The sequence below is a fragment of the Bos grunniens genome, chromosome 1 (assembly GCF_055505025.1).
Source record: "Bos grunniens cultivar Pamir isolate PY7600 chromosome 1, Bosgru_T2T1.0, whole genome shotgun sequence".
In the NCBI taxonomy this organism is placed as follows: domain Eukaryota; kingdom Metazoa; phylum Chordata; class Mammalia; order Artiodactyla; family Bovidae; genus Bos; species Bos grunniens.
The window spans coordinates 53,227,800-53,299,888 of NC_141165.1; the positions used below are offsets into that span (position 1 = coordinate 53,227,800).

The 72,089-nt window shown below is 36.3% G+C and overlaps 1 pseudogene; it reads right to left on the reverse strand.

Annotated features, from left to right (window-relative positions):
• Positions 1–48,390: 48,390 nt before the first annotated feature.
• Positions 48,391–49,922, reverse strand: LOC147379458 (etoposide-induced protein 2.4 pseudogene; annotated as a pseudogene).
• Positions 49,923–72,089: the final 22,167 nt, after the last annotated feature.

Genomic DNA, 72,089 nt, shown 5'->3' on the forward strand with positions numbered 1-72,089 from the left:
ACTGTTATTTCTAAATATTTTTCTAACTAATGCTTAATCAACTCAATAAATCAAAGTAAAATGATTGTGAATTTAAAGGTATTAAGTAATATGAGCGAATATGGAAGGCAGAATAATTATAATACATAAAGTCAGAGTACTTAAAGCTGGTTCTAGAAAATTACAATAGAAAACAAATTTCTGGCAAAATGTTTTGAGAAAAAAGAAAAAAGTATATAGATAAATGATATTAGAAATGAAACAGGAAATACTGAGAAAACATTAAGCATTGTAAAATGCAAATTACAGGTCAATTATGAAAAATAAAATCAGTCGTCACTGGGCATTACTAAAAGGTCAGGTTCTCTTAGCCTCCACTGACATCACCTATTGGGGAAGAGTGAAGGTGAAATTCAGACTCCCCACTCAGCCTTTGCTGCTTTTTATCCCTCAGTGGGAGAGAACTACTGTGTACAATATCCTCAAGTGTTTTTATCAAAATGATCCCTTGTCAGATACTTAATGCCTAGGGTATACTTATGTCCCCTCTTTGCAAGTGTTCAGTGAGGAGTTAAGAATCTGGCAACAAGGTCATTTACCAATCTGGTTTTGGCTTACAAATTAAATACATTTACTTATGTCTTAAGGTTAGTTATAAAAAAGTAAAAAGAAAGTCAGTGTCACATCTGTTTCAGAATCCACTTCTGAATGCTGTTCAGTTATGTTAACTTATTTGGGAGTTTCCATTGGATTCATCCTTTCATATCTGCAAGATTGAATTAGAGTCCAATCTATTTCACAGGAGAGACTCTGGGTAAATCCTCCAAAAGATATTGTTCAGTGTCCAGGTTTTCTGAATTTTTGTGTTCTATGTAATTTATTGTTTTATAAATCACTCACAGAATCTCCCCACTCTGTCTGTATATATATATTTTTTCATTTGAGATTGCTTTCAGGATAGAAACCAATTTTTACAAATCTTGAAGTGCAGAATTATATACTCTCAGAATTTTGAAAATTCTTAGATAACAGTTATCAGCAAAGAATGATACCAGGATCTGAAATTAACCATGAGGATTGTGCCTGTTTCAAAGGGAGATTAATTTTAGGAAGCAATTAAGCTGAGGGTGTTTCTGGCTTGAAAAATGAAATAAAGTGGGTGATAAAAAAGGTTAGAGAGCGATGATAATGAAAGTACATAGCACAGGGGAAGATGGCTACTAAAATAAAGACCACTGTGTTCACATTGGGATTTGGGTGATGTAGGAGAATAGAAAGCTTTGTAGGTTCATAATTTTTCCTGGCCAAGAAAATTTTTTATCAAAACACTTATGCAGTTTAAATTTCATTAGAAACTTTTACATACTAATAATGCAAAATATAGACAATTGGATGTTTGTAATTTTACAATATTCCCTTTCTATCTTTAGGTACTTATCAATTGACTATTTTGTCCATATTGAAAGTTTCCCAAACAGCTTTTGAATTCTCAATTATCCTTGGTGAAATTGTGCTATTTTTAAAGATAAGCATAAGAATTAAAGCTATAGATTGAATATACATAAGAAGCAGTGATCTGATGTGGAGTGAACATAACTTACAAGACAGACATATGAGTGTCTGAAAATTGCTGAATGACTAATATTTGTGTATCTTATTTCTCAGGCCTCTAACTTAATGGCTGAATCTCTCTGTTTTAGACCTAACAGATTTTTAGTTCCTGGCAGACCATATTCTTAGAGAAGAGATCACTTCCAGACTGGATTCTTAGGGACATCTTAGGGACAAAGCAAGATGAGAGAGGGGAGATTTCTCCCAAGGCTTTGAGAGTTGAACCAAGGAAATTTTGTCTTAAAGAACAATACTCTGTTGAAAAATCCATCAGCCTTTACATTCAGGTCAAGAGATGACCATATAGGTTCTGCATCCATCCTCATCTTTATGGTTTCCCTCTTAATGATTCACAGCAGAATATGTAAAAATGGATAGTCATGTTGTTATTAAACAGGCTAATTTCTGCCCAGGAGAAAAGTTTTTATATCTGATCAGATAGTTAAGGATTCATAAAAGTGCTGCTCATTCCTCAGGAAATATTTGAGAGCTTTAAAAGCCAAAAAAAAAAAATCGGAATCAGACACAGTATAACCCCTATCTCATTATAACTCCTGGGAGGTGCAGGAGGTGGGCGGGGGAGGGGCTTGGGAAGAAGGCTAAAATGTCCTCCCAGGAGTACAGTGTTTCCCAGCTGGGGACTTTGAAGTATAGCAGTGAGGATGATCTTGACTGGATCTCGGTGTGACTTCCAGGGTTGTCATCTGTTTGTTTCTTGCAGAAAACCACATAGCAAAGCTGATTACTCAAATCAGCAAATTAAATTCATTAAAGTTACTTTAGAACACCATTTTCACAGTCTTAATACTTCCTAGAAGAAATTGATTTGTCATAGAAAATATTGATACATCTCTGACTCTGCTATCAATTGTTTAAGAGGCTTCAAGGTGAGAAACTGATTAGAACTAGGCCAAAGCAGCAACGTAATAGTGTAGGATTGATAGACACTAAGAAGTGAAGGTCATGAAGTTAATTTTGATAAGTAAATCATTATTTCATAAGTAAGCTGTATGCTTAACTTAGCTTTCTATTTTTCTGATAGAGGAAAGGTTGTCCAGTTATATACATTTGTTTGCTGACAGTAAAGTTATTTATTGTTTTCTAACCTTAACTATCTGGGCAAGAATTTCCTGAAAGAAATAGTTGTGCAGCAGCATCTTTTAGCATTTGAAATAGCTCAACTGGAATTCCATCACCTTCACTAGCTTTGTTTGTAGTGATGCTTCTTAAGTCCCACTTGACTTTGGACTCCAGGATGTCTGGCTCTAGGTGAATGATCACACCACCATGGTTATCTGTGTCATTAAGATCTATTTTGTTATGGAAGCTAGTGATTTTAATTCTCAATATTCAGTATCATTCATGAAAATAAATACTGACATCTGCTTACATGTCATCTTTTATAAAATAAAAACAATAATAAGCTGAAAGATAATCCTGACCTGTCTAAAGGTATTTGCAACAAATAAAACATAAATAATTACTAGAAGATGTATATAAATAACTTCTACATATTGGCAAAAGAATTATAAATAAAATATATTTTATAGAAGGAACCATCTAGTTGGTCACCAGTCTATGAAGATTCATTCAACTTCTCTAGTAATCTGAGAAAGGCAACTAAGACAATTAAATGCCAATTAAGAACTATAAAATTGTCATAAATTAAAATTTTACAAAGCTTTAATATAATGAAGTGTTAAAACTGTTGAAAAATATATGTGCTAGTTGCTTATTCATGTGCAACTCTTTGTGACCCCATGCACTGTAGCCAACCAGACTCTTCTGTCCATGGGATTTCCCAGGTAAGAATACTAGAGTGGGTTGCCATTCCTTTCTCCAGAGGATTTTCCCTACCCAGGGATTGAACCCAATTCTCCTTCATTGCAGGCAGATTCTTTATTATCTGAGCCATTAGGGGAGCCCAAAAGGTGAAGTGCCTAGCAGCTAAAGGTGTGCACTGGCGAGGAATCAAACCAGGGTCTCACACATAGAAGGTGAGAATTCTATCATTGAGCCACCATTACAGAGCATATTAACTTTCAGATCCAATAGTGAAACCATAAATTAGCTTTATCAATTTGGATAGCATAAGATTACTTTTTAATAAAACTGAATCTGAATACCTCCATTATGAAGCAATACTACTTTCAAGTAGGTATACTTATATCACCTGAGTATATGCATACACTACAAGATAACCAGATAAATCAGTAAACAATTCATTCTAGTGGTGAAAATTTAAATAAACTAAATGATCATCAATAGGGTAATGAAAAAGCAAAGTGTACAATATTCTGAAATTTGTCTATAACACAGCACTTATAAATTACAAATGAACTTGATCCCCACATGCCTACTTGTATGACTGCCATGTAAAAAAATAATTAAATAAAAGGATATTTAGAAAATTTTGCAGTTCAGGTAAATGTAAAAAAGCCAAATAATAACATATTTGGATATATACCATATATTGTAGTGAAATAAAAACATTGACAATGCATGTAAACCTGAACTTTAGGTTCAAGGTTTCCTTGATGGAAAGAAGGAAAATGCATTTCAAGTAAAAATCTGACACATTTCATAGATATAAAAATATGGTTAAATGCTAACAGCTGTTATATCGGGATGCTAAGGACATGGCTGCTAATACATTTTTTCACTATACTGTTTTGTTTACTTTCAAAATTTTAAGATTTAAAAATAAAGGTCATTGATTTGGAATTCAAGAAATAAATAAAATTATCTTACATTCATATATAGGCAAAGATGTATGTGTAGAGATGTTATTGCCACTTTTTAAGTAAGAGCTATATGAAACAACTTGAACACTTATCATTGAGGAAAGCAAGCACATATATTTTATGTGTGCATACATAAATACGCATCATATATTTTATGTACTCAAATAATCCACAGATATTAAAAAATGATATGATAACTCTACAGGTAAATTAAGGAAAATTGAACAAACTGCCATGTTGTGAAATGTGTTGTCCTCTTTAAGTAAATTTAATAGATATTTTTGATCATAGACTTATTGAAACATCAGAATAAGAGGCTCTAATATGAGAATGTGTGTGTTTTTAAGCATTTAGAAAGAGTACACAAAACTGTTTCCAGTTCTGGATAGCACGTGGAATTGGGAATAGAGAGAAGCAGCTATGTATTATTCTTGCAATGGGAATAAATAAAAAGTTGAAAATAGAAACAAGAACAGTAAAGGTGGAGTATACATTTAGCAGTTATTAGTAGAGGTTTCTTTCTTTCTCCTAATTCTCACTTAAAAGGACATTTTTAAAGTTGAGAAGGATTTCATGTACCCTACCCATAAATTAATAATCCATTAAGAAGAGAATCTATCCTGAATTTGCATAGAAAAAAATGACACAGAAGTATAAGTGAGGGTTTTTTATAGATCATGTTGTCATGTCAAAATGCTGTGCATGGGCTTGCAAATGCATTGAGTCCAGAGTAAAGGAACCAAGTAATTGCCAGGAATGCAATGTGGTCATTTTTTACAAAAACTACTTAAATGACCACATCTTAAAATAAAGAAGCCATTTGGTTGTTACTATTTTTAACTTGGATTTGCAGCTCTAAAGTTTTTATCAAGGAATATATTTTGTTTTTTAAACCAAGACCTTCAGAGAAGAGTGTTCAGTAATTAGCTCATGGTGGTTTCAGATGCTGGATTGATTCCCAGGTCTTAGTCTTCTGTCCTGTGGGAAATTTTGATCATAAAATTCAAAGCCTGACCTTGGTTCTGATTTTATATGGAATATTATATTCAGTTCGACCTTCACAATCTAGATTGAAAAATGATGAAAGGATTAGCTGAAATTGAGCACTATGCCTACAGTCCAAAGAAGAAAGAAAAAAGCTAAACTTTCAGAGTCATAAATTAAACATGAGACAATGTATGCTAATAGTATAATCTTAGTCACCAGAATTCCTGCATTATCTGAAGGTGTAGGTGTTTGGTTATTTGAATGATAATAATGGCTTTAAAAGACAGTGAATATCACAGGTAAAAAGATTTTTTTCTTAATTTTATAAGTCATCATTGTATGAAGTGAAGTGAAGTAAAGTGAAGTTGCTCAGTCGTGTCTGACTCTTTGTGACCCCGTGGACTGTTGCCTACCAGGCTCCTCCGTCCATGGGTTTCCAGGCAAGGGTACTGGAGTGGGTTGCTATTTCCTTCTCCAGGGGAATCTTCATGACCCAGGGATCAAACTCGGGTCTCCCGCGTTGTAGGCAGACGCTTTACCCTCTGAGCCACAAGGAAAATCTCATTATTGTGTAAATACCTGCAAATAAATTGTTTATTTAAATGGTAGTTACCATTTTCAAGGTTTTAAATCCTGTTTAACTTATTTTTGTACATATGTGCAAGTACTATAAACACTATATTGTCTTTATTACAATTTTTGTAGTTGTTGCAAAAGTACCTGTATACATGTATATATTAAAAAACTGTTCTAAGAAAAATTTACTGATTCTGTTTTTCAAGAAAGCATTCTTAGTATCACTTGACTGCCCTTTGACTCATTAAGAATGTTACTTTATTCTTATTAAAAGACTGCTAAACTCACTCTCATTCACAGTTATAGAAAAATTTAAATGCAGTTTTCTAAAATATATGATGTTAATTGGTGTTTTATAAGAAGTATAAGTCAGAAAAAAAAAGAAAAAAGAAAAAAAAACATGGTTTTGCAGCATTTGCAAAGCAACTTTTTAATTTACCAAGACAAAAGATAGCTTCTCACGTTCTAAAGGAATAGCTTTTTGTCATCTTTGGGTTTCAAGTTCAAGACTGCTGCTGTTTTTTTCTGCCCCTTTTAGTATTGATCAGTTGTTTCAAGTCTTACTGTATTCACTGTCAAAGTGCTTCCTTTCAGAAGAGGTAGAAGGGTATTATCCTGATACCACATCCTACCTCTCTTGTAGGTCTGCTGCTGCTGTTGCTAAGTCGCTTCAGTCATGTCCGACTCTGTGCGACCCCATAGACAGCAGCCCACCAGGCTCCCCCGTCCCTGGGATTCTCCAGACAAGAACACTGGAGTGGGTTGCCATTTCCTTTCTCCAAAGCATGAAAGTGAAACGTGAAAGTGAAGTCACTCAGTCGTGCCCTACTCTTAGCAACCCCATGAACTGCAGCCTACCAGGCTCCTCCATCCATGGGATTTTCCAGGCAAGAGTACTGGAGTGTGGTGCCATTGCCTTGTAGGTCTAGCTCTGTCCAAATTCATGGCTACATGATTCCAACACTAGTTTCTGAAACACAAAAATCTGCTTTACCTCATTGTTACCAAACCCACTAGTTTTCCATTTAAACTGTATTCCTCACTATCAGAATGTTTTGGGATTTGGAGTAGACAGAGCTTGATCATGGGAAGAGCACTGTAATCACAGGATGATAGAGCGGTAAGAATTACACAACTCATTTTCTAGTATTTGGATGTAGATGAAGCTAGAATCATAAAAGTCAAGTGTCTGGAATCCAAACTGTCACAGTCAATTTTGCCATGAATGGCAAATGACTTTGATTTATTAGATGCCATGCTTTTCAGATTCAGAAATCCCAGGAGATCAGCCCTGGGATTTCTTTGGAAGGAATAATGCTAAAGCTGAAACTCCAGTGCTTTGGCCACCTCATGCGAAGAGTTGACTCATTGGAAAAGACTCTGATGCTGGGAGGGATTGGGGGCAAGAGGGGGAGGGATTGGGGGCAAGATGAGAAGGGGACGACAGAGGATGAGATGGCTGGATGGCATCACTGACTCGATGGACGTGAGTCTGAGTGAACTCTGGGAGTTGGTGATGGACAGGGAGGCCTGGCGTGCTGCGATTCATGGGGTCACAAAGAGTTGGACACGACTGAGTGACTGATCTGATCTGATCTGATGCTTTTCAGTTTTTAAAAATTCTTTATCATGACAGGATTACTTAGTAATCCTGTAATAAACTATAAATAAGCTGAAAATAAGCTGTACTTTGTTAATCAGCCCTAGATACTTTTCCTTACCTATTTGAAAATAGTGGAAATGAACTCGTGTTTTCTTGCCTCAAGGTCTGTTGTAGTTCACACTTGACAAAGAAATTTAAGAAAATTTCTTCCAACTCTCAACCCCCATCTAGGGTTCTCTTTGTTGTTCAGTTACAAAGTTGTATCTGACTCTTTATGAGGCCATGGACAGCAACATGCCAGGCTTCCCTGTCCTGTGAACTATTTCCTGGAATTTGTGCATACTCAAGTTCACTGAGTCAGCAATGCCATCCAACGATCTTATCCTCTGTTACAACCTTCTCCTCCTGCCCTCAATCTTTCCCAGCATAAGGATCTTTTCCAATGAGTCGGCTCTTTGGATCAGGTGGCCAAAGTATTGGAGCTTCAGCTTCAGCATCAGTGCTTCCAATGATTACTCAGGACTGATTTCCTTTAGGATTGACTGGTTGGATCTAATTGCTGTCCAAAGGACTCTCAAGAATCTTCTCCAACACTACAGTTCAAAAGCATCAATTCTTTGGTGCTCAGACTTCTTGATGGTCCAACTCTCACATCCATACATGACTACTGGAAAAACCACAGCTTTGGCTATACAGACCTTTGTCACAAAGTGATATCTCTGCTCTTTAAGACACTGTATAGTTTTGTCATACCTTTTTGCCAAGGAAGGGTTCTTTTAGTGAAAGTCTATGGCTATTTGTTAAACCAACAAATATTAAATGAGTATTTACTAAGTTCTCAATCTGATTTTTAAGGACTGGGGACAGAGCAGTGAGAATAACACTAGACAAATAAGTTTCCAGATTAATGAAAAATAAAAATTCCAGTTAAATTATTATGAACAAGTAAGAGAAAATTTTTACATATAATGCACACATCTTTTATTTAGTATCAAAATGTTAGTGATAATCTTTACAGTATTTCTTGAGAGGTGTTGTTTTTACTATGTGTCATGCTCTGGACTATATCATTTATACATGTTACTTGTGCAATGTTCATAATAATGTTATGATAATTCTAATTTTACAGTGGAGATAAAAGTGAAAGTTTGAGACCTTTGAAAGTCAATGTTGGAACCAAAATTTCAATTCAAGATATGCCTGATCTCAGGAAGAGTCAAAGTTAATCACTGAGCTATTATATGTGTATATAAACAAAATCAAATTGAGCAAAGAAAAAAAATCTTGTTAGTGCAATAAAACAAAACTTCCTCTAAAGAGTTTTTAATATGTATAAATAAAAAGTAAGATGCTCTCCAAAGAAAGAAATAATACAAATGAGACCTTCAAGTCCAAGGTGCAAAAGTGGCATTAGGTGAGGTCAGTTTTTAGAGAATTTTTCTCAAGACTGCAAAGTCTATGTGAGAACAGATCTATAGAATCCACTTTTTCAGTACCCTGAGGACCCACAGAGAGTCAAGTTTTGTACATGGAAGCTCCAAAACCTAGCAAAATCCTTGTTTGACCCAGATACCAAAGTGTGATCCAAACACAGAGCAGAGGAGTGACCTGACATTAAGGAGGCCTGCCAGTTTTCATTCCAATCCCAAAGAAAGGCAATGCCAAAGAATGCTCAAACTACCACACAATTGCACTCATCTCACACGCTAGTAAAGTAATGCTCAAAATTCTCCAAGCCAGGCTTCAGCAATATGTGAACCGTGAACTTCCTGATGTGCAAGCTGGTTTTAGGAAAGGCAGAGGAACCAGAGATCAAATTGCCAACATCTGCTGGATTATGGAAAAAGCAAGAGAGTTCCAGAAAAACATCTATTTCTGCTTTATTGACTATGCCAAAGCCTTTGACTGTGTGGATCACAATAAACTGTGGAAAATTCTGAAAGAGATGGGAATACCAGACCACCTGATCTGCCTCTCAAAGAGTCGGACACGACTGAGCAACTGAACTGAACTGAACTGAACTGAACATTTGGAAAATGGGTCTACCAGGAACATCTTGTGTTACCCAAAGATACTGGGCTCTCCTTATGTGTAGTTGACAGAATGAGACTTCTGAAAATATCACCTTCCCCTGATACTGGGGTAGAAGTTTCCTTAAGAACTGATATTGTGTTTCTCACCAACTTGGTAGTTAATCTAAATTTTATTCAAAAAATGAAAGAAATTGATATTTTCAGTTCTGAATGTGGGAGTAAAATTTGTCCTTTCTAATTATGGAGGCTCCATCATCAAATGATGAGCTATAATTCTTGTATAGTAAGTATTTTCATCCCTACTAATTGGAGACAATTAATTTTTAAACAGTAGCCATGACCCTGCTGGAGAATTCATATGTAGAAATGAATGTTATATTTCATAATTTGTAGTGACTGAGGAATATTAATGAACTATGATAAGAGGAATTTTGGAACATTACTATACAATGGTTTGCAAGGCATGATGGGCATAGGGTGCTCAGCAGAACCTAGGTACAGGAATGAATAAATAGGAAATGTAGTCTTTTTATAGCTTTCTGCCAAGATTTAGTTTGTGATTCTTGTAGGTTGTCAAGAAAATGAGGGCAAGAAAGATGCATTTCTAAGTTTTCTCTAACAGACTGAATTTAACAGATACGCATTACTATACATAAAATAGATAAACAATAAGGGCCTACTGTATAGCACTGCTGCTGCTGCTGCTAAGTCGCTTCAGTTGTGTCCAACTCTGTGCGACCCCATAGACGGTAGCACAGGGAACTATATTCAATATCTTATAACAATTTATAATGGAAATGAATCTGAAAAAGAATATATATGTATCTATCTCTCTCTGTATATATATAAAATCTGAATCACTTTGCTATATACATGAGATTAATACAACATTGTGAATCAACTATTGTTCAATAAAAATAAATAAAATATAAAAATAAAAGTTAAAAATATAATAAACCTAATTCTTACAAGAAATGGAAGAACATATAATGTCAAATACTGCCAATGTTCTGAAAAAAAAACAAACATCTCTTTTCCCTCCAAAGGAAATTCCACCAAGATAGGGGTTTACATGTTGGGTTAGAAAGACCATGGGCTGATAGAAGAAATAAAAATTCCAGAACTGGTGATGTTTTAGAGGGATAAAATACCTTTCTTAGATTATAGATATTTAAATGTTAATTAAGGTATTCAGCTACCACTCTGGAATATTGGAAAATATCCAGAAAGCAATGTGTTTTCTGTTGTGTTAGGGAAGGAGTGTGGGTGGGTAGAGAGAGATGATTCTCTGATAGGATGTATTTAGAAGTATAACTTCAAATTTGTAATCTACCTACAAGTACTCAAGACAAACATTCAGGGACAGTGACTAAATATTAAATACTTTAAACTTTTTTGACACATTGTAAATTTGGAAGGACTACAGGTGAATTTCTTAAAGTTTTACCAGAAGCAGAAGAAAGTGTGATTACATTTATTATTGAGGTTAGAAAGTTATGGAGGACAATGGACCTGGGATTTTTAGAACCAGCAATATAAATTCCGCATAGGATATGGGTGTCTTCAGATAATATTGAGCACAATAATCATTTTCAAGCTCCACCTTACTCAAGTGTTGTCTTCTGGTTTTCCAATTACAAATGATCCTGGTACCTTGCATGTATGCTAAGTTGCTTCAGTCGTTTCCTACTCTTTGTGATCCCATGGACTGTCCCACCCAGCCTCCTCTGTCCATGTGATTCTCCAGGCAAGAATACTGGAGTAGGTAGCCAAAAAAATAGTTAAGTCTTTTAAAATTTGAGGCAAAAAACCCAACTTTGATGAGGAGCTTTGACCCATAGCAAAGTAAACATGTCAAAGTTAGCAACTTTGAGTGTAGAGGAGCTTGTGTGTAATATTTTCTTCTTATGTTAGGGAAAATAGTGACCCACATTCATCAAGACAGCCCACTTTTAAAAATTTATTTGGCTTGTCAGGTCTTAGTTGCGGCACACAGGCTATTTGTTGCATCATGTGGGATCTTTTGTTGTGGTGCACAGACTCTCTGGTTGTGGTGAGTAGGTTCAGTAGTTGCAGCGTTTGGGCTCTCTAGTTATGGCACAGGGGCTCTAGAGTGCACAGCTTTCAGTAGTTGTGATGCATGGACTTAGTTGCTCCATGGCATCTGGGATCTTAGTTCCGTGACCAGAGATTGAACCCAAGTTCCCTGTATTACAAGGTAGGTTCTTAATCACTGGCCCACCAGAGATGTCCCAACAGAAGTGACTTTTAAGAAAGGGTTAAATGTGGTAGTTAGGTAGCAGGAGATACATTATGTTTAAGAAATGGAGATAGGCTCACTCTAAAGTGGTTAAGCTCTGTCAGACATGTTATTCCTCATGCCACAGACAGCAAGACTTCAGGAAGTAGAGAGAAAAATCTAAAATATTTCCTGCAGTTAGAGGAAGTATGTAAACAGTAACCATTGCGTCTCTCTGCTTCTAGATTCTAAACTAGCCAAGATCCCTCTACTTAACCAGAATTCTGGATGGGAAAAAGAATCCCAACAGTGACTGCCATTGAATTTCCTGCCTCCATGTTTCGATGGGATCTAGAACAGACAATATTTCACTTAGAGAAGTGAAATAAATGTAACATTACACCTACCTGTTGCGGGTGACAAAATTCATACTAGCTGAACCAGTTAAATTGATCTGAACAAGGATTGTGTGCTTGATTTATTTCATAACTAATATATATGGCAATACAATGAAATATTTATGTTGGCAATAGGAATGTTATTCTATAAATATTTAAAAATATGCTATAAAATTACAAACCAAAAGAAATTAAAGACAAATTTAAGAATAACAAGATTGAGAAAATGTTAATAATGCAAATTATTATTTTTTTTAATTTTTTTTCTAATTTTATTTTATTTTTAAACTTTACATAATTGTATTAGTTTTGCCAAATATCAAAATGAATCCACCACAGGTATACATGTGTTCCCCATCCTGAACCCTCCTCCCTCCTCCCTCCCCATACCATCCCTCTGGGTCGTCCCAGTGCACTAGCCCCAATAATCCAGTATTGTGCATCGAACCTGGACTGGCAACTCGTTTCTTACATGATATTTTACATGTTTCAATGCCATTCTCCCAAATCTTCCCACCCTCTCCCTCTCCCACAGAGTCCATAAGACTGTTCTATACATCAGTGTCTCTTTTGCTGTCTCGTACCCTAATTAACCTTAAAAGCTTCTGCACATCAAAGGAAACTATTAGCAAGGTGAAAAGACAGCCTTCAGAATGGGAGAAAATAATAGCAAATGAAGCAACCGACAAACAACTAATCTCAAAAATATACAAGCAACTCCTACAGCTCAACTCCAGAAAAATAAACGACCCAATCAAAAAATGGGCCAAATAACTAAATAGACATTTCTCCAAAGAAGACATACAGATGGCTAACACACACATGAAAAGATGCTCAACATCACTCATTATCAGAGAAATGCAAATCAAAACCACTATGAGGTACCATTTCACACCAGTCAGAATGGCTGCGATCCAAAAGTCTACAAATAATAAATGCTGGAGAGGGTGTGGAGAAAAGGGAACCCTCTTACACTGTTGGTGGGAATGCAAACTAGTACAGCCACTATGGAGAACAGTGTGGAGATTCCTTAAAAAACTGGAAATAGAACTGCCTTATGATCCAGCAATCCCACTGCTGGGCATACACACTGAGGAAACCAGAAGCAAAAGAGACACGTGTACCCCAATGTTCATTGCAGCACTGTTTATAATAGCCAGGACATGGAAGCAACCTAGATGTCCATCAGCAGATGAATGGATAAGAAAGCTGTGGTACATATACACAATGGAGTATTACTCAGCCATTAAAGAGAATACATTTTAATCAGTTCTAATGAGGTGGATGAAACTGGAGCCTATTATACAGAGTGAAGTAAGCCAGAAGGAAAAACATAAATACAGTATACTAACGCATATATATGGAATTCAGAAAGATGGTAACAATGCAAATTATTTTAAACACAATTTAAGTGCTACTTTTGCAATAAGAATGCATGTTGAATGAATTTTGGATAAAATGAATAATTTCACACATTGATGCTGGAAGCTTATTTGGATATTGGCCAATAATTCATGAACCTTAAAATACTTGACCAGTAAATTAATTTTGAAGAATAATAAAGAAAATAGGCAGAAATGCAGACAGAAGTTGTCTTTGAAGACGGTCATTTATAATGGCAAATTTTGGTAAATTAGCTAAATGTCCATAATAGAATTATTAGGTGAATCCTGAATACAATCTGTTATTACAGTGCAAGTAAAGACATTTTTGAAGAATTTTTAACAGCATGATAAATTTTTCATTATGTATTGAATTAATGAGTATAAAGATAATATATGTATCATATAAGTGATATTATATGATATTTGTTTTTCTCTTTCTGACTTACTTCACTCTATATGGTAGTCCCTAGGTCCATCCATGACTCTGCAATGACTCAATTTCATCCCCTTTTATGTCTGAGTAATATTCCAGGAAGGTTTTTAAAAGTCATATATTTCGTATTAGAAAATCCTTCATAAAGGGAACACTTTATCTTTCTTGATCTTCTCACAAAAAAAGAAGAGAAACATAAATTGAGGATAATAGTAACTTGCTTAGGGGCCTCAGAATTGTGAATGTACATGGTGATACTTTGTGCATACTTGATTTATATACACTTATTCCAGTCATATTTTTATAATACGTGTGTTTAAGAGTATGTTCTTTCATTGATTCATTCATCAACACTTTATTGAGTGAGTACTGCCTGCCAATGTTGTTTTAGGAAATTGGATACAGTGTTCAACTGGACAATCTTAAAATTAAATACTAAGTTTTAAGATATATTTACCTAGCCTACCAATAAATATATGACATGAGATAGCATGATAGTATTAAGGGACAGAGATGGGCAAGAGCAAATTCAGATAGTATTGTTGACAATATCCTCTCTGAGAATGTTTCATGAACATTTTGAACAAGTAGCACTGAATGGGAAAACAAAGAAAGGATCTGTCAAATGTAGCACACTCTGTTAAATTATTTTCATATGTTATCCTCTTTATCATAAAACCAAGCTAGACTGTTTTATTCCTACTTATGCCTATCTTCCAGGAAGTTAAGTAAGCTTACTTGCTCAGATAACAGTCCAAAATACATAGAAAAAAAGACATAGGAGAGGAGATTGGGGCAGAAAGTTGACCTAATGTTAAAATAAAAGGACAAATTAAAATATTCTGTTGAGAGAAACTGGATTTCATAAAGAAATGTCCTAATTTGAAAGAAAAGTAAACAATAATACTTGAAAAGACCAAAAGTTTCAGATGAAATGCTATTTTTTTGTTGTTTTACAGAAAACAACAAAATTCTGTAAAGCAATTATTCTTCAATTAAAAATAAATAAAATTAAAAAAATAAATACCTTAAATACTTTCAAAACAATCCAGTTGAAATTTCTAAAGACAGTAGAATAAAGAATGCTAGAGCTCAGAGAAATGTGAGAAAGTAGAAATATAATCCTCTGAAGCATCAGTTTGAGTAATGTTATTTAGGAAGAGAGACCTACTACTATTATCCATTAGGAATGCTAAAATATATTGAGAAGGAATAGCTGGAAAAAAATAAGATAAAATGGGAGGTTGTAGAATATTGTGGAGGAAGGTAAAGAATTTTAAAAAAAGGAATAAAATAAAATATTACAAAGAAAGCTGATGAAATAGCTAATTGTGTCCTTTGGAATTAAAAACAGAGAATGATTAGAAACTTGGCATTCAAAGATATGGTTGGAGAAGAAGCTGACTATGAGGGGCTCAAAATGATTGGTTAGTAAAAACACTGACATAGAAAATATAATCAATTCTTTTAATAAGATTTGATGTACATGAATCCTGTGTCCTGAAACAGATTGACTTTGATCTGTCCTGAATAGAAATGGATATTTAGCCACTTATGGGCCATCTTCTTCTAGGGCTGCAGAATCCTCCATGTCACTTCCCCTGTAGGATTTTTTTTTTTTTTCAATGGCAGACCTTTTATCTGTCTGCCAATGCAGGAGACATGGGTTCAATCCCTGGTCTGGAAAGATTCCACATGCCTTGGAGAAACTAAGCCCACGTGACACAACTTCTGAGCCCGTACTCTAGAGCTTGAGCCTCAACAAGAGAAGCCACTGCAATGAAAAGCCTGTGCACTGCAACTAGAGAGTAGCGCCACTTGCCACAGCTAGAGAAAGCCCTGGTGCCGGAATGAAGACCCAGTACAGCTAAAAATAGATATAATAAATAAATACAATTTAAGGAAAAATCACTTATCAAAAAAAAAAAAAATGTGTCTACCAAGGCATTTAGGATCAACTAGGCAACCATTCAAGGAAGAGTGTGCCTTGAGTATTTAATCAAATCAGTTGGAATTACACCCAGAATGTATTCCTGCATACAAAAAACAGGGACATTTTCTTATCTCCTTCTATACTTGTGATTCCTAAAAATTCAGTTACAAATTTAGTGTGAGTCCTTACATTTCCAAAATTGTCCTTCCTAGATATGTTACTACATAAGTCTTCATCTGTGTTAGCTAGTGCTTAGATTAAGGGAATTGTAGGATGTAGAACTTGTTCCAAGCCTCTTTTGAAAATTCCTTTGTCGAATTCAGGACTCTACTACAAATTGCATGCTGGGTAGAACATTATTGGTAGTACTGGTAAACCTGCTGATTAAAATGGGCAATGACTTTATATCCTATGTTCTAGAAAGACTGATTATAGATAGGAAAACTGATGTATAATTTTATATTAATAGATATACAGTAAAATATAGCATAAATTGCTTAGTTTTATAATACATTTGAACTCAAGATAATTTTTAAAGTCTCTTGCTTTTTAAAAATTCTCTTTATGTGGGAACTTTGTCATTCTCCAGACTTGCTCTTGCATGAAGAATATTTTGCAGTTTCTTTAGCTGCTGCAAAAAGCCTATCTTAGAGTACAGGATATCTATTTCAGCAGGTTTCTCAATAAAAGAAGAATGACATGCACATGGATCCAGAGCTCAGCCTGTTCCATCAGACTGATAATACCCTCCCAGTTTCTCAGTCTGAAGTGTGTCCTCCTGCTGGTCCTCATTATTATCACCTTCAGTGATGCCTTTTCAAGCCTGTTGTCATACAGCGTGCAGTATCTCAGCGCTGTCAGGAGCATCATTATCGTCTCTGTCAATGAGTACACAAGCATCTGACCCCAGAACCTCTCAAAGCTCACTCCCTGTGAGGGATTTTGAGAAAAAGAAAAAAAATGTGTGTGTGTCTGTATCTATACAAATATTTTTTTTCTAAAACTATATTTCTCTATTTCTTTATTTAAGGATAAATATATAAAAATATATATCTAATATGTGGAATGATGTAATTTAAATGAAAGAAAATATTTTCTGTTATCATTTTTTAAAGAATGTAAAAACAATTGAGAACAGCATTCTGAAAGTATGCACAATTTCATTTAAGATTTTTTATTCTTTATAGATACTATGCTATTTACTAAAACAAAAAAAAAAACACAAAAAACTATAGAAATATAAACAAACAATTTTATTTACTTTAGAATTTAAGTATGATATAAAAGGAAAGGTATATCACTGGTTTTCTGAAATAACAAAATACTATATCTTTAAAAGATATAAAAGTCTAATGCCTTTGTAGCAGCATCTGCATAAAGAGAAGACAAACTATGATTGTGTATAATTAAATGTATAGATACAGAAGTAATTGAAAGCTAAAAAAGTAGACAAGTTGCTGAAATTTTTAATTGCCATAAAAATGTATTCTTCATGAGTCTGTTCAGCACTGAACTCAAAGACATGTTTTGGGTTGAATGCTGCTGCTACTGCTGCTAAGTCACTTCAGTCCTGTCCGACTCTGTGCGACCCCATAGACGGCAGCCCAACAGGCTCCCCCGTCCCTGGGATTCTCCAGGCAAGAACACTGGAGTGGGTTGCCATTTCCTTCTCCAAAGCATGAAAGTGAAAAGTGAAAGTGAAGTCGCTCAGTCGTGTCCGATTCTTAGCGACCCCATGGACTGCAGCCTACCAGGCTCCTCTGTCTCAGTCTAATTTTCATAATACAAAAGCAATGGGTCTGTATGTATATATAAAAACATTTATATTTATACACATATATGTAGATATATATATATATTTCTAATAAAGTAATATATAAATAATTATGGATTGAAAAAATATTGAATTGATGTGATCTCTACCTATGGAAATTTCTTTGAAATAAATGAGAAGCACTTAAAAAATGAGGGGAATCAAAATCTCTAAGGAAAAAACTATTTTTAAAAAATACCTTACTTTTGTACATTGTATATAGAGTGAGATATAAATATAAGCTTTAAGTATGTTACAAAGCTGTCTCCCAGAGTTATGACTATGTGATACATTACTTATCTATAAAATGACATATTTCTTGCTTTCTATTTAAGGAAATAATGGTTGTTTATATTCTTCATAATCAAGGTATAATCAAATAGTTTTAAAAATAATGTATTCAGTGCATTGCTCTATAAAAAATTAAAATATATTAGTTATTATTAGTAAAATATGTTCATTGTGTTCACTGTTGTTGTTTTAGATGTTAAGTCATGTCTGACTCTTTGGACCTCATGGACTGTAGCCTTCCAAGTTCCTCTGTCCATGGGATTTCCCAGGCAAGAATACTAGAGTGGGTTGGCATTTCCTTCTCCGGGGGATCCTCCTGACCCATGGATCCAGCTAGCATCTTCTGCATTGGAAGGCAGATTCTTTACTGTTGAGCCACCTGGGAAGCCTCTGTGTTCATTACTTGAATGTAACTTCATAACATATTATTAAAATATTCATATTTACAGTATCATGTTAATAGCAATACCAATGTCAGGAATGGAAATAATTCACAAGTAAGGGGAGATTTTGTGAATGATCAAGAACCCTCTGCTATTATATTAAGTCCACTGGTTTAATTTTTCTGAGAAAACAGGAAGTATGTGGACATGTTAAATTTTCTATTATATATAAAGATTTTATAGTAGAACTTTGGCTTCCCTCATAGCTCAATTGGTGAAGAATCTGCCTACAATGCAGGAGACCCTGGTTCAATTCCTGTGTTGGGAAGATCCCCTGGAGAAGGGAAAGGCTACCCACTCTAGTACTCTGGCCTGGAGAATTCCATGGACTGTATAATCCATGGGGTTGCAAAAAGTTGGACATGACTGAGCAACTTTCACTTCACTTCACTTCACTTTATATAGCAGAACTTTAGAGCAAATCATTTATTATTATTATTGTTTAGTCTCTAAGTTGTATCTGATTCTCTGTGGCCTTATGGATTGTAGCCTGCCAAGCTCCTCTGTCCATGAGATTTTCCAGACAAGAGTATTGGAGTGTGTTGCCAACTCCTCATCCAGGGATCTTCCTGACTCAAGGATAGAGCCACAGATATCTCTAAAAAAATATTTTCAATAAATAAATTTCTGTTCAGTTCAGTCACTCAGTCGTGTCTGACTCTTTGCAACCCAATGGACTGCAGCATGCTAGGCTTCCCTGTCCATCACCAACTCCCAGACCTTACTCAAACTCATGTCCATTGAGTCAGTGATGCCATCCATCCAACCATCTCATCCTCTATCATCCCCTTCTCCTCCTGATTTCGGTCTTTCCCAGTATCAGGGTCTTTTCCAATGAGTCAGTTCTTTGCATCAGGTGGCCAAAGTATTGGAGTTTCAGCTTCAGCATCAGCCCTTCCAGTGAATATTCCCTGGAAAATGGAATACCAAACCACTTCAGTATTCTACCTTGAGAACCCCATCAACAGTATGAAACAAACTTGATCTTGACTAATTGAGCAAATGTCACAGTTGTGCTAACCTGCAAATTCCTAGTATACAAAAGGGAATCAATCACATGTAACACACAAAGTAAGGCTAAAAATGTATCCCTGGTTTTAGCTGAATTCTCAAACAGCTATTAAGCAAAGACTATTACAAAACAAAAATAAAGTGATGTTATAAGAAAAAATATAGATATATCAAGGTTACCAATAATTAGAGTATTCTTAAACCCACTCTAGTATTCTTGCCTGGGAAATCTCATGGACAGAGGAGCCTGGTGGAATCACAAAAGAATCTGCCATGACTTAAGTGACTAAACAGCAACAAATTCTCACACATAAAATAAATATATATATACATACATACAACCTGTATGTAATTTAACATGATTGCTTTTGTCAAAGCAGATAACAGACTTCCCTGAGTGCTAGACCTTGGACTCTTTCTTTGTCAGGGCAGTACCGCCCTGGGGCTGTCTGTCCCTTCTCCCTCATGCGATGATCCCTGCTGGCTTGTTTTTGTGGTTCATGTTTAGGGGTGATGGGGAATGCAGGGACAGTGCCAAGCAACAAAAAATGGCCTTTTATAATATTTTAATTACTTATTTTAAGCTTTTTCTCCCCACAATACATTCCTGAACTTCCTAAGAATGAGAAATAAAAACAAAAAAAAATAATAATTTTAAAGAGATGCATATTTTGTAAGTTTTTATTGAATTGTATAAAGTAAATTAAATGCTGTAAAACTATGAGAAGAGAGGCTAAGTGGTCTAACTTTTCACTGGAGATAAATGTGTCTAATGAAATAGATCTGCAGTAATAAGAAATTAAAGATGTATTTAGCTGGAGAATGGAAAACGCTAGCTTTAAGGGAAATAAAGTTTAGAATAAACCTATATTGGGCTGCAGCCTTTAGGCCTATAAAGCCTGCAATTGCCCAGTTTTGACTGAAGAAAAGAGCCCAGAGTCAGCAAGAGAGACTTCAAAGCCTTAATGGATAGAGAAACTTCATACATCTGAAGCAAAATCCTGGATTGACACTTCACTGACACTCTGCCATGTGCTGCCTGCAGGATGTGGCAGCAATCTTTGCTCTTGGGGGAAGGAGAGATTGCCAGTTATAGGGGTAATTGACATCAGGTTGGCTCATTCATTACCAAGGAAACAAGCAGAAGAGCATGCCCCTTACAGCCCCTTTGATAATAATTACCATCTGGGGCCTGGGGCGGGTATGTAGAAAGGTCAATCATGTGAGTAGAAGTAGGCACTGGTAGAGTAAGGGATATATAGAGAGCAATAGAGCTGCCCCTGATAATAGACATGTACATTTTCTAAACTGTGCTAGCAGAGTATATACTGATAGAGATTCTATAGGAGAACATGAAACAAAATGTGTAATGTATTTTAAGCAGTGAAGAAATTTTCCTATTTTATTTTCCTTAATGGCAACTGTAGAGCCAAAGGCATTATTGTCCATGATCAGTATGAGAATAAACTGTCTAGCTCATGTGATAATTCTAGCATATTTATCAGTGTTTCATTTTAAGTAAACTATCCAAAAATGGAAAAGTAAAACAATTACATGTCAAAGTTGATTTTATAGTGGACAGTTATCATTTTGTCTACTCATCATTCATTTCTTCTTTTTCTGGAATGAATACCTTATTTTGCTTTAGAAAGTTACCTTCCCCCAGTGTGTTATATAACATTAAAAAATATATTTGTGTAATTTATGGGCTTTCTTGGAACTAAAGCCTGCTTAAGACCCAACTAAAAAGCAAATGCATAGCACAATTCTTGTTGAGTTATCAAATGAATTCCTGACCTCCTTAGGACCACTATGTGAAATTCAATTTATGACCTGATGCTATGCAGCTGAAAACTAGGAATAACATAGTTCTAAAATACCACCTGTCCCCCACCCGCCCCCACTCCATTCTGGAATCCTTTTCAGAAGGAAGCAATTCACTTTTTGCTTGGAGTTCACGTGAATACATTGATTCAAAGAAAGGAAATCAAAATTTAATTCTGACAACTTGTCTCTGCCCCTTATCCCCTTACTATTTTGTTTACATACAGTTTTGAGAGTTTTTTTTTAAATCTAAAACATATGTGAAATTTTTTTTTGCTTTTATTTATGTAAATATATTAATATTTTCTTGTATAGTTTCTAGTTATTCTGGCTTTGATTAAAAAGGTGTTTTCTATTTCATTATGACCAGGTGTCCCTTTTGGTTAAGAGTTAAGTTACAGGCTTCAAGTAATAGAAACTCTAAAGTGCCAATGATACAAAAGATAGAAAGCTATCTCTCTCTCATGTAAATGTATTTTGGAAGTTACCAATTCAAGGTTGGCAAGGAGGCTCCAAATTCTCTATCTTGCTGTTCTATATCTTCAACAACTGTATTTCTCTTTCTAATGTATTACTATGTTAGTAATATAATAATTATAGCATGGAAATAAGGGTCTACCTATTCATTAATAGATATTTCCTGGAAGAGACAATACTATGTTTCCACTCAAATCATGTTGGAATGAATTTAATTATTTGACAGTTTAGCTGCAAGAGAGCCAGCAAAAAGTTGTCTATATTTAGGTGACCATAAAAGTGCTTAGCTAAAACTTAGTGGTTCTATCAATAAATAAGGGGGAGAGAATTGATAATTGTGAATATATCCAAAATATTATTCTAAGTTTTTTATTTTATTGTTGTGAACATTCTTCACATTTATGATTTTTAATTTAATACAAATATTTTTATTTATACTGTGAATTACTTTGGCATGGCTACTTGTGCTATTACTATTTACTAAATGTATCATGTATTTCTTCACTGAAATGAAATGTCACCTATACCATATATAGCATTCCTATATATATTTATCTGTTGGAATCCATTTAATGGTCCCAGTTCTTCTATTTTTTGAAACTTTTTTTTTTCCAATTCTCTATATCAATACAAAATTTCCATTATTATTTTTAATTTTATATCTTACAATGTTATTTTCTAAATTAATAGACAGTGAATTTATTTTTTTGGTGTACAGTTTTTTGAGTTTAAAATATGTATAGACTTATATACCTACAACAATCAAGGTACACAGCAACAGTTCATTACCCCCAAATGTTTTCCATTATACTCCCTTATGTTTTCCATTAATAGTCATGACTGAATCTCACTCAAACACTTGGCAACTACAAAACTTGCTTTCTGAAACTTCAGTTTTGTTTTTGAGAATACTATGTAAATGGACTCACATAAAAGGTAATCTTTGAAACTAATTGTTTTCATTCAGCTTAATAGATTTAAATTCATCCTCTGTTAATGCTTTCTTTTCAGTATTTTTTATATTATTAGTGAGATAATGACCAACCTAGACAGCATATTAAAAAGCAGAAACGTTACTTTGCCAACAAAGGTCCATCTAGTCAAAGCTATGGTTTTTCCAGCAGTCATGTATGAATGTGAGATTTGGACTATAAAGAAAGCTGAGTGCCTAAGAATTAATGCTTTTGAACTGTCGTGTTGGAAAAGACTCTTGAGAGTCCCTTGGACTGCAAGGAGATCCAACCAGTCCATCCTAAAGGAAATCAGTCCTGAATGTTCATTGGAAGGACTGATGCTGAAGCTGAAACTCCAGTACTTTGGCCACCTGATATGAAAAACTAACTATTTTGAAAAGACCCTGATTCTGGGAAAGATTGAAGTCAGAAGAAGGGGATGACAGAGGATGAGATATTTGGATGGCATCACCAACTCAACTGACATGAGTTTGAGTAAACTCCTGGGAGGCTTGGCATGCTGCAGTCCATGGGGTCGCAAAGAGTCGGACATGACTGAGCAACTGAAATAAACTGAGTAAGATAATGAGTACTTGTATTAGTCAGGGTTATCCAAAGAAATAGAATCAATAGCACATATACATATATGTACACACACCCACCACACACATATAAAATCTTATTGAATCATCTTATAATCCCTCAAGGGGAAGGTGATGTTTTACTGAGTCCATCAATTCAAATGTTATTCTCTCACCTGGAAACACTTTCACAGATGCATCCAAAAATAATGTTTACCTAAATACCTGGGTACTCACCATGACACAATATGATTGATACATAAAAATAACCTCCACAATGGTATTCTTTTGGATACTAAACCACAATTTGTTCATCTGTTTATTCAATGAACAATATTTCGGTTATTTCAAAGTTGTGGTGATTATAAATAGAGCCCCTAAATTTTCCTATAAAATTTAATATATAGCTAAAAGTTTTTAAGAGTGAAAATTTAGGAATTGGACATCTGAGTTATAATTTTTTTTTGATACTGTCAAATGATATCAATAACCTCAGATATGCAGATGACACCACCCTTATGGCAGAAAGTGAAAGGAATTAACAGGCCTCTTGATGAAAGTGAAAGAGGAGAGTGAAAAAGTTGGCTTAAAGCTCAACATTCAGAAAACGAAGATCATGGCATCTGGTCCCATCACTTCACGGGAAATAGATGGGGAAACAGTGGAAGCAGTGTCAGACTTTATTTTCTGGTGTTCTAAAATCACTGCAGATGGTGATTGCAGCCATGAAATTAAAAGCTGCTTACTCCTTGGAAGAAAAGTTATGACCAACCTAGATAGCATATTGAAAAGCAGATAGTCGGATATGACTGAGCGACAGAACTTATCTGAACTGACCTGAAGAGCTCCCTTTATGCCTCACAGATGGCCATATTCTCACTATATTTCTCACACAGAATTTCCTTGGAACTTATGGAGAAAGAAAGTTCTGGTATTACTTTCTTTTAAGGACATCAGTTTTATCTAGATAAAGACCCCATATTTATGACCTTGTTTAATCCAATTCTCCCATAAAGGCCTTATCTCCAAAACAGGCAGCTTGGACATTAAGGCTTCCATGTATATATTTTAGGGATTATAATTCACTTTAAATCCATAACTAGTACAATGGCTAAAATAAAAATACTGACAATATGCAGATGTTAGTAAAAGTGCAAAGAATCTGTAATCCTCAAACATTTCTCATGTGAGTGTAAAATGTTGTAATCACTCTGGAAATTGTTTGACAGTTCAGTTCAGTTGCTCAGTCGTGTCTGACTCTTTGCAACCCCATGAATCACAGCACGCCAGGCCCTCCTGTCCATCACCAACTCCCGGAGTTCACCCAAACTCATGTACATAGAGTCAGTGATGCCATCCAGCCATCTCATCCTCCACGGTCCCCTTCTCCTCCTGCCCCCAATCCCTCCCAGCATCAGGGTCTTTTCCAATGAGTCAACTCTTTGCATGAGGTGGCCAAAGTACTTGTTTCAGCTTCAGCATCAGTCCTTCCAATGGACACCCAGGACTGGTTTCTTTTAGGGTGGACTGATTGGATCTCCTTGCAGTCCAAGGCTCTATAGCATCTTCTCCAACAATACAGTTCAAAAGTATCAGTTCTTCAGCTCTCAGCTTTCTTCACAGTCCAACTCTCACATCCATACATGACCACTGGAAAAACCATAGCCTTGACTAGACAGACCTTTGTTGGCAAATTAATGTCTCTGCTTTTTAATATGCTGTCTAGGTTGGTCATAACTTTCCTTCCATGAAGTAAGCATCTTTCATGGCTGCAGTCACCATCTGCAGTGATTTTACAGCCCAAAACAATAAAGTCAGTCACTGTTTCCCCATCTATTTGCCACGAAATGATGGGACAGGATGCCATAATCTTAGTTTTCTGAATGTTGAACTTTAAGCAAACTTTTTCACTTTCCTCTTTCACTTTTATCAAGAGGCTCTTTAGATCTCCTTCACTTTCTGTCATAAGGGTGGTGTCATCTGCATATCTGAGGTGATTTATATTTCTCCCAGCAATCTTGATTCCAGCTTGTGCTTCTTCCAGACCAGCATTTCTCATGATGTACTCTAAGTTAAATAATCAGGGTGCAGCCTTGATGGACTCCTTTTCCTATTTGGAAGCAGTCTGTTGTTCCATGTCCAGTTCTAACTGTTGCTTCCTGACCTGCATACAGGTTTCTCAAGAGGCAGGTCAGATGGTCTGGTATTCCCATCTCTTTCAGAATATTCCACAGTTTATTGTGATACACAGAGTCAAAGGCTTTGGCTTAGTCAATAAAGAAGAAATATGTTTTTCTGGAATTCTGGAATTCTCTTGCTTTTTCAATGATCCAGCGGATGTTGTTTCCTCTGCCTTTTCTAAAACCAGCTTGAACATCTGGAGGTTCACGGTTCATGTATTGCTGAAGCCCTGCTTGGAGCATTTTGAGTGTTACTTTACTAGTAATGTGTGAGATGACTGCAATTGTGCAGTAATTTGAGCTTCCTTTGGCATTGCCTTTCTATTGGATTGGAATAAACACTGACCTTTTCCAGTTCTGTGGCCACTGCTGAGTTTTCCAAATTTTCTGGCATATTGACTGCAGCACTTTCACAGCATTATCTTTCAGGATTTCAAATAGCTCAACTGGAAGTCTATCACCACCCTAGTTTTATTCGTAGTGATGCTTACTAAGGTCCACTTGACTTCACATTCCAGGATGTCTGGCTCTAGATGAGTGATCATACCATTGTGATTACCTGGGTCGTGAAGATCTTTTTTGTACAGTTAGCAGAAATCAAATTGGCCAAATACCTTGAGTTAGTGCTATTATCTTCCAGAATTATGAGACTCTAAAATTATGTTGTTTAAGCTATCTAGTCTTTGGTATTTTGTATGGTAACCCATCTAACTAATACAGTTACATATAGGGAGATATCACCAAAATTTTAGTTGATTTTCCTAATGGCTAATGATATGAACAACTACTCATGTGCTTATTTGCCTTCAAGACAACCTCTTTAATAAAGCAACTTTGAATCATTCCCAGTGATGAGAGGCAGTGAATGATTTATTATGCTCCCTTTACCTGCTATAGGGATATTTAAAACATTTAGTTGGTAGGGAGCTATGGCAAAACTGATAATTCTGGAAAAATTCAAAAAAAACCCCACATACTTTGCATGAGTATGAAATAAATGTTAGCTGGATTAATTAACAGAGCTGGTAACATCATTTTTTAACTATAGTATATTTGCACAATCCTGGCTGATATTGTTATTTACCCAGCCAAAAAAAAAAAAAAAAAAGTAAAACATTATTTTCACTCCATCTCATGTTATATGCTCTAACATTTATTTGTTCTCTTTTGCAGTAAAATGTCTCCAAATACTTCTCTGTACTGGCTATTTCTAGTTTAATATCCTTTAATTCCATGTGGGGTGGGGGAAAAGCAAGAAAGATCCAACTATATGTCAAAATCCATTTTAAATATGAAAACCACTTAAATAAAAAGTTAGTTTAAAAGAAAAGTGATGGAGAAAGACATAGTTTGCTCACACTAATCAAAAGATAGTTTTAGTACCTGTATCAATTTCAAATAGAATAGGAAAATATGTATTAAAAGGAGATATTGTCTAATGAAAAAGGTCAATATAAAGACATAAAAATTTTAAATTTGTATGGACTTATATGTCAAAATATTTGAGGGAAAACTGATAAACTTATAAAAAGACAGACAAATCTACTATTATAGTAAGAGAGTTTAACTCTTTTCTTTCAGTAATTGATGGATCAAGCAGGAAGAAAATCAATAAGAAAATGATTGACCTGAATAAAACTTTCAATCAACTTGCCTTAATTGACATTTACAGAAAGCTCCATTCTAGGATAGTAGAATACATATATTACTCAAGCTGAAATGGGAATTGAAAATTTACCAGGCTACTCTGTATTCTTGGTCATAAAACATACCTTGACAATCTAAATCTACAAAATTAAAAGAAAGTGGAATTAAGGTAGAAATCAATAACCAAAAGGTATTTGGAAGATTCCCACATATTTTGAGATTAAACTATACACTTCTAAATAATACATGGGTCAGTGAATAAATCTCAAAATAAATTTTAAAACATTTTGATATAAATATGAAAATACAACTGATAAAACTTTAGGTGATAGAGCAAAATGCCCATATTAGACAATAAGTAAGATATAAAATGTAAGTTTCACATTGGGCTTCCCTGGTGCCTCAGGGGTAAAGAATCAGCTTGCCAATGTAGGAGATGTGGGTTTGATCCCTAGGACAAGAAGATCCCCTGGAGAAAGAGAGGGCAACCCACTCCACTATTCTAGTTGGTTATTTGAAATAAAATTAATAAGCTTTACCCATCCACAACCAAGAAAAAATAGTAGCTAAGTATTAATAGCAGAAGTGACAGAGTTTATCATTACTGAGCCTATGGACATCAAAAGGATAAGAGAGGAACACCACAACTGAAATAATTTAGATGAAATGAATCAATTAAAAAAAATGAACTACAGAAACCTACACAAGTAAGCTGGAATCAAGATTGCTGGGAGAAATATCAACAACCTCAGATACGAAGATGATACCACTTTGATGGCAGAAAGAGAAGAGGATCTAAAGAGCCTCTTGATGAAGTTGAAAGAGAAGAGTGATAAAGCTGGCTTAAAACTCAACATTCAAATATTAAGACCATGGAATCCAGTCCCATCACGTCGTGGGGATTTTATTTTCTTCCACTCCTGAATCACTGCAGACAGTGATTGCAGCCAGGAGATTAAAAGATGTTTGCTCCTTGGAGGAAAAACTATAACAAACCTAGACAGTGTATTAAAAAGCAGAGACATTACTTTGCCAACAAAGGTCTGAAAGGTCAAGGCTATGATTTTTCCAGTAGTAATGTATGAATGTGAGTGTTGGACCATAAAGAAAGGTGCTACTGCTGCTGCTAAGTCGCTTCAGTCGTGTCTGACTCTGTGTGACCCCATAGATAGCAGTCCACCAGGCTCCTCTGTCCCTGGGGTTCTCCAGGCAAGAATACTGGAGTGGGTTGCCATTTCCTTCTCCAATGCATGAGAGTGAAAAGTGAAAGTGAAGTCGATCAGTCGTGTCCGACTCTTAGCGACCCCAAGGACTGTAGCCTACCAGGATCCTCCATCCATGGGATTCTCCAGGCAAGAATGCTGGAGTGGGTTGCCATTTCCTTCTCCAATAAAGAAATCTGAATGCCCAGAAATGTTTGCTTTTGAACTGCGGTGCTGAATACTCTTGAGAGCTCCTTGGACAGCAAGAAAATCACCCCTAAGTGTACATTGGAAGGACTGATGTTGAAGCTGAAACTCTAATAATTTGGCTACCTGATGCGAAGAGCTGACCCATTTGAAAAGACCCTGATGCTGGGAAAGATAGAGGGCAGCAAGAGAAGGGGGCAACAGAGGTTCAGATAATTGGATAACATCACTGATTTAATGGACATGAGTTTGAGCAAATTCTGGGAGATGGTGAACAACAGGGAAGACTGGCTGGCGTTCTGCAGTTCACGGGGTCACAAAGACTAGGACAGAATTTAGCAACTGAAAGACAACAATATAATGAAATATTACTTACTGATTTTTTTCTTTTTAAGTGAACTATCAAGCCATGGAAAGACATAGAGAAAACTTAAATGCATATTGCTAATGAAAAAAGTCTCCTGTGTTGTTGGAAGAGGGTGTTTGCCATGAACAGTGTATTTTCTTGGCATAACTCTGTTAGCCTTTGCCGTGATTCATTTTGTACCTCAAGGCCAAATTTGCCTGTTACTCCAGGTATATCTTGACTTCTTAATTTTGCATTCTAGTCCCCTATTATGAAAAGGACATCTTTTTTGGGTGTTAGTTCAAGATGTTCTTGTAGGTCTTCATAGAACAGTCAACCACAGCTTCTTCAGCATTACTGGTTGGGGCATAGACTTGGATAACTGTGATATTGAATGGTTTGCCTTGTAAACAAATAGAGATCATTCTGTCCTTTTTGAGATTGCACCCAAGTACTGCATTCTCGTGCTAGTAAATAATGCTCAAAATTTTCCAAGCCAGGCTTCAGCAATATGTGAACTGTGAACTTCCAGATGTACAAGCTGGTTTTAGAAAACGCAGAGGAACCAGATATCAAATTGCCAACATCTGCTGGATCATGGAAAAAGCAAGAGAATTCCAGGAAAGCGTCTATTTCTTCTTTATTGACTATGTCAAAGCCTTTGACTCTGTGGATCACATTAAACTGTGGAAAATTCTGTAAGAGATGGGAATACCAGACCACCTGACCTGCCTCTTGAGAAATCTGTATGCAGGTCAGGAAGCAACAGTTAGAACTGGACATGGAACAACAGACTGGTTCCAAATAGGAAAAGGAGTACGTCAAGGCTGTATATTGTCACCCTGCTTATTTAACTTCTATGCAGAGTACATCATGAGAAACACTGGGCTGGAAGAAGCACAAGCTAGAATCAAGATTGCCAGGAGAAATATCAATCACCTCAGATATGCAGATGACACCACCCTTATGGCAGAAAGTGAAGAGGAACTCAAAAGCCTCCTGATGAAAGTGAAAGTGGAGAGTGAAAAAGTTGGCTTAAAGCTCAACATTCAGAAAACGAAGATCATGGCATCTGGCCCCATCACTTCATGGGAAATAGATGGGGAAACAGTGTCAGACTTTATTTTTAGGGGCTCCCAAATCACTGCAGGTGGTGAATACAGCCATGAAATTAAAAGCTGCTTACTCCTTGGAAGGAAAGTTATGACCAACCTAGATAGCATATTAAAAAGCAGAGAGATTACTTTGCCAACAAAAGTCCATCTAGTCAAGGCTATGGTTTTTCCAGTGGTCATGTATGGATGTGAGAGTTGGACTGTGAAAAAAGCTGAGTGCCGAAGAATTGATGCTTTTGAATTGTGGTGTTGGAGAAGACTCTGAGAGTCCCTTGGACTGCAAGGAGATCCAACCAGTCCATTCTGAAGGAGATGAGCCCTGGGATTTCTTTGGAAGGAATGATGCTAAAGCTGAAACTCCAGTACTTTGGCCACCTCATGCAAAGAGTTGACTCACTGGAAAAGACCCTGATGCTGGGAGGGATTGGGGACAGGAGGAGAAGGGGACGACAGAGGATGAGATGGCTGGATGGTATCACTGACTCGATGGTCATAAGTCTGAGTGAACTCTGGGAGTTGGTGATGGACACGGAGGCCTGGCATGCTGTGATTTATGAGGTTGCGAAGATTTGGACATGACTAAGCGACTGAATTGAACTGAACTGAACTGCATTTCAGACTCTTTTGTTGACTATGATAGCTACTCCATTTCTTCTAAGGGATTCTTGCACACAGTAGTAGATTACAATGGTCATCTCAATTAAATTCATCCATTCCACTCCATTTTAGTTCACTGTTTCCTGAAATGTTGATGTTCACTCTGGCCATCTCTTGCTTGACCACTTCTAATTTACCTTGATTCATGAACCTAACATTCCAATTTCTAACATTCCTAACATTCCTATGCAATATTTCTCTTTACAGTATTGGACTTTATTTCCATTACCAGTCACATCCACAACTGGGCATTGGTTTTGCTTTGGACCAGTCTCTGCATTCTTTTGGGAGTTATTTCTCCATTCTTCTCCAGTAACATATTGGGTACCTACTGACCTGGGGAGTTCATCTTTCAGTGTCATGTCTTTTTGACTTTTATACTGTTCATGGGGTTCTCAAGGAAAAATGCTGAAGTGGTTTGCAATTCCCTTCTCCAGTGGACCACAGTTTGTCAAAGCAAAATTACAACATGAAGCAAGGCAAAGGCTAATGGAGTTTTATGAAAATAGTACACTGGTCATAGCAAACACACTCTTCCAACAACACAAGAGAAGACTCTATACATGAACATCACCAGATGGTCAATACTGAAACCAGATTGATTATATTCTTTGTAGCCAAAAATGGAGAAGCCCCATACAGTCAGCAAAAGCAAGACCTGGAGATGACTGTGGCTCAGATCATGAACTCCTTATTGCCAAATTCAGACTTACATTGAAGAAAGTAGGGAAAAACACTAGGCCATTCAGATATGATGGACATCAAATCACCTGTGATTATTCGGGGGATGTGGCAAATAGATTCAATGGATTAGATCAGATAGGCAGATTGCCTGAAGAATGATATATATAGGTTCATGTCATTGTACAGGAGACAGTGATCAAAACCATCCACAAGAAAGGAAATGTAGAAAAGGCAAAATGTTTGTCTGAGGAAGCCTCACAAATAGCTGAGAAAAGAGGAGAAGTTAAAGACAAAGGAGAAAAGGCAGGATATACCCATTTGAATGCAGAGTTCCAAAGAATAGCAAAGAAAGATAAGAAATACTTCCTCAGTGATCAGTACAAAGAAATAGAGGAAAACAATAGAATGGGAAAGACTAGAGATCTCTTCATGAAAATTAGAGACGCCCAGGTAATATTTCAAAAAGATGGGCACAATAAAGGACAAAAATGGTATGGACTTAACAGAAAGAGAATATATTAAGAAGAGGTAGCAAGAATACACAGAAGAATTGTACAAAAAAGATCATCATGACCCAGATAACCATGATGGTGTGATCACCCACTTACAGCCAGACATCCTGGAATGCAAAGTCAACTGGGACTTAAGAAAGGATCCCTATGGACAAAGCTAGTGCAGGTGATAGAATTCCAGTTGAGCTATTTCAAATCCTAAATGATGATGCTGTGAAAGGGCTGGACTCAATATGCCAGCAAATTTGGAACACTCAGCCATGGCCACAGGACTGGAAAAGGTAAATTTTCATTCCAGTTCAAAAGAAAGGCAATGTCAGAGGATGTTTCAACTACTGCACAATTGTATTCATCTCACATGCTAGTAAAGAAATGCTCAAAATTCTCCAAGCCAGGCTTCAACAGTACATGAACCAAGAACTTCTAGATGTTCCAGTTGGATTTAGAAAAGGCAGAGGAACCAGAGATCAAATTGCCAACATCCTTTGGATCATCAAAAAAGCCAGAGAATTTCAGAAAAACATCCACTTCTGCTTAGTTGAAAGATTGAAGGCAGGAGGAGAACTGGACAACAGAGGATGAGCTGGTTGGATGGTATCACCAATTCAATGGATACGAGTTTGAGCAAACTCTAGGAATTGGTGATGAACAGGGAAGCCTGGCTAACTGGAGTCCATGGGGTTGCAAAGAGTCAGATAAGACTGAGTGACTGAACTAACTGAACTGAAATTTAAAAGTCAGTTTGAAAGTCTACAAGCTATGTGATTATAATTATATGACATTTGCTAAAGGCAAAATTATAGAAACAGGAAAAATATTAGTGGTGGCTAGGAGTTAAGAGAAGACAGCAGGAAAAATATATGAATCACAGGAAACTTTCAATTTCAGAAAAATTAACATTTTGTTCAGTTCAGTTCAGGTCAGTCTTTCAGTCATGTCCGACTCTTTGTGACCCCATGAATCACAGAACGCCAGGCCTCCCTGTCCATCACCAACTCCCAGAGTTCACTCAAACTCATGTCCATCTAGTCGGTGATGCCATCCAGCCATCTCATCCTCTGCCATCCCCTTTTCCGCCTGCCCCCAATCCCTCCCAGCATCAGAGTCTTTTCCAATGAGTCAACTCTTCACATGAGGTGGCCAAAGTCCTGAAGTTTCAGCTTTAGCATCATTCCTTCCAAAGAACACCTATGGCTGATCTCCTTTAGAATGGACTGGTTGGCTCTCCTTGCAGTCCAAGGGACTCTCAAGAGTCTTCTTCAACACCACAGTTCAAAAGCATCAATTCTTCAGTGCTCAGCCTTCTTCACAGTCCAACTCTTGCATCCACACATGACCACAGGAAAAACCATAGCCTTGACTAGACGGACCTTTGTTGGCAAAGTAATGTCTCTGCTTTTCAATATGCTATCTAGGTTGGTCATAACTTTCCTTCCAAGGAGTAAGTGTCTTTTCATTTCATGGCTGCAGTCACCATCTGCAGTGATTTTGGAGTATGATACTATAATTGTGGATACATGGAATTATATACTTGTCCAAATGTATATAACTTTACAATACACAGTGAACTTTAAAGCATGCAAATTAAAAAAAAAAATTAAGGAGTCAGAGGATCCAAGAATAGAATGCAGAATGTGAAAAAAATCTAATTTTTTTTTACAAATGAAGGTAACCACTTAATTTAGGAATGGGAGACAAGAGGTTGCCTAACTTTGGAGATTAGTAGAGTCTGTTAGACTAAAAATAAAAAGCAAATAAATGCCACCATCCCTCTAAGGGAAAAAAAAAAAATCCCTAAAGAAGTAAATTAAAAAACAAGAACTGCATATAGGAATGAGAACCAGTCACAGGTAAATAAAACTTATAGAGACATGACAACCAAATATAACATTGTATCTTGAATGAGTGGAAAAGGAAATGGCAACCCACTCCAGTACTCTTGCCTGGAAAATCCCCTGGACAGAGGAGCCTGGTAGGCTACAGTCCATGGGATTGCAGAGTCGGACACGACTGAGCAATTTCATTGGTTCACTGGTTCAAGTTGATGAATCCCAGTTTTTAACCAGTAAGTTGAGTTCAGTTCAGTCTCTCAGTCATGTCTGACTCTTTGTGACCCCATGGACTGCAGCAGATTAGGTTTCCCTGTCCATCACCAACTCTAGAAGCTTGGTCAAACTCATGTCCATCCAGTCAGTGATGCCATCCAACCATCTCATCCTCTGTCATCCCCTTCTCCTACTGCCTTCAATCTTTCCCAGCATCAGGGTCTTTTCCAATGAGTCGGTCATTCGCATCAGGTGGCCAAAGTATTGGAGTTTCAGCTTCAGCATCAGTCCGTCCAATGAATATTCAGAACTGATTTCCTTTAGGATGGGCTGGTTGGATCTCCTTGCAGTCCCAGGAATTCTCAAGAGTCTTCTCCAACACCACAGTTCAAAAGCATCTGTTCTTTGGTGCTCAGCTTTCTTTATAGTTCAACTCTCACATCCATACATGACTACTGGAAAAACTATAGCTTTGACTAGATGGACCTTTGTTGGCAAAGTAATGTATCTTAACCAGTAAGGGGAAATATATTAAAATGAATACCGCTGTGGCTCAGATGGTAAAGAATCTACCTGCAATGCAGGAGCCCAGGGTCCATACCTGGATTGGGAAGATCCCTTGGAGTAAGGAATGATATCCTTTCCAGTATTCTTGCCTGGTGAATTCCATGGAAAGAGGAATTTGGCGGACTACAGTCCTGGGTGTAACAAAGAGTTGGACACAATTGTGTGACTAACTCTTTTCCTTTTCACCACAGCTTTCATAAAATCTCTGAAGATGGCTAAGTTGCAAACACACACGATTCTGGGAATATCAGGCATGATATTAACTACTTTCATTTATCTTTACTAGTGATTCTATTTGACTGTATCAGCAAATAAAATGGCCAAAACATCAGATGGAATATTTTTCATTTTATTTTTTTGTCATAGAGGAATATTCATTTATATTATCAATGAATCTGTTGGTGTCATTGCACTTTATTTTTTTCTTTAGAAGTAGTGTATGCCTAAAGTTGAAATAAAAGAGATTTTAGATTCATTGACTATTTTATTTTTATTAAATTTTTTTCTTATTTCTGTTTAAGATTAAATACAAACTATACCATAATATTGGAGAAGGCAATGGCACGCCACTCCATTGCCTGGAAAAATCCCATGGATGAAGGAACCTGGAAGGCTGCAGTCCATGGGGTCGCTGAGGGTTGAACATGACTGAGCCACTTCACTTTCACTTTTCATTTTCATGCATTGGGGAAGGAAATGGCAACCCACTCCAGTGTTCTTGCCTGGAGAATCCCAGGGACCAGGGAGCATAATGGGCTGCCGTCTATGGGGTCACACAAAGTTGGACACGACTGAAGTGACTTGTAGTAGTAGTAGTAGTATTCCAAAATATGCTAACGTGCACTTACTATTTTAATATATCAACTGATAATTTTAACTGCAATAGTATGAAGCACCCATTTTAAAAATATTAATTTGTCAACAGGTTTATATATGCCATTCTCTGCTTTATCCCAGCTAACTCACTAGTTTCATTTTATACAATGAAATTCAGTAACTTTCAGTGCAGCTTGCTTTATTTTTCATCATCAAAAAATTAAAGTCCAAGGAAGTAGCATTTGAAAACAAGGTTTTTTTTTTTTTTTTTTTTTTTTAAGTCCTAAGAGGTTTCAGAAATAATTGGGGAAAAACCTGACACATTAAATTTGTAAGCTATTTAAGGTAACTACATGATGCAAAGCTGCAACAATAATTTCATTCTAAGAATGATATAGGATGTGTGGAATTTTAATGTGTTTCATTTTGGAAGATCTATTGATAAAATTTTCTTCCTTGGAAAGTGTTTCATTTTACTGGTGAGACTAACATGAATTCACTTAACACAAAATAATCATTTAGCATATATTTTGGAGATTAGCTGAAGCTGATTTCATGCTACTTTTGAGTAATTTTACAAAAGGAATTTATTGTGCAATATTTTTGATAAAGCACAAAATTTGAGCATAAACTTAACTATTTCAGCCTCATATTTTTCCCCCAATGGTGTGTCTATTTTATATTTAATAAGATGAAATTCATGTATTATTACTAAAAAAAATCAGATTACAACAATTATTTCAAAATGAGTACCATATTCTTCAAGGCAGTTATTTTGGAAAGGTATGATAAACTTATTTCACCACTTACAGCATTGTAATTATATGCAAAATGGTTTTTCAAATTTACCTTTTTAACTACAAGATAGATTACAGATTTAGAAACAATAATTATTAGTTTTAAAAACAAACAAGTATTAGATGCTTTTGAAAAAATAATACTTTTAAAGATTATGCTTTTACATCATAAAGATATATAAGTTCTCTTTACAATTGATTTCAGAAGAATGGCTAAAACTTCTGGACGAATTTTAGAAGCACCCCTGAATGAACTGTTACTTACTTAAAGTAAGTTTTTTATCAGCATGTGTTTGACTTAAAAGCCTAGGTGCTTTCACTTTCATTCATTCTTTGAGTTTTCTTTATTGTTCTGAAAATGAATTTTGTTTCTTTCAAAAATAAAAGGAGTGGAATGTGAAATATGCTCACTGTAATCGATTAGCCAAATATGCCATTTCTACAAGAACTGACAATACATACTCTGCTGAATGTCATTGTATATGGAAAAACTGCTCAAAAGATTCAGTCTCACTCTGGGCAGTAGAGTCAATGATTTCTTGGTTATGAAGGAATAGCCACTAGAAATATTGTTTGGTACTAATAAAACTATCCCTCATGTTTCCTTGAGATATGCAAGGAAAAATGATTGAATATTTGGCATATTTCCATAAGTTAAAAGACATTTTTATAATCAGCAAATTATTTAACTTTCAGAGAACAGGTATTAAAACTAAATATATTTTGTACCAGTGTAGCTGCCTCTTCTTAATGAGTTTTAAAATTAATAGATGCCCCAAACCTTGTAACCTACTGTTTCTTTTAAAAATATTGAGTCACTAGAAAAGATATTGAACATCACTAGCTGAAATGAAATATTTAAGTTTCACATCATCGATCAGACATGTGGTGTATTTATGTTGAATAAAAATGTTTGTACAAATATCAATGCCTATCCTTGGTAGTACTTTACCACCAGGTCTGATATAACATTTATCACATTCATTGTTCACACTATTTCAACAACTCCTTAACTGCTGGCTGCTGATATTTCTGAGTTTGGATCCTGTTTTCATTTTATTGTGTATTTCATCATCTATAAAAACAATTTAAAATGTAACTAATACACAAGGGAGACCGAAAGTTAAAACTTTTGTGTCATTAGTGCAATACTTGGTGCATCGTAGTTTCTCTCTCTCTTTTGAAACTCCACCATTGTTCAATTTCTTTATTATTATTATTTATTTATTTATTTTGGCCATGTGGTATACCAATCTTGCTTCCTGACCAGGGATCAAACCTATGTTCCCTTCATTGGAAGCACAGGAAATAACCACTGGACCACTAGGGAAATCCCTGTAGCTTCTCAATGATTATTTGTTACTGTTTTTTTTTTTTCTTTTATTCAGGACTCCAGGGTGCTTAGGAGGTGCTTGTATGTTACTATACTCCTTTTTAAATTGAACCCGAATGGGTCAGAGGTAAAGATTCCACCTGCTAATGCAGGAGACTTGGGTTCAATCCCTGAGTCTGGAAGATCCCCTGGAGAAGGAAATGGCAACCCACTCCAATATTCTTGACTGGAAAACCCCAAGGACAGAGGAACCTGGTGGGCTACAGTCCACAGAGCTGCAAAGAGTCAGACATGACTGAGTACACACACACTGGGGTGGATCAACAGGGAGATATGAAGAGAGACAAAAGCTTGAAGAGAACCAAAACAAGGACACCAACTGAAAGTACAATTATTTTTTTTGTTAATCATTCATGATCTGTGGTAAATGTATTAAAACCAGTACTATTATCATTACTGATTTTTCAGTTCAGTTCAGTCGCTCAGTCGTGTCCCACTCTTTGCGATCCCATGAATCACAGCACACCAGGCCTCCCTGTCCATCACCAACACCCGGAGATCACTCAGACATTCACGTCCATCGAGTCAGTGATGCCATCCAGCCATCTCATCCTCTGTCGTCCCCTTCTCCTCCTGCCCCTAATCCCTCCCAGCATCAGAGTCTTTTCCTTTTTTTTTTTTTTAATTTTATTTTATTTTTAAACTTTACATAATTGTATTAGTTTTGCCAAACATCAAAATGAATCCATCACAGGTACACATGTGCTCCCCATCCTGAACCCTCCTCCCTCCTCCCTCCCCATACCATCCCTCTGGGTCGTCCGAGTGCACCAGCCCCAAGCATCCAGTATCGTGCATCAAACCTGGACTGGCATCTTGTTTCATACATGATATTTTACATGTTTCAATGCCATTCTCCCAAATCTTCCCACCCTCTCCCTCTCCCACAGAGTCCATAAGACTGTTTCATACATCAGTGTCTCTTTTGCTGTCTCGTACACCGGGTTATTGTTATCATCTTTCTAAATTCCATATATATGCGTTAGTATACTGTATTGGTGTTTCTCCTTCTGGCTTACTTCACTCTGTATAATAGGCTCCAGTTTCATCCACCTCATTAGAACTGATTCAAGTGAATTCTTTTTAATGGCTGAGTAATACTCCATTGTGTATATGTACCATGACTTTCTTATCCATTCATCTGCTGATGGGCATCTAGGTTGCTTCCATGTCCTGGCTATTATAAACAGTGCTGCGATGAACATTGGGGTACACGTGTCTCTTTCGCTTCTGGTTTCCTCAGTGTGTATGCACAGCAGTGGGATTGCTAGATCATAAGGCAGTTCTATTTCCAGTTTTTTAAGGAATCTCCACACTGTTCTCCATAGTGGCTGTACTAGTTTGCATTCCCACCAACAGTGTAAGAGGGTTCCCTTTTCTCCACACCCTCTCCAACATTTATTATTTGTAGACTTTTGGATCACAGCCATTCTGACTGGTGTGAAATGGTACCTCATAGTGGCCTTGATTTGCATTTCTCTGATAATGAGTGATGCTGAGCATCTTTTCATGTGTTTGTTATCTATCTGTATGCCTTCTTTGGAGAAATGTCTATTTAGTTCTTTGGCCCATTTTTTGATTGGGTCGTTTATTTTTCTGGAGTTGAGCTGTAGGAGTTGCTTGTATATTTTTGAGATTAGTTGTTTGTCAGTTGCTTCATTTGCTATTATTTTCTCCCATTCTGAAGGCTGTCTTTTCACCTTGCTGATAGTTTCCTTTGATGTGCAGAAGCTTTTAAGGTTAATTAGGTCCCATTTATTTACTTTTGCTTTTATTTCCAATATTCTGGGGAGTGGATCATAGAGGATCCTGCTGTGATGTATGTCAGAGAGTGTTTTGCCTATGTTCTCCTCTAGGAGTTTTATAGTTTCATGTAATACACCACATTAACAAATTGAAAAATAAAAACCATATGATTATCTCAATAGATGCAGAGAAAGTCTTTGACAAAATTCAACACCCATTTATGATAAAAACTCTCCAGAAAGCAGGAATAGAAGGAACATACCTCAACATAATAAAAGCTATATATGACAAACCCACAGCAAACATTATCCTCAATGATGAAAAATTGAAAGCATTTCCTCTAAAGTCAGGAACATGACAAGGGTGCGCACTTTCACCATTACTCTTCAACATAGTTTTGGAAGTTTTGGCCACAGCAATCAGAGCAGAAAAAGAAATAAAAGGAATCCAAATTGGAAAAGAAGAAGTAAAACTCTCAATGTTTGCAGATGACATGATCCTCTACATAGAAAACCCTAAAGACTCCTCCAGAAAATTTCTAGAACTAATCATTGACTATAGTAAAGTTGCAGGATATAAAATCAACACACAGAAATCCCTTGCATTCCTATACACTAATAATAAGAAAACAGAAAGAGAAATTAAGGAAACAATTCCATTCACCATTGCAATGGAAAGAATAAAATACTTAGGAATATATCTACCTAAAGAAACTAAAGACCTATACATAGAAAACTATAAAACACTGGTGAAAGAAATCAAAGAGGACACTAATAGATGGAGAAATATACCATGTTCATGGATTGGAAGAATCAATATAGTGAAAATAAGTATACTACCCAAAGCAATTTATAGATTCATGCAATCCCTATCAAGCTACTAACAGTATTCTTCACAGAGCTAGAACAAATAATTTCACAATTTGTATGGAAATACAAAAAACCTCAAATAGCCAAAGCGATCTTGAGAAAGAAGAATGGAACTGGCGGAATCATCCTACCTGACTTCAGGCTCTACTACAAAGCCACAGTTATCAAGACAGTATGATACTGGCACAAAGACAGAAATATAGATCAATGGAACAAAATAGAAAGCCCAGAGATAAATCCACGCACATATAGACACCTTATCTTTGACAAAGGAGGCAAGAATATACAATGGATTAAAGGCAATCTCTTTAACAAGTGGTGCTGGGAAATCTGGTCAACCACTTGTAAAAGAATGAAACTAGAACACTTTCTAACACCATACAAAAAAATAAACTCAAAATGGATTAAAGATCTAAACATAAGACCAGAGTCTTTTCCAATGAGTCAACTCTTCGCATGAAGTGGCCAAAGTACTGGAGTTTTAGCTTTAGCATCATTTCTTCCAAAGAAATCGCTTCAGTCGTGTCCGACTCTGTGCGACTCCATAGACAGCAGCCCACCAGGTTTCCCCATCCCTGGGATTCTCTAGGCAAGAACACTGGAGTGGGTTGCCATTTCCTTCTCCAATGCATGAAAGTGAAAAGTGAAAGTGAAGTTGCTCAGTCATGTCCGACTCCCAGCGACCCCATGGACTGCAGCCTACCAGGCTCCTCTGCCCATGGAATTTTCCAGGCAAGAGTACTGGAGTGGGGTGCCATTGTCTTCTCTGATTTTGCTTATAGAATTAAGCTAAATTAGTATAACAAAATATCAAAAAATAAAATCCTAAGTGTTATTGCTATAAATAGGAGGTGATTTATACTAAGAACATTTGTTACTGAATCATTCTTAATGATGGACAGATTTTTAGTCAATAGTAAGTGCATGATAAGATATTAGTATAATAAATTACTATAATTGACTTCTTGAGACTTAATCAAATTTTCATTCCTGAGATAATACTCATATATTCATGAGGTATTTTTTTAATGGATGGATTTAATTTAATATTTTATATAGGATCATTGCATCTATGTTAATAAGTGAGACTTATTTTTTTACTGTCCATATTGGCTCAGACGGTAAAGAATTAACTTGCAAATTGTCAGGCAAGTGTATGCTCCTTGGTTCTCTCTGTCACAACAAAGATTTGGAGTGATGGACAGTAAAGCCCTCGGCTCTCAGGTCTTGGACAGACCATGTTATAGCTCTTCGATAAATCAGTGTTACAGTTCCATGTTACAGCTCTATTTTATTTAGAAAATAGCAGGAAAATCCATCCTTGAGGTGTGGGGGTATGTCGACCCAAAGACTTGAAGAGAAGAGCAACCCAGCTTGTGGGGGAGAGAGAAAGAGAGAGAGAGAGAGAGACAGAGAGAGAGAGAGAGACACCCGGCCCTTTGGCTCCTCTTTTTATATGTTTTTTTCCTCCTCCAGGCCTGCCCTGTGTAAATTGGGCTAGCCAGGAATGTTTTTTGTTCTACCTGAGGTCCTCACTGTGGTCCTCAGACCTTCCTTTGTTCTATTTTTGCGGGCTTTTCCCTTCCTTATCTTTTAGCCACTGCCATTCTGGATTCCTGTTTTCTATTCTAACTACCTAGCACAATGAAAGAGATGCTGGTTCGATCCCTGGGTTGGGAAGATCCCTGGAGAAGGGTATGGCTATCCAATCCAGTATTCTTGCTTGGAGTATCTCATCAGCTATAATGCAAGGGTCACAAAGAGTCATTCATGACTAAGTGATTAAGCATCTTGATTTTAGTATCAAAAATATGCCAACCTAATCAGATGATGGAGGGTGAAATAGTCCCAACTTTTTCTGTTCTTCAGAAGAGTTTAGAAAGGCTACCAATTATATTATCTTCTTTGAATGATTCATAAAAATATTTTAATAATGTCTGAATTGGTGCTTGCATATTGTTTATTTTTTAGTAGATTTAAGCTATGTTTTTAAAAATTTCAACTGGCTTCAGGTCTATCTTTAGAATAGCATATAAAAGTGTTTGAAGTACATATATGTTTATATACATGCTACATATGTGTATGAGAATCCTCATGGTAGCCTAAATAGTTTATATTTTTGAGAAAAAAATTCATCTTCATTACTTTAAACTTAGTTATATATTTTCTTATGAATTTTCTTATTAAAACTATTTAATCCATATATATTCATACCCTATTTTATTAACCAACAGTTTATGCATGCTTTATATATTTCTTTTAACATTTTATAGTTGACTTTTTTCAATTTTATCTCTAATCTAGAGAATCAATACTGAAAAGATAATACGTGTTAAAACTTAATCTTTGAATTCTTAAATACATCTGTCTGGGGTCAAATCTGTCTCTACCACTTACTTGAGGTATGACCCTTGATAATTTACTGACCTGTTTCTGTCTTACTCTCTTGTTTCTCATCTATATATTAAGGATAATTATATGTGATCTTCATAAGGATGATTAGTGGGATTCAATAAAATAATTTTAATAAACCAGTTAATAAATTTCCTATTACATAGAAATCACTCAATAATTATTTATTAGGATTATTATTTCAACCAATAATATTTACTTTCATGAAACATTAGTGTTACCTGTTATGGGATTTATGTATGATGAGTGATGAGGTCAGTATATCTATCTAGGATTCTGAAGATTTGAATTTTATTTATGCTGTGTAGATTACAGCTTCTTGACATTTATTTCATATCATCACACTTAGACTTCTTTTCCTAATCAAAAAATGACAGGTTTAGACTAGATCAGAGGTCAGAAAACTACTACCCATGGCTAAATGAGGCTTGTTACTGGAGTACAGTCACACCCAGTTTTTTACACATTGTGTTTGCTTTTGCACTAGGTGGCAGAGTTAAATAGTTGCCCTTAAAGCTGAAAATATTTTTCATTCCTTCGTCTAAATTCTTCACTATATTATTTTAAAAAGCTTTCCTGTGCTGATATTCTATGATTTACAATATTTACTTCTAAATGAGCCAACCTGTTTGGAAGGAAGAATAGAAATAGAGTGTAAATAGATCTTCCTTTTCCTATATCCATGGAACCGAACTCCACGAATTCTAACTGAGAAATCGCTATCCCCAGACCTCTATGTTTAGTTACGATCAGTTATTTACAAAAGAATGATGGTCAGTAAGTGCTGGTAAATAACGTATATGTTCTGATTTTCCTCTATCCTATGCTTGCAATGCAACCCACTCCAGTACTCTTGCCTGGAAAATTCCATGGGCGGAGGAGCCTGGTAGGCTGCAGTCCATGGGGTTGCTGGGAGTCGGACATGACTGAGCAACTTCACTTTCACTTTTCACTTTCATGTATTGGAGAAGGAAATGGCAACCCACTCCAATGTTCTTGCCTGGAGAATCCCAGGGACGGGGGAGCCTGGTGGGCTGCTGTCTATGGGTTCACACAGAGTCAGACACGATTGAAGTGATTTAGCAGCAGTAGCAGCAGCATGCTTATAGCACTCCTTGGATCAAACTTATTCTGTCCTGTCACTGTGAGCTTTCTCAGCTTTACCTCTTACTTGACTTACACTAAATGCAGATCCTCAGCCAGATGAAATAATTTCTCATATTTATGATCTGCTGCCTTGTGAATCTTGGTACTAGGTTAGGCCCACAGTGGCAGCTATCCATTTTGGGGCCAAGATTATATCACATCTTAGATTTATAATTTCATTTTGAAATCACTTTCCCCCAAAACTATTTTTCCATTGACTAAGAAATTCAAGGCATCTTGTATTCCACAGTCAACCTGAAATAGAGCCCCTTGAGTCATCTCTAATTTTCCAACAAAGTTGCTCTTTCCTCAGCTAAATCTATCCTGTCTCTACTCTCGTTCTATAACATCTTACACTGATACAAGTTGCCATGTTATTTCAGTTATCTAACTTGTAAGTAGTAGTAGCATATGTTAAGCACTCAGTAAATAATGGTTGTCCCTATAATGTTATTGTTACTCACTTGTTCAGGAACTGGCAGGTTGAGATACAACATCAGCACCATTCTAGAATTCCTAATGCTTTTGCATCAAATAATTGGCTTTCTATGAAAATTCAGCTTACATATCTAAATATAACGGAACAGAAAAATATCTCTGGTATCTAATGGAGAAAAATAAAATAATGATTCAGAAATGTAGAGTCACTTTATAAACATATAACAGAATGCACTCCTGTTTCTCTTCAGACTGCATAAATCTTTTACCTTTGGCTAAACAAACAAAAAAAAACAAATAAGTGGTGTAAATTCTTATCCTATAGTCAGAATTCAGCCACTTCATGACTTCAATACTGTTTGAAACTGGGCTTAATTTGAAGAGATTATAGCAGATAGTAAGATTTATAAATAGATATCATGGAGTAAGATTCAAATTATATATATATATATATATATACACACACACGCACACACATATATAAATGCATATATAAAGAAAGGGGTTTCCCTGGTGGCTTAAATGGTAAAGAATTCATCTACAGTGCGGGAGATCTGGGTTTGATTCCTAGGTTGGGAAGATCCCCTGGAGGATGGCATGGCTATCCACTCCAGTATTCTTGCCTGGAGAATTCCCATGGACAGTGGAGCCTGGCGGGCTACAGTCCATGGGGTTGCAGTGTCAAACACAACTAAGCATAGCAGAAATGATGCTGAGACATATAAGATTTCTATATATATATTTCAAATATATATTTCTATATATATATATTTTTTCTAGTCTATATAGTAATAGTAGGGATATTATTCAATAAATAGTGACAAATGTATTTCATTATCTAAAATGGAGGACAAGAAAGGAAATTAAAAGCCAGCATGGAGGGTATAAGCTAAGTATAATGAAGAGTTTCTTCACAGTTAAGAATATTTAAGCATAAGAATGGGTTACCCAAGGGAGGATATCTTTTACAGGGAAAGAGATTTCCACATCAATGGAAGTTTAATTGTGTTCATGCCTAAAGGTCAGAAAATAGACTTGACAGTGTCTCAGTGTTCCAATATAGCCCTGTGACTCTTAAGAATAAATTTTTGAGTAAATATTAATATATTATTTATAGTGAAAAGATTTTATACTTTCAGAAAGGATTAGCAGCCGTATTTTAACATCATCTTCACACATTCACATTTATGGTACTCCCCTGAAGAGATATTTAAACCCTTTTATAAAAGAGTTTCCTATAGATAGGCTATAAATGCAAACATGGTTCCATATTGCCTGTATCTGGATTTGATGCTGAGCTCAGTGAGCATTCGAGCTTTTAAATGAATACATTTCAGAAGCACTGAGAAATGAACTTTAAGTGACTTATATTGCTCATAAAGCCTGTAGCCTTTAGAGTAAAAATACCATGCATTCCTAGGAAATACTATTTGCTGTTTCTTAAACTCTGTAACATAAAGTGTTAGGAAGCAGGTTTTTTATTGATGGGGGAAATAAAAACATAAAATGAAGGAAGAAAGGGGGAACTCTGTGGAAATGGATTGGAATTGTAGATATCAACATGCAATTATGAATATATATGTAAAATTATTTATTTACAAATATTTTCACATATATATGTTTATATGTGCATATATAATTACCTACTAAAATGGCCTAAAAATGATGAGACATTAGTATCAATAAGAAAACAGAAGTTCTTGTGTATATTAACTCTTGAACTGGGGCAGGGAAAATACAAGATGAACCTGAAACATTTTGTTTCATCAGAAATTCAAGAATTGCTCAAAAACTCACAGGATACAAGAACTGTTATGGTAACCAATCAAAGGGATAAAAAGAATCTCAAAGAAAGGAAAATCATAGGGAGAAGGGTAAAAAAATTGTATATACCCATTTTCAAGCAGGGCCTTTTCTTTTCCACAACACACAGGCCATGGATATGGACCAAGAACTGATGCAGGGACTCTTAATAACTAAAAAGAAGAGAAATCAGCAGAACTTTGGCAGTCTCATGGATCTGGAGAGACAACAATTAGAAGCTTGCCAGTCTCCAGTGAACAGGATGGGGGGAGAACAAAACCTGACTTGCCAAATGCTGAAATTGTACCCTGAAGTAGTGGTAGTTTAGTCACTAAATTGTGTCCAACTCCTGTGGCCCCATGGAATATAGCCTACCAAGTTCCTCTGTTCATGGGATTTCCCAGACAAGAATAATGGAGTGGGTTGCCATTTCCTTCTCCAGGGGATCTTCCGAAGCCAGGGATCGAACCCAGGTCTCCTGCATTGCAGGTGGTCCCCTGCATTGCTGGTGGATTCTTTACTGACTGAGCCACCAGGAAAGAACAAAGCAAAAGTTATTTGAAAAGCAACTGCAACTCCTGGGAGTGTCATGGACTTAGGAGACAAGAATTGATTTTAGGATCTGCCTGGAGAGGGAGCTCTTTCAAAACAGCCCAGCATCTACCTGTTCACTTTGGACTAAGATGATCAATCTTTGCCATAGAAAAGAGAATTAACCTGGAGAATAGTGAAGTCATAAACAGTTAACTGTGAGGTTAATTATGGGTACATTATTACCTCTTCCATGAATAGTGTGTATTTCCTGTCTAAACTCATTTTCAACTGGCTTCTTATCACATTTTCTTGGATTTCTAAAAAGTAATTCTAGCTGAGTGTGTCCAATACCAAATTCATAATCCCTACCTTCACATTCCTGATTTATCTTTTGCTAGTATTGATTTTATAGACAATGTTACCACCACCCATCTAAATATACTAGACAAAAATCTAGATTTACTCTCTCTTACAGATCAATCATCAAGCTACCAGTGTTGTCTTCTAAATTTTTCTTGTCTTCTACACTAATGGCATCCACTCCAGTCAAGGTTACCACTTGGTTCTACACATGGACTGTAGAAACTATGGTCATAGGCTACTCCTTTTTTTTTTTTTCTTCCCCCTGTATCTATCCTATCCTTCCTGCCATACATGAATGCTAAGTCACTTCAGTCATGTCCAACTCTTTGCAACCCTATTGACTGTAACCTGCCAGGCTCCTCTGTCCATCAGATTCTCCAGGCAAGAATAATGAAGTGGGTTGCCATGCCCTCCTCTAGAGAATCTTCTCAATCCAGAGACTGAACCTGTGTCTCTTGCATCTCCTGCATTGGCAGGCAGATACTTTACCACTGTGTTACCTGGGAAGCCCCCAATATGATACAGAAAAAAAAAACAAAATTACAATTTGTGTAAATTCCAAACACAGTCAAAAAATTATTTACATAAAATGCATAATATAATTTAATTATGCTATCACAGTAGTCTTTACAGTTCCTTCTATAAACTTCTGGGTGTCCTTAAGACCATTTTAGGAGCTCAACAAAATTAAAAATATTTTTTGTAATAATATTAAACAGTTTTGCTGAAATGAAATCTGCACTGATGTTACAAAAACAATTCAGCATAAAAATTATGGCACTTTGACATGAATTAAAGCAGTGGCACTAAGCTACACTCATGTTCATATTCTTGCCATTCTGAATTTACAGTAAAGACATACAGGTTTCACTTAACAACGTTCTTGATGAAGCAGTACAAATTATTGCTTTAATTCAATTTTGACCCCATACTACATATTTTTTCAATATTCTGTGTGACAAAATGGAACTTAGTCATAAAGCACTTCTGCTGCCTGAGTATGATGGTTGTTGTTAGGAAAAGCACCTGTGTGAAGGGAGGTGGTAGTAATCGTTTCAGTTGCAAGGTGAATTAGTTGTTTTTTTTTTTCCACACCACAGGTTTATGAATTTAATAAATTTTTGCCATCCAGTCCCTATTTGAAGCACCCAATCATCCTTTGAAATACCAGACAAATCTGGCAGTGACCAACAGTATTTCCAACCTCCAGAATTTAACAGTTCAGGTTGTCTAGCATTTTGTTTTGCAGTGGCAGTTGCACTGGTATCTCTCCAAAGCTGGCAGACTTTAAATGTATCAGTGAAAAAGAGCTTTTTCCCCTTCAAGGGGAAGGAAAAAAAAATCACCCTCTAAACCTGGCAGATCTGGCTATAAGGTCCTTCCTCCCATCCCATCTCTCCAGGCTTGTTTTTTGCAGTAGAGCAAGAGAGAACAAAATCTAATCCGAGTTACAAGAAATGAGACAATGATGGCTATAAAAGAAGTGACCAAGAGGAACTGAGATTCTCCTTTATCTCCAACTGCCAATATATGTTGTTCACAGAAAAACAGCAAAAATAACAGTTCCACAACAGTAGGATTACAAAAATCTGTTCATTCAAGGGTGGTAGAAGGCAGGGTAAATGGCACGTTTGGGGCGGGGGTTGGGGGGTGGGGAATGTATTCCCATCAGTTCTGGTAGCGGGGCTGAAGAGATGCTGAAAAAGAGCTGCAGAAAAAACAGTGATTCTTTCAGAATCACCAATGTTAGAAATCAACGTTCCAGTGTCAGGAAGATTCTGCCTTAGGTGCACCAGACAAAAGTCCCAATTTCCTCAGAAAGAAGGGAATGTGCAGAGGAGCCTTGCATGGTGGGTCCTACTTTTCATAGTAGGGAAGGTGGACAAGGAAAAGAGCTGCCACAGGGTCCTCCTAATGCCATCCATCCCTTCTTTTTTTTTTTTTTCCATCCATCCCTTCTTGATGGCCAACACAGTGAACTGCCACAGCCTTGCTTGGTAGGAGACTGATGCTCTGAAGAGAGCTTCTCTGCAGAGGTTGAGCTACTAAGGGCAGACTGCAGTAAACCATTTTGTGGAAGGTTCTGTTGCTTAAGGAAACCGTAAAATCTCTTTACGGAAAAGAGATTACAGGTGGAAAGGCAGGTTTTGCCAGGAGTATTTACTTCCTTGGGCTTCAGTAGTGGCTCAGATGGTAAAGAATCCGCCAGTAATGCAGGAGACCTTGGTTCAATCCCTGGGTTGGGAAGATCCTCCAAAGGAGGAAATGGTTACCCTCTTCAGTAGAATTCCATGGACAGAGGAGCCTGGTGGGGTATAGTCCATGTGGTGGAAAAGAGTCAGACATGACTGAGTGACTAACACTTTCACTTTTTGCTTCATTGGTGTTCATAAAAAACAAAGGGAAGAGAACAGAGAAAAGGTAGCTAGTGATAATGTAGGAGGTGGGGTTCCTGCTTGGAAGTCCACCATAGTGAGTAGAAAAAAGATTGGAGATTAACCAGTTGACCAACAAGATGGATGAGAAAGAGACCCACAAATATTTCCAAGGTACAGAAAAGAGCCTGCAATTGACATGTTGAAGACCATGTCAGTAAGGAAATGGGTGAGGCTTCCTCCCTGATACCATAAGTGCCAGATCAACTATATTCTAAAATAATATCACATTCACAATTTTGCTAAGCACAAAGAGGAGGAGTACTGAAAATTGATGGGAATAAATATTTCAGACAAAATCAAACATCTCTATGTAGAGATGGATAACCAATCACTTGGACCATTACTGACTGAAACACAGGAATACACACTTGATAAAACCAGGAAGAGAATGTAGCAGAATAGTCTGCTACTTCATGTACAACACTGAGAAATTCAACTAGCAATGGGTGGCTCAATCTTGCTTCCTCTTTTATACCCTGGGCTCTACTTGTCCTTTCAAACATTCTACTAGCCTTCTTAGATGCTGTTCCTCTCTCTTTCACTGAATTTGAGTATCTAGCTATGAGATGGTACAACTTTCAGAAATGGGGTTCTTGATTCTCCTAGAAAGGTACTGCGGAAATGTTGTGACACTGTCAGCCATCTCTTCACAACTCAAACTACCAATCACACAGAGGAGAGAGAAGCATCCCCAAATCTGTCACCATGAAGGATGGGCAGCTTTGATGCTGTGGCTCTGACTCCCTGACCACTGCCAGCCAGACAGGCTCCTTGGAGCACCTTTCCCTCACCTATGTCTCCCAAAACAGGTGTTCTCAAGGCGGGGCCACAACACCCAGCATACCCAGGTCCTATGGAGTTGGGGTAGCATGTCCTTTGGGAAGTCCAGGTGTTCTTAATGAAATCATTTTCACTAGAGAGAATTTCTGGCAGGTAAACAATGCTTATTCAGACTTGAGTATTTTACAGATTGTCTTAAAATGTAAAGAAATGGATTAACTTTTTCAAGGAAAGCAAATACTTTTGTTGTGAATGGTAACACTGAAGTTTTCAACCAAATATTAAAATTTCGGAAAAGGTATCTCTGAAATCTTTACAGCTTTCCAGTAAAGTTTTTGCTGATAAGCCTGATAGTAACGTTGAAAAGTGAAAGTTGCTCAGTCATGTCTGACTCTTGTGACCCCATGGACTATACAGTCCATGGAATTCTCCAGGCCAGAATACCAGAGTGGGTAGTGGTTCCCTTCTCCAGGGGATCTTCCCAACCCAGGTCTCCCCCATTGTAGGCAGATTCTTTACAGCCAAGCCACCAGGGAAGCTGATGCTAACATTACTTGATTTCATTTAAAAATGTATGTTAGCATTTGGCATATCTAAGTAACTCAGTGACACAATATTTCCTTAATGACCATAATTAACATCACAAATGGATAGGGATGCAGTCAAAGGGCAAGATAAATCAATGGATTGTAATATAAGGAAGTGTAAAAAGTTAATTGATATGGTTTCACATTCCATATGCATCTAGTTTTAGAGAAACTGTTACCTACCTGTTCCTGTCAGGTTCCAACAAGGGTCTTTCTGGCCCAGTGAACTTTGAGCCAATGAAGCATTCCCATTTCAGCTCAAAAGCCATGGAAAGGTTTAGTTTTTGATCAAGGAAAGAAGAGATATGAGTTATATGCTCTACAGCAAGGGTTATATTATAACCCTTAATTATGTTAAGGATTATATTCTTTGCAGCCAAAGATGGAGAAGCAATATACAGTCAACAAAACAAGACCAGGAGCTGACCGTGGCTAAGATCATGAACTCCTTATTGCCAAATGTAGACTTAAATTGAAGAAAGTAGGGAAAACCACTAGACCATTCAGGTATGACCTAAGTCAAATCCCTTATGATTATACAGTGGAAGTGAGAAATAGACTTAAGGGACTAGATCTGAGTGCCTGATGAACTATGGAATGAGGTTCGTGACACTGTACAGGAGACAGGGATCAAGACCATCCCCATGGAAAAGAAATGCAAAAAAGCAAAATGGCTGTCTGGGGAGGCCTTAAAAATAGCTGTGAAAAGAAGAGAAGTGAAAAGCAAAGGAGAAAAGGAAAGATATAAGCATCTGAATGCAGAATTCCAAAAAATAGCAGGAAGAGATGAGAAAGCCTGCCTCAGCGATCAATGCAAAGAAATAGAGGAAAACAAGAGAATGGGAAAGACTAGAGATCTCGTCAAGAAAATCAGAGATACCAAAGGAACATTTCATGCAAAGAGGGGCTCGATAAGGGACAGAAATGGTATGGACCTAACCGAAGCAGAAGATATTAAGAAAAGGTGCACGAATACACAGAAGAACTGTACAAAAAAGATCTTCATGACCAAGATAATCATGATGGTATGATCACTCACCTAGAGCCAGACATCCTGGAATGTGAAGTCAAGTGGGCTTTAGAAAGCATCACTATGAACAAAGCTGGTGGAGGTGATGGAATTCCAGTTGTCCTGAAAGATGATGCTGTGAAAGTGCTGCACTCAATATGGCAGCAAATTTGGAAAACTCAGCAGTGGCTGCAGGACTAGAAAAGGTCAGTTTTCATTCCAATCCCCAAAAAAGGCAATGCTAAAGAATGCTCAAACTACCGCACAATTGCACTCATCTCACACAATAGTAAAGTAATGCTCAAATTCCACAAGCCAGGCTTCAGCAGTACGTGAACCATGAACTTCCAGATGTTCAAGCTGGTTTTCGAAAAGGCAGAGGAACCAGAGATCAAATGGCCAACATCTGATGGGTCATTGAAAAAGTAAGAGAGTTTCAGAAAAACATCTATTTCTGCTTTATTGACTATGCCAAAGCCTTTGACTGTGTGGATCACAGTAAACTGTGGAAAATTCTGAAAGAGATGGAAATACCAGACCACCTGACCTGCCTCTTGAGAAATTTGTATGCAGGTCAGGAAGCAACAGTTAGAACTGGACATGGAACAACAGACTGGTTCCAAATAGGAAAAGGAGTTCATCAAGGCTGTATATTGTCACCCTGCTTATTTAACTTTTATGCAGAGTACATCATGAGAAATGCAGGGCTGGATGAAGCACAAGCTGGAATCAAGATTGCTGGGAGAAATATCACCTCAGATATGCAGATGACACCACCCTTGTGGCAGAAAGTGAAGAGGAACTAAAAAGCCTCTTGATGAAAGTGAAAGAGGAGAGTGCAAAAGTTAGCTTAAAGTTCAACATTCAGAAAACGAAGATCATGGCATCTGATCCCACCACTTCATGGGAAATAGATGGGGAAACAGTGGAAACAGTGTCAGACTTTATTTTTGGGGGGCTCCAAAATCACTGCAGATGGTGACTGCAGCCATGAAATTAAAAGACGCTTACTCCTTAGAAGGAAAGTTATGACCAACCTAGATAGCATATTGAAAAGCAGAGACGTTACTTTGCCAACAAAAGTTGGTCTAGTCAAGGCTATGGTTTTTCCTGTGGTCATGTATGGATGTGAAAGTTGGACTGTGAAGAAGGCTGAGCACTGAAGAATTGATGCTTTTGAACTGTGGTGTTGGAGAAGACTCTGAGAGTCCCTTGGACTGCAAGGAGATCCAACCAGTCCATTCTGAAGGAGATCAGCCCTGGGATTTCTTTAAAAAACGATGTTCTTTGGAAGGAATGATGCTAAAGCTGAAACTCCAGTAGTTAGGCCACCTCATGTGAAGAGCTGACTCATTGGAAAAGACTGATGCGCGGAGGGATTGGGGGCAGGAGGAGAAGGGGAAGCCAGAGGATGTGATGACTGGATGGCATCACTGACCCGATGGACGAGAGTCTGAGTGAACTCCGGAAGTTGGACAGGGAGGCCTGGCTTGCTGCGATTCATGGGCTCGCAAAAGTCAGACACGACTGAGCGACTGAACTGAACTGAACTGATGCTGCCTTAGCTAGTGATTTCAGTGCAGGCACAGCCTCTCAGCAAGAGGCGCCCACCATCTTGAATTTCAGTTTTTCCAGGGAGTTTCTGTGAGCTGATGCAGCCTTTCATTCCAGGATCTTTGGTTTGAAGCTGAGGACAAATTCTCTGTACATGCCACCTATGAGCGAGTGAAACCGGACTAAGCACAACGGAGAAAGAAAAAAAGGTTAGACTTTATATTATTACACAAATTCTATTTTTATTTCCTGGGAGTTTTTAATAGGCTTTGCCCCATGACAAAACTACTACTGTCAAATTCTGTATGATTTCAAAAATGTATATCCACTTGTTTCTGTGTGTGGCTGGCTTTTCCTCATGTACTTCAACCCAAGTAATGTATCACAGTTGACTGAATGTAGAAATATGAGAATCCAGTTATCTTGTAGTAGGCAAGTCCATAAGACATTTGCAAAACTGTAAAACAATTTCTCTATTCTCTAGTTTTGTTTTAGAATATTTGATGTTTATTTAGATGTTTTTGTTCTAACATGAATTAATTTTTTATTTTATATAAAATAATATTTTTAAATTTCTCATTTTCATTTTTAACAGAGAAATATAAATAGATATAACACCTAAAAAAGAAAAAAAAATTCTCTGGGGTTGTAATTATTTTTAAGACTATTATTAAAAATCCTGGAGAAGGAAATGGCAACCCACTCTATTATTCTTGCCTGGAAAATCCCATGGTTAGAGAAGCCTGGTGGGCTACAATCCATAGGGTTGCACAGAGTCGGACATGACTGAAGCAACTCAGCAACGTTATTAAAAAAGCCCTGAGAACTGAGAGCTTGAGTAGTGCTGTGTATCAAAAAGAAAATAACATGATATATAATAATATTATTTTTTAAATTTATTTTTAATTGGAGGATAATTGCTTTATAATATTGTATGGGTTTCCACTGTACAACAATGTAAATCAGCCATAACTATAACTATATTTATATCCCCTTCCAGATGAGCCTCCCTCCCAACCCCCATCCCACCCCTCTAGGTCATCACAGAGCTGAGCCACCCATGTTAACAGCAGCTTCGCACTCCTTTTTTACACATGATAGTGTATTTATGTCTATGCTACTCTCTGTTTGTCCCACCCTCTCCTTCCCTGCTGTGTTCACAAGTCCTTTCTGTATATCTCTGTCTCTATTCCTGCCCTGCTGTATTTGCTATACTGCAAGTTGAAGAGTCCATTTATGGGAGAGAACTTTAATAGAGTAGGATCATGATCCTTTTTCAGTCCCTCTCTGACTGAGAAAATCTGATTTAGGAAAAAATAATAAAAATCTAAGGTGGAAATAAAACACTTGCTATTGAAAATGTAATTACTAGTATTTCACATCTGGAGGTTTTTATCCCCTGGATTCACTGAACCTTAATGACTACCTACATTTCTCAAACTTAAGTGTGACCATCCACCAGAGACACCATGGCCTCACCCTGGACTTCTATCAGTGGGTTCATGATTATCAATCTGCTTCCACTTTGGCTCACCTTGTTCCCAGGAACCATAGTGAATTTTTTGTAAGACAATTTTTGTTTCACCACTTCCCTAGTTAAAGCTCTAGAAAAAGAAAAAAAAAAGTTTTGTTTTTATTTTTTTGTTTCAAAGGTAGCAAACTCATCCCCCTTTCAACATGGTAACTTAGCTATATATTATCTAGTCCTCCCAAGCCAATCAACCTTCTCTTCCACTCCCCATCCTTGCTTACTTTGTTCCAGCCACATCTTTTTTTTCTTATAAATGCCAAGATAATTCCTCACTCAGACATGTTCCCAAAACTCTAGTTTAGCAGATAATCACAGGGCTCTGTTCTCATCTCAGCACATGTGTGGACCACTATAACTGTACTCAGTACATCAGTACCTGTTACCATATGTATACTGTATATTGTATGTGTATTTATATGTATGTGTGCATGTGTCTAGACATACATATGCATAAACACATATACATAAACACAAGCATATATATAAATATACATTGGGGATCGTTCTCTTCTTTAGCTCTTCCATCTCACAAACTGACACTTCTGCCCATATGGAAGGAAGAGAGAAACAACATCCCTTTCATTCAGATTCTACTGATAGCAGGCATATAAAATGATACTTTTGTTTGCATGAATAATTAACTACAGAGTAAAGTAACACAGGGCTTCCCAGTTGTCTAGTGGTAAAGAACCTGCCTGCCAATGCAAGAGACTTAAGAGATACGGGTTCCATCCCTAGGTTCAGAAGATCCCCTGGAGAAGAACATGGCAACCCACTCCAATATTCTTGCCTGGAGGATCCCATGGACAGAGGAGCCTGGTGGGCTATGGTCCATAGGGTTGGAAAGAATTGGACACAACTGAAGTGACTTAGCATGCACACAAAGTTTTGAAAACATATTCCAAAAGGTAAATATAAACTATTGCCTTATAACATCATTTACATCAAGTTCTTTATTTTGTAGTTAAAGAAACAAATAGAAATTAATGTAACTTAATTTCAAGTCACATAATAGGACAAAACTAAATTTCAACAATTGCCCATTTAAATGACTCTAAGAATAATAGGATATTAAATATAAAAAAAAAAGTTTGCCCCAAATTGCCATTTCTCTTTCATGAAGTCTGCCACTTTCTACCCAATATTTTGAATGTAAAAATGAAAGTAAAAAGAATATTGTTATTTTGAAATGAAGTATTAAGAAGAATAAATTTAATGGTGATTTCAAACTTTTACCAGTTCAATTGTTAAAGAGAAAATGAAGAGTGATTACAGTCACACACTTGGTTTGAATAATAATGTAAAAAAAAAAAAAAGAAAGAAAGACAATATGAAACTGTTCTAATCATCAAGAAATTTTGTCAAGGAAGCAAAACATTTAATGGACAAAATCTCAATCTATTCAAATCAAACTATACTTTGTAGTTCAAAGAATACCCTTAATCTTCTCTATTTTATATATCCTAAGCAAATCTTGGGTTTATTAATCATAATCCAGCAATCTTTTCCTCACCTGTGAAGTTACTTAAGTGTCTGTTAGTCTTTCGGTTCAGTTCAGTTCAGTCACTCAGTCGTGTCCGACTCTTTGCGACCCCATGAATCGCAGCACGCCAGGCCTCCCTGTCCATCACCAACTCCTGGAGTTCACTCAAACTCACGTCCATTGAGTCAGTGATGCCATTCAGCCATCTCATCTTCTGTTGTCCCCTTCTCCTTTAGGCTTCCCTTAAATACATAAAAATCTAATTTGCAATTTATAATGATAATAATGAGAAAGAAAAGGTATAATTATAAACACAAAATTATCCACTTAGAGAATTGCCTTGATTCAATTACATTTTATAGATCCATTTACTTGTTTAAAATTTGCAAGAGAGTAATATCTGTACTTTTTCTGTTTATGAAGAGCATAAAATTGCAGTAGTCATGATTATATTAAAAAAGCCAGATGCTTCCTTAAAAGTACATTAGTATATTTTAATGGTTACTATAGGCATAATATTATTTTACATTTAGTTTGACAATATGGGTCATGTAAGATAAAAAAGTATCTTAATGTCAAATGAAAACTGAAATAAATGTTTACCATAGTAAATATATTATTGAACTGAAAATGAAATCCAGTTTTATTTTTAGAAAACAAAATGACTACCATTTTAATTAAAAAATGATGAGCTGGTTATTATTCTTGCCTAGTAAATCTATAGATATGCTACTTGGGGTTATCACTATAATAACCTTAATTATTGTCTTTGGAATCTGAACAAATTATCTGTGCTTTAGCTCAGCTCATGATCAAATGGAAACATTTTCATAGTGCTAAGTTGCAAATTCAATGACAAAAAAAGCTGCAAATAAGACACTTTGTAGCAATTTCATATTTTGAGATTGCTAATCATCACCCTTGTAATCTTTCTGCTTCTACAGTTTTAAAGGTTTATTAGAGATCTACAAGATGGGCAGATTTAAAATATCTGGGTCACAGCAGCTTACAACTACTATTGATTCTCTGTGCAACTTCGTTACAATGAAAAGAGTATATAAATGTGGTGCTCTGTAGGGGAAAGTTTCAGCATTCGAAAACCAGCTTTATGCTGGGATTACGTGTAGTTTTCATTGATTTAAAGTAAATGAAAATCATCGTGTAAAAGATGTGAAAGAGAGTTTTAATTGAGTTTTCTGTGTAATAAAACTTAAAAGGCAAATATCAGCTTGTCCGTTTTCCTAAGCTCACTATTATTGTTCTACTTTATTATTTTTTTTAATGAACTCCCCAGGATTGTCAAAATTCTTTCCATATTTATTTCCAAAGTGCATACACACAACTTTCTTTAAAAAAAATGTTTTTAATTAAAACATAGTTGATTAACAATGTTAACTTCTTCAGGACAGCAAAGTGATTCATATATATGTGTATATATGCTTTTCTATTATGGTTTTTCATAGGGTACTGAATATATTTCTCTGTGTTAAGTCTAGGACCTTGCTGTTTATTCATATATAATAACCTACATCTGCTAACCCCAACCTCCCAGTTCATCCCTCCCCCAACACCTTCTCCCTTAGCAATCACAAGTCTGTTTTCTGTGTCTGCGAGAGAAACAGAAATATGTTTCTAATTCATAGATACATTCACTTGTGTCATATTTTAGATTTCACATGTAAGTGATATTATATGGTATTTGTCTTTCTCATTCTGACTTTGGCTGGCACTGAAATGTTGCCCAGCTGATTCTGTAATATTGGTATATTCTCTGTGAGCATTTGATGCACTGTATTTCAAGCAGTTTGCCCTTGAATAAAACACATAAATTTAAAGGAAGTATAGGGAATTACCTGGCAGTCCAGGGGTTAAGACTCTGTTTTCATTGCAAGGGCCCAGATTCAGTCCCTGATCAGGGAACCAAGTTTCTACAAGCTGCACAGTGTGGTCAAAAATAAAGGAAAAAAGAAAGAAACTATAGTTGTTTGGGTTGGTAGGTATAGGAGAATAGAGATATAGGGCTCAGTAAACTCAGACACAGAAACTAATGATTGCATTAAACAGGATATGTATCAAAGAGCATAGTTATACAACCATCTTAAGAAAGAGAGACACCATTTCAGTGAAGAAATCAGGACATGTTTCATAGTATATTGAAACCAAGAGGGACCATGTAGGGGCTTCCCAGGGACAGATCCTTCCCCACCTCTCTCCCTTACCTCTTGTTTGTAAAAAAATCTTTAGCCTTCTAGACCTTTCCTAATTTCTGAAGAACAAATTAAGTGAAAAAAAAAATGAAAGAAAGCAGTCAAGCAAGGCAAAATAATAATTTAATCATAAACATAGTCAAGGACTGTTAATTCCTACTCAAGGGCTATAATTTCCTGAGCCATATCCTTGAGTTTTGCAGGCACTAAAGCCCTCGCCAGGTAGAATAAGTTAACTGCATGCTGACCACCAGCAGGTAGGCCCCAGATCAGCAGAAGGTTGATGATTGAGATTCCCAAAACATCACTTTGTTACTTCACCATCAACCAATCAAATGAGAGTCCTTTGGACAGCAAGGAGATCAAACCAGTCAATCCTAAAGGATATTGATCCTGAATATTCACTGGAAGGACTGATGCTGAAGCTCCAATACTTTGGCCACCAGATGTGAAGAAACCATTCAATGGAAGACTCTGATGTTGGGAAAGACTGAAGGCAAGAGGAAAAGGGGGCTGCAGAAGATGAGATGGTTAGATAGCATCACTGACTCAATGGACATGAGTTTGAGCAAACTCCGGGAGATGATGAAGAATACGGAAGCCTGTCATGTTGCAGTTCATGGGGTGGCAAAGAGTTGGACATGACTTACTGACCGAGCACAGAACAATAAGCAATCAGAGGATTCTACACAAGCTGACCACACACTCTGTGACACTCTCTCTCACACCGTCTTTAAAAATTCTTCCCTGAAAGCCATCAGGCAGTTTTGAGCATGCATTTCTTCTTACTTGGGCTTACGATAAAACTGTACTTGTCTTTGCTACAACCTGGTGTCAGTAGACTGTGTGTCAGGCAAATTGACCCACATTTGGTTCCATAACAATATAACTTCAGCCTTAAATGACAGTGATGCAATACTTAAAATTATAAGATCTCTTATTCTGAATATCTGAAAGGATCTTATTAGCAGATTTCTTATCAGCAAAATTAGAATTCCAAGGGTTGAGATAAGTTTTAGAATTATAGAAACTAGCTATTGAGGAAATGTCAGAAGAAGTAGTCTGAAAGAAAACATAGTGATAGAGAATCTTTCCTGGAGGAAACTTTTAAGAAAATGAATGATTTGTATACATCAAGAAAGTCAATGAGGGCTATAGGCTTATAATCTTGTCAGGATAATAGTTGTAGCATTTTTTGTTTTGTTTTAAAGTTTAAATCAGCTTATTAAATTTACTTTTGATGTGTTTTTAATTTCTTTTAATAGAGAGGTAGGATAGCAAAATAGGAGCACATTCTCTGAAGCTAGATTTCCTGAGTTTATAATTCAATATGTGGATAATTCTTAATCTCTGTTGTTTGTGGGAATAAAAAAAAAATGTCCACCTGATAAAATGGTTCAGGAGATTCAATGAATTGATACATGAAAATATCTTAGGGCAAAACTGTTCACATTATAAGTATCACATAAATGTTTCTTTAAGTATCATTATCAGTATTTAGTAGTCCGAGTGTGCAGTATAAGCTAATATATAAGTATCAGTGCCAAATTGACAAAATCCAAAATGGAAGAAGCTGATGATCTCCAGGTAAATTAATTAAAGAATCATCCCTGCAACCGCTGTAGAAAGAGCACCTCCAAAGGCAAAAATGATAAACCTATTGTGTGGCAATTATTTTATTCATCTCTTTAAGTAGAACATTTTGGTGACAAGAATGAAATATTTCTCATTATCATATGATGATAAATTTTAGAAAGCTTACAATCAAGACAGTAGCCCCCAAATCAATAAAAATAGCTTTATTTTATTGCTAACCTAAGCCTATTAGTTCTGAGATTTTTGTGAAAGTTGTTTCCACTAAACATAATAGTAAAACTTTTGTGTGCTTATAAAGTACAAAACTTCTTGTCAGTGCTTTACATTAATGTTCACAATTGAATATCACAACAACCTTAGGGAGATTATATCCTTAGCATTCCTAATTTAAAGATGAGGGAAAAGCACATTAAAATTAAAAAAATAAAATAAAATAAAATAAAAGCTTCCCCATAATCACACAGCTAGAAATTACAAAGCTTATTCCAGTAATGGCAGAGTCGCTTATATCAAATTAACCCTCCTGCAGGAAACATTACCAACTGGTGGGCAAATATAAAATATCATAGTTAAAGGTACTGAGGTATGAACAGAGGCTTACAGATATGTGAAGGAATTTTACTCCTGAATGGAAGGGCTTAATTTGGGTGAGATCTTCATTTATACAGCTTCGTCCTAAGGTCATTTCTTAGGCTCATTGAGCAGAACACAATAGAAAGTTACAATCTTACTGGCCTGGGGAATAAGTGACATTAAGAGAGACTGGAATATGAAAGGAATGTTGGGATATGAGAAAGCCATAAATTTATAAGCCAAAAATATGCATAAAAATTCCCACAGATTTTTTTATTGACCTCAGAACTGAAGTTAAGATTCCAAAGATGAAAGGGAGAAAACTTCACTTGGAAAGCTAAAATACCTGAGCAGATGTCTCAGCTGCTTCTTGATGCAGTTTGGAGTTGACTTGACAACATAGAGAAATGTGCCAAATACCTTGAGCTTTCCTTTATTGTTCCAGGAGGGCTGCACTGCATTATGACTGAGACATTATCCTTAGCACTAAATACTATTTTTTGAAATTTTATTTTTAAGTATAGTTGATATACACTGTTGTGTTTCAGGTGTACAGCAAAGTAATTCAGTTATTCTTGCACACATAACTATTCTTTTATAGATTATTTTCCATTTAGGTTATTATAAAATATTGAGTAGAGTTTCCTGTTCTATAGAGTAGAACCTTGTTCATTATTTTATATATCAGATCAGATCAGTCGCTCAGTTGTGTTCGACTCTGCGACCCCATGAATCGCAACACGCCAGGCCTCCCTGTCCATCACCAACTCCCAGAGTTCACTCAGACTCACGTCCATCGAGTCAGTGATGCCATCCAGCCATCTCATCCTCTGTCGTCCCCTTCTCCTCTTGCCCCCAATCCCTCCCAGCATCAGAGTCTTTTCCAATGAGTCAACTCTTCACATGAGGTGGCCAAAGTACTGGAGTTTCAGCTTTAGCATCATTCCTTCCAAAGAAATCCCAGGGCTCATCTCCTTCAGAATGGACTGGTTGGATCTCCTTGCAGTCCAAGGGACTCTCAAGAGTCTTCTCCAACACCACAGTTCAAAAGCATCAATTCTTCGGCGCTCAGCCTTCTTCACAATCCAACTCTCACATCCGTACATGACCACAGGAAAAACCATAGCCTTGACTAGATGAACCTTTGTTGGCAAAGTAATGTCTCTGCTTTTGAATATGCTGTCTAGATTGGTCATAACTTTCCTTCCAAGGAGTAAGTGTCTTTTAATTTCATGGCTGCAGTCACCCATCTGCAGTGATTTTGGAGCCCCAAATAATAAAGTCTGACACTGTTTCCACTGTTTCCCCATCTATTTCCCATGAAGTTATGGGACTGGATGCCATGATCTTCGTTTTCTGAATGACAAATACACACTTCTATATATATATGTATATATATATAGAAGTGTGTATTTGTTAATCAAAATTTTCAGATTTTTCTTCACCCCTCCCCCCGTCCCCGCCACTATTCCTCCTTGGTAACCATAGGTTTGTTTTTGAAGTGTATGAGTCTGTTGCTGTTTTGTAAATAAGTTCACTTGTATCATTGTTTTAGATTTCACATATAAGTGATATCATATGATATTTGTCTTGCTCTGAATTGCTTCATTTATGGTGCTAATTTCTAGGTCCATCCATGTTACTGCAAATGGCATTATTTAATTCTTTTTATGGCTAAGTAATATTCCACTGTATATGTGTATCATGTCTTCATTATCCATTACTCTGTTGATAGACATTTAGGTTACTTCCTTGTCTTGGCTATTATAAATAGTGCTACTATGAATATTGGGATGCATATATCTTTTTGAATTATGGTTTCTCCAGATATATGCCCATGAGTGGGATTGCTAGAAAACTAAAATATAAAGATTCCTATGCACAGAATTTATATAGATTCACCATACAAAGTATGAAATCAAATATTTACTAAATCAAGGAAATCTCCTGGATATTTCAGAGCCCATTAACCATAAAACTCAATTTTCAGAGAAGAGTTACAGAGTGAAAGTATCATATCATGATATATCACCCAGTTTAATATTAAAGTTTAATAGGGTGAGAATAAAGAGAAAGTGTAATCCAGAATCAAAGGATCAGTATATGAAGACAGAAACACAAATAGGATAGGTGTTGAAATAACTAAAATAAGCTTAAGATCATTATCTGAGCTACAGTCAGTGCCTGGTTTTGTTTTTCTTGACTGTATACAGCTTCTCCATCTTTGGCTGCAAAGAATATAATCAGTCTGATTTCAGTGTTGACCATCTGGTGATGTCCACGTGTAGAGTCTTCTCTTGTGTTTTGCATTTCTCCCCCCTCCCCACCAAAAAAAAAAAAAAAAGAAATGCAAAAAGGCAAAATGGTTGTTTGAGGAGGCCTTACAAATAGCTGTGAAAAGAAGAGAAGTGAAAGGCAAAGGAAAAAAGGAAAGATATATCCATTTGAATGCAGAGTTCCAAAGAATAGCAAGGAGAAATAAGAAAGCCTTCCTCAGTGATCAATGCAAAGAAATAGAGGGAAACAATAGAATGGGAAAGACTATAGATCTCTTCAAGAAAATTAGAGATAACAAAGAAACTTTTAATACAAAGATGGGCACAATAAAGGGCAGAAATGGTATGGACCTAACAGAAGCAGAAGATACAATTAAGAAGAGGTGGCAAGAACACATAGAACTATACAAAAAAGACCTTCATGACCCAGATAATCACGATGATATGATCACTGTGAAGTCAAGTGGGCCTTAGAAAGTGTCACTATGAACAAAGCTAGTGGAGGTGATGGAATCCCAGTTGAGCTATTTCAAATCCTAAAATATGATGCTGTGAAAGTGCTGCACTAAACATGCCAGAAAATCTGGAAAACCCAGCAGTGTTCACAGCACTAGAAAAGGTCAGTTTTCTTTCCAATTCCAAGGAAGGCAATGCCAAAAATGTTCAAGCTACTGAACAATTGCACTCATCTCACATGCTAGCAAAGTAATGTTCAAAATCCTCCAAGCCAAGCTTCAAAAGTATGTAAACCATGAACATCCAGATGTTCAAGCTGGATTTAGAAAAGGCAGAGGAGCCAGAGATCTAGTTGCCAACATCCACTGGATCATAGAAAAACCAAGAAAGTTACAGAAAAACCTCTGCTTTATTGACTATGCCAAAGCCATTGACTGTGTGGATCACAACAAACTGTGGAAAATACTTAAAGAGATAAGAATGCCAGACCACCTGACTTGCCTGCTTAGAAATTTGTATACATGTCAAGAAACAGCAGTTAGAACTGGACATGGAACAGCAGACTGGTTCCAAATAGGAAAAGTAGTAATTCAAGGCTGTATAATGTCACCCTGCTTATTTAATTTATACATCATGCGAAATATAGAATATTTATATTAAATATTAAATATTCTAGAATATAGAATAATGTTAATATAGAAACTAGGAAAGACTGAGAATCATGTATTAAAGAAGCACTAACCAGATACTGAATACTTTGACCCAGATTAAGATTAATGTTTATTAATTGCATGCCAGAGCTGTTTTCAGTTTTTGTTGCTTTGATTTGGGGGAAGATATGAAAAATTGGTGAGATAAAAATGATAGTAAGATTGTTATATGAAAAGCAGTTGAAAGTCTGCCTGTGTGTACTTTGGAGAAGAGAAGAATGAGGAGAAACATAAGGTAGGTCTATGTATGTTTGAAGCATCATTGTAAAAATGTGGTAACAGAATGCTCGTTTCCCCTGCGTAAGGCTAGGACAAATAATTTGAAACTAAAAACATACTTGCATTTGCCATAGATCTTTTTGATGAATAGGGATACTCATTGGTGGAAATAGCTGTCCTGGAATATAACAATTTTCTTCTTCTAGAAGAAGAGCCATTTATCAGCCGGAATTCTCGCTTAAACTCTAATATTATGTTCATGCTGCTGCTGCTGCTGCTGCTAAGTCACTTCAGTTGTGTCTGCCTCTGCATAAATGGTTAAATATAAATGCAGCATTCCTGCTTGAGTAAAACAAACGATTTTAAGAAAGGGCTCAGATTTGAATATCTACCCATTCTATGAATCTCCAGAGACATAGAGAAACAAAGGTGATAATTAAGGATAGACTTGAGTTGTCAATTTGCTGGGCCACTATAATTGGAATTCAGATACCAGACTTGTATATCAAAAAATAGAAATGGTGTTAGAAAGGTATAATTTTTCTCATTTTTAGTTTTAAAACCTATTTTTAAACATATCCCAGTGTTTAAAAAATATGTAAATTAATCATTAATCACAACAGACTGCTATTATTTACTATACTTTGAATGAATTTCACGGTACAGCAATTATTTGTTGTAAACTATTTGTTGGATGTTAGCAGGCAGGAAAGAGTTAGGACATGGCTATAGACAAAGTGGGATAAACTCAGAATGCTAAGACTGCTTTCTACTGAGAGAAAGATGGCATCTGAATATCAGCTGTGATGTGTGGTATTCCAGGGAATGGATTTATTAGTGAAGAGTTGGTAAGAAAACTTACCACTCATATTTTATTTCTCTAATCTTATGAAAGAAAAACATAATTGATGTGAAGCTGATTTGTTGACTTGATATTTGTCATAGCTATGCTAATGCAACATTCTACCAGGAAAATTCTTTCACTGCAGCCAAGGAAGTGTCTGTGCATTATTAGATGGAGGAGTAAAACATGATTATACTAACCTTCATTTGTATAATACTCTTAAAATATGAATAGCTAAAATAAAATTGTATTCCAAGAGACTTGACCATCGAAAAATGCTAATTCAGACAGTACTGGAGAGTTTTAGAACTTTTACAACTTCTAAATTATTGTTACTTTAAATATAGCTCATGTTAATTATGTTCAGGGAAAGCATTGGAATATTCTCAGCATAAGCTTATATGTGTATTACCAAAAATAAAAATCACTTTAAATTACAACCATGTCTGACAGCTCATACACATTCAACAAGAACAGAAAAATGTCTCATAAAGCCTTGGTTGTATTACAAAGTTAAATGTACCCTGAATTTAATTTAACAGCTTTAGACAAACAAATAATTTTTTAAGTCAATAAAGAAGTGACCTCTGTAATAGTTAAATTGAGCTTTATTGTGTTCTTGTAAACAATTTCCTACCAAATGAAACACTACATTCCTATGCCATCTCAAACATTGGGGCATGGCCATCCCATGGCATAAGGTGAATACTCACACACACACATTGATATAAATAATATTTCTTCATTAGATAAAATACATTTATAAAATAAAATATAAATTCAATAATTAAAGAAACAAGGACAGCAAATATAAAGGAAGCCAAGCAATGGGCAAAAATTTAACTGCAAGTTTAATAAACTTGAAAATGCCAACATATATTGTCAAAGCCAGTTGTTTCATATAGAGGTCAAAAGTGTTCTGTGAGATAACTATGTGACAACTCCTAAGTAGAAGATCAGAGCAAACAGTGTGAAATCCTAATGAATTGATTGTTTCAACTATGGAAGAATCAGAAAATAGAGGTCAATCTAACATATAGTCTTTCAACAAATTGTGGTTGTTGTTCAGTCGCTCAGTCGTTGTCTGACTCTGCGACCCCATGTACTGAAAGGCTAGGCTTCCCTGTCCTTCACCATTTCCCAGTTTGCTTATACTTATTTCCATTGAGTTGAATATGTCATCCAACCATCTTGTCCTCTGTCATCCACTTCTCCTCCTACCTTTAATCTTTCCCAACTTCAGGGTCTTTTCTAATTAGTTGGCTCTTCCCATCAGATGGCAAAAGTATTGGAGCTTCAGCATTAGTCATTCCAATGAATAGTCAGGATTGATTTTCTTTAGGTTTGACTGGTTTGATATCTTTTCAGTCCAAGGGACACTCAAGAGTCTTCTCCAACACCGTAGTTCAAAAGCATCAATTCTTCGGCACTCAGCCTTCTTTATGGACCAGCTCTCACATCCATCCATGACTACTGGAAAAATCATAGCTTTGAGGATACAGACCTTTATCATCAAGGTAACACCTCTGTTTTTTAATATGCTGTCTAGGTTGGTCACAGCTTTTCTTCCAAGGAGCAAGCGTCTTTTAATTTCATGGCTGCAGTCACCATCTGCAGTGATTTTGGAGTCCAAAAAAATAAAGTCTCTCACTTTGTGCATTGTCTCCCCACCCATTTGCTACGAACTGATAGGACTGGATTCCAGGATCTTAGTGTTTTGGATGTCGAGTTTTAAGCCAGCTTTGACACTCTCCTCTTTCACCATCATCAAGAAGCTCTTTAGTTCCTTTTCACTTTCTTCCATAAGTCACATGCATATCTGAGGTTGTTGATATTTCTCACAGCAATCTTGATTCCAGCTTGTGCTTCATCCAGCTCAGCATTTTGTAGGGTGACAATATATAGCCTTGACATCCTCCTTTCCCAGTTTGGAACCAGTCTGTTGTTCCATGTCCAGTTCTAACTGTTGCTTCTTGACCTGCATACAGGTTTCACAGAGGCAGGTAAGGTGATCTGGTGTTCCCATCTCTTTTAGAATTTTGCACAGTTTGCTGTGATCCACACAGTCAAAAGCTTTGGCATAGTCAATAAAGCAGAAGTAGATGTTTTTCTGGAACTCTCTTGTTTTTTCTATGATCCAACAGATGTTGGCAATTTAATCTCTGGTTCCTCTGCCTTTTTTCTAAATCCAGCTTGTACATCTGAAAGTTCTCTGTTCATGTACCATTAAAGCCTTGTTTGAAAGATTTTTAAGCATTACCTTGGTAGCATGTGATATGAGTGCAATTGTGCAGTAGTTTGAACTTTCTTTGCCATTGTCCTTGGGGTTGAAATGAAAACTGACCTTTTCCAGTCCTGTTACCACTACTGAGTTTTCCAAATTTGCTGGCATATTGAGTCCAGCATCATCTTTTAGGATTTGAAATAGTTCAGTTGGAATTCACCAAATTAAATGCTTTCTGAATGCCTACCTTATGGAAAGAACTATTCTTAATACTTGGCATAAAACAAAGAACAGACAGACACATTCTCTGTTTTTTTTTTTTTTGCCTCCTACATTCTAGTTGGTAGGTCAAATGCAAAAGAAAAATCAATAAATGAAAAAGCATTCTTACATAACAAAATTCCATCTAAATAAGTGTTGTAAAGATACAGTAAATAGGATAAGAAGATAGAATGCAATTAGGGAATCAAAGATCTCTCTAAGAAAGTGATTTCTGAGCAGAAATGCAAAGGAAGTGAATGAGCAGTCTTACAGATACATATGTGAGAAGTGTTTTGGGCAATGAAAGTACTAGATACCAATGTGGGATAAATATTTGAGAAATATTAATGGATTGCAGAGGGGCAGATCACCTGGAGTTCCATGATCATAATATTTGTGTAGAAGAAACCCAAGAGAAAAGTGTCTGTGTTTAAGGGGGAGAGCATTAATTAATTTACACTCATAATGATCACAGGATACAGCCTAAAAATACACAAGAAAGCTTTTATTGGGAGCTTACAGCTTTAGTTCAAATGAAGTATAATGGTGCTTTGGTCTAAGATGGAAGTAATTAAAAATAGTATAATTCTGGAATTAATTTGGAAATAGCTCTGACACTATTTGATAATATTTTATATATGGTGTGTGGGTGAAAGAAAGGATTCCAGAGTGGCTCCAAGTTTTTTGACCTGAAGAAATTGATCTTGATAATCACTAATTTAATAAACATGAGAATAATCGAGTTTGAAGGAAGAGATCAAGAATTTAGTTTTGAACAATGTTAGGTGTGAAATGCCTTTGGGACATTTAAGAGGGGATAATAAGACATTGAAATGTGATTCAGAATATAGGGGAAATGTCATGGCTAAGGATAAATATTTTGGAGTCATCAGAATAGACATTTAAGGTCATGTACCTACATGTGATCCTGTATCAGTTCAGTTCAGTCGCTCAGTCGTCTCCGATTCTTTGTGACCCCATGAATCGCAGCATGCCAGGCCTCCCTGTCCATCACCAACTCCTGGAGTTCACTCAAACTCATGTCCATCGAGTCGGTGATGCCATCCAGCCATCTTATCCTCTGTTGTCCCTCTTCTCCTCCTGCCCCCAATCCCTCCCAGCATCAGGGTCTTTTCCAATGAGCCAACTCTTTGCATGATGTGGCCAAAGTATTGGAGTTTCAGCTTCAGCATCAGTCCTTACAATGAACACCCAGGACTGGTCTCCTTTAGGATGGACTGGTTGGATCTCCTTGCAGTGATCCTGTATAGAGTATGTTAAAATAAAGAAGAGAAGAGGTCAGAGAGCATTAAGCCACCCACCATGTTGGTGGTCAGGAACATTCCAGCAAAGGTGAATCAGGAAAACAGCCCATGAAATCAGAGAAAAACAAAGAGAATCACAAAGGCATTTGTCTCAGATATTTACTATGAGAACCTCATTGAGTTCCTGGAAGTAAAACAAAAGGATTATTTTACATGCTATGTGGAGAATGGATTCGTTGGATCCAGTGAAAACAGAGAAATGAGTCAGAGGACCATTTCATTTGATTAGGTGACCTATCTTAGCAAGATAACTTGAAGCAAGAACCAGGATGAAGGAAATATTGGAACTAAAATCACACTTAGTAAAGTATTCTCAAAATACTTTAAAAAATATATATTATCATTGACTCGTGTGAGGTTTTGCCAGAAGAAAAAGTAGAAAAATCCTTACAAAAGGAAAAAATGATTGATTGTTTCAAGTGATTCTAAGATCAAGAAAACAAGAAAAAGCTTTAAATTTGACAGCAATGAAATCATCTGTAATATTCAAGTACATTGGTTTAAGAAAATTATAGGTGTGGAAGCCTGAAAGGAAAAGAAATGGATGAGAAGGGGCTTACATTCTCCCCAAAAGATCCTATATATCCCCAAGAGGACCTGACCTATTCAAAACAACCATTTAATCATCCAGTATCCTGCTGCTGCAATTATGATAGTCACACTTTCTGAACTGTGTCATGAGCTAAATATTCTGATATTGTCAGATCCACAGATTTTTTTCAATCGATATGCAAACTCAAAAGTTCTACCAAATGATAAACACTATTCTGGATGCTTCAGAAGGTCATTTGAGAAAGTAATAACTGGATAGAAATAGAATTTCATGAAAAGCTTGAAAATCACAGATTTCTTGACTCCACCAAGAGAGATATTCAACTAGGCTTCATATAGGGACATACATTGATAACTTTTAAAAATCTCTAGAGAACATATTAAGAGTCTTGTGAATCAATCATAAGAACAAAAAAGGGAGGGATGAGAATAATACTTAAGTGTTGTGTGTTTAGCATTGTGTTAGATGTTTTATCTGTTTATATTCTACTTTACATATGAGAAAACTCAGGACATATTCGAGAGCTGAAGCAATATGTCTCAAAACCTGAGGGCCTTTGAAGCCCATAAGACTTAAAAAATATCTAATGCTATAATCTCTATCTTTCATTTTAACCTTAGTTCACATCTAACTTTCATTATTACTGTTTGTACTAAACTTCACAGCAGTCTTGTTCTTTTTTCTTTTGGCCTGAGGCACAGATAAATCCTCTAGTCCATATGCTAAATACACATGTGGTGAAAGCTTTATGAGGAATATTATACTAAATTAAAATAAACAAACAAAAAATACAACATTGTATTTTACCAAACTGCTTTGCTCTGCTACTGTCAGATTTTTTTTTTTTTTAATGTCCAAGTTGCAATATAAAAACAGCCATTTGAAGCCAACTATTCAATTAAACTTTTTTCTTGAGAAAAATTCAACATTCATTGTCTTTTAAAGCTTTATATGACTATGAACAAAAGATTATGAAAATTAGACTAAAATCTGCATTTCTCTTTTCTCTGATTTTCAAACCTTTAATTATAAGGCTCCTCATGTAGTACCTCATGGAATTCACATATAATGTTTAAGATTATTTTCAAAAAACTGTATTTTTACAGTGAGCAAATATTTTTAAGTAAAGTCAAAGTGAGCTAGGAGGGAGATTGGACCATTAAATATATGCTATTAATTCCAGTACACTTGCTGAAGCAGTGTAACAAATTTTAGCACTAGGCTTTTCAGCAGCCAATGCAAACAGGAGAACATTATCACTCTGTTTATTTATAGTACACTTAAAATGAAAGCAAACCAGATGTTCTATAGAAGAACAATACGCCTGGCCTCAGACAAGAGAGAAATTTCTCCTGAGACCTCTTGTAGTCAACACTGTGTAATATAGTAAACAGTCTGAACTGAATTGTTACAATAAGTTCAATAATGCATTTCATAGGTCTCTTTCTGGTACACTAATGGCATCAAGCCAAAGAAATTCAGTAAAAGTGATTCCTAGGGAGACTAACGCAATACAGAAAATAGCCTTCTATATCTTTTTCCTAATTGAGTTCTAAATTTACTCCTCCAAGTACAGTAGTACTAAATATAGGAATGACCATGATTAAATGCCATCTGTGCCTCAGGTAAGACGTGGAATTATAGAGGCCAGACTTATAAAGATGCATTCTGCTAACCTATAAGAAGAAGTGTAGGAGCATGTTCAAAAATAACAGTATTAGTAACTGTACTTGGTTTTCAGAATCATTGTATTATTCCAACACACAATTGAAAAATATGCCTTAACTGTTTTTGGTAGTTTTTGGCTGGTGTCTGTACCAAAAGTCAGAATAAAAAAGAAAGGCATACAAATTTATTGCATACTTTTTTAGTGACACAGAGTCTTCATGCTTCAACTGAAGAAGCAGTTGAACTGAAAAGTTTGTATTCTAGATTTAACAAAGAATGGAAAGTCATGGAAAAGCAAAAAAAATAAAAAATAAAGAAAAAGAAAAAAGTATTCTAAGAGTGTAAACTAAGGGAGAAACAACATGGCTTATAAATTCAGAGACCTCTCCCTGTCTCTTTTGGAGTTTGCTCCTTTCCCCAGGAATAGGGAGAGATCTCTCACCTGATGGTTTTATAAACTGCTTCAGGGCAAAGTCAGAAAATCCTGCGTCACCTGCTGTTTCCCAAATTCCTGTAGCCTGAATTATTCAGTATCCCAAGTTGCAATATTTTTGAAGTAGCCTTGAACCTCATCACATGCATTACATACATGATCTTTTGTATTATTTTGTCTTTATTTATTTATTTTTGGTAACTTTGAGTATGACAAAATGCCAATTCAAATTACCAGTTATAGAATGCAGTTACTTTGGAAGAATAGAAAACCAAAATCTTTGACTTGCTAATATATTTCTCTAGTCTTATTTTCCTTAATTTTTAAATATATAATTGTGGTAGATTGAATATATTAGTCATACATTTAAGCTGTATACCTCTTTTATTTTTCTGAGATAACTTTTTAAATTTAGGAATGTTTTTTCAAGTACTTACTTGTGATATAATGTAAGTAGCTTCAAACAGTATGTTTGTATATATAGACTTTAAATACTCAATGATATTTAATTTATTCATATGCTAAAGTAGTTTTAAATAATTAATGATACTTGACAATAAAATTACTCA